Source organism: Dipteris shenzhenensis, chromosome 12 (assembly GCF_047967505.1).
Source record: "Dipteris shenzhenensis isolate YYH24624 ecotype China chromosome 12, Dip_SZ_1.0, whole genome shotgun sequence".
In the NCBI taxonomy this organism is placed as follows: domain Eukaryota; kingdom Viridiplantae; phylum Streptophyta; class Polypodiopsida; order Gleicheniales; family Dipteridaceae; genus Dipteris; species Dipteris shenzhenensis.
Genome location: NC_141607.1, coordinates 8,730,526 through 8,802,614, shown reverse-complemented (window position 1 = coordinate 8,802,614; position 72,089 = coordinate 8,730,526). Strand labels below are relative to the sequence as shown.

General features: G+C 43.4%; 2 protein-coding genes and 1 pseudogene across 2 annotated transcripts; all 3 read left to right on the top strand.

Moving 5' to 3' along the window:
* Window positions 1-22,494: 22,494 nt before the first annotated feature.
* Window positions 22,495-24,724, top strand: LOC147895772 (metacaspase-7-like). Its single transcript, XM_087382991.1, has 2 exons — window positions 22,495-22,689; window positions 24,332-24,724. The coding sequence occupies exons 1-2, from the start codon at window positions 22,614-22,616 to the stop codon at window positions 24,502-24,504; spliced, it is 249 nt and encodes an 82-aa protein (XP_087239117.1). The 5' UTR covers window positions 22,495-22,613; the 3' UTR covers window positions 24,505-24,724.
* On the top strand, window positions 24,515-25,535 carry LOC147895771 (metacaspase-5-like; annotated as a pseudogene).
* A 12,805-nt stretch (window positions 25,536-38,340) lies between these two features.
* LOC147895770 (uncharacterized) lies at window positions 38,341-62,071 on the top strand. Its single transcript, XM_087382837.1, has 4 exons — window positions 38,341-41,150; window positions 60,887-61,184; window positions 61,280-61,415; window positions 61,510-62,071. The coding sequence occupies exon 1, from the start codon at window positions 38,341-38,343 to the stop codon at window positions 40,819-40,821; it is 2,481 nt and encodes an 826-aa protein (XP_087238963.1). The 3' UTR covers window positions 40,822-41,150; window positions 60,887-61,184; window positions 61,280-61,415; window positions 61,510-62,071.
* The last annotated feature ends 10,018 nt before the right edge of the window (window positions 62,072-72,089 follow it).

Genomic DNA, 72,089 nt, shown 5'->3' with positions numbered 1-72,089 from the left:
AGATGTAGATCCCATTGTAGATTCTATTGCTGGTGCTGTGACAATAGATGGAGTAGAGCTACTGGTGGCTGGATTGTCCAATGGTCTAGGTGTAGACCCATCGACATACTCCCATTTATCCTGAAGCACAAGAATGGTCTCTATTCGGTATTTCCATGTACCATAATTGGAGTTGTCTAACTTAGCAGATGCCTCTAGATTGAGATTGCTAGTCGACATGGTGCAAGAAATGTACTCAAAAGGGGCTCAAAAGTGTCATGAAAATCTCTATATGAATCAACTGCAAATACACTGAATATGCCAAGTGAAATCTCTGTACCGTCAGTGAAGATAGAATTGCAGTATATAAAATCTGATCTGTATTACAAGGCTTGTGGCAATGATGCCGAGAATAACCAAGAGGCTTTACAAGGCTGAAATGATGTGCACAATGCCGTGAGATAGCCGAATATGCTTTATAATGGTGGCATGTGTGTGAAATCAAATGCTATCTGCCCACTGAAACAATCTGCAATGCCTCTGAACTCTAAAGTCTACTCACTGAACTGATGAACGTAAGGTTTTAGGTAATGTAATGATGTGAAACCGTATGTGAGCATATGGACTGACTCCAAGTAGGTACTAGTCAAGAATTTTGGGCATGGATTAGATTGGCAACTTGGGAAATTCAAAGCGTCCCCTCTATGGCGATCTAGTCTACTCTGATCTAGATCTAAACCAACTGTCGATCGATGAAAGAACAACAAATAATTCCTTTTCTTTTGTTCTTTTTAAGTGCTAGGTCAGATGCATCAATGTAAAGGCAAATGTGCGAGAAGGAAGTGGTTTTGTCGGCGAGACTCAAATGTGAGTGTAACTTGCACCAAAATGTGCGTGTGATGTGACAAGCGCATAGAGCACAAAAAAATGAGCGACTTTTCTTTTTTGAGCACCCTCAAATTCTTCCTAGATCAAGAGATATGACTTGATCTAGGTGGAGGGGCAAAAGGAGTGCAAATGGTGCTCAATGATGGTGTCATTGTGAGTCACATGCAATGATGATGTGGCACTGTGCCTAGCAAGAGGTGTGCCTATGAAGCCCTGTGCTGAGGTGGCAGGAGTGGTCACATGCAATGACTGTGAAGAGGTAACTGTGTCTGCAAGTATCAGTGCCGACTAGATAGCTGAGGTGGCACTACTGAGGTGGCAGATGATGATGTCAGCAGATGATGTGGTAATGTTGATGTGGTTGTGATGACATGCGTTGATGACATGGCCTGATGATGTGGCAAGATGACGTGTCCTGATGATGTGGCTAGATGATGTGTCACTGATGATGTGGCAAGATGATGTGGCAAATAAGGTTTGCCACATGGCAGACTGTGAACCAAACCTGTGTGTGGTGACATTAAGGGTAGGGTTGGTGATAAGGCCACGTGTTAGAAGGAGGATAAGAGACAAAATCTTGTAGATTCTATTGGAATCTATTGCGATTCCGTTCAAGATGTAGATCAGTCGGCTGTTGTAGCGCTTGACGTTGTTTGTTTCTGATGGCTAAGAGTCATCGTAGTGATGTAGGGAGGTCGTGAAGACGCTTAATGCATGGGCAATCCTGGGCTATTGAGTCATGGGCATTGAAGGAGGCGGTTGCTTGCCGGAGCTCGTGGAGCCAGTAGTCAACTGGCGATGCCCATTAGAGGAGCGTTGGATAGCGTTGCACTTTGCATAGGAGTAGGCACCTCGGTCGCTACATTGCAAGCCTGTGGTTGAAGGCTATGGCACCACAGACAATGGCTAGCTAGGACTCCTTGCACAGGTGAGGCCATTGAGGCTACCCCTCTGTCATGGAGGTTAATGTTGAGGAGCGTTGTGGCAAGGCGTTGGTTGCTTTGGAGCTACAAACCCCTTTAGAGGCAGAGAAATGTGCTGCTAAGGCGGAATAGCAAGTTGATGAGGCAAATTAAAGGCAAAATGCTGCTATACGCTTCCTCGAGGAATTATTGAGGCTTTCTCCAAGCGAAAAAACTAACCCGTGGGTCGACATATGAAGAAGAAACTAGCCGTGCCCTTATCTATGCTTGGATAGTTGCTCATGGCTACATAGGTATAGGAACCCATTATAGAGCACCTGCAAGAGTCGACTACGTAAATCGTGGGCAGGCAAGGTCTCGATGCCTTGCTTTGTAGATGAGGCTTGGTATACCACGGTGAAGCTCGTTGTGGAGAAGGAGCCGATGTTGAAGTCGTTTAGATAGGCTACTGCAACCTTGGTCATTGAGTTGCAGGAGCGCTGCTGCTAGTTGTTGTAGATGGCTGAGTCTCATAGAGCAATGGGCCTTTGCTTGTGATTGACTAGGACATGGCTAAACCTTTCCTCACTTGAACAATGGAGACTCCTCTTTCTCACACGAAAGAAAAGAAAAGAGACCTCTCACTCTCTTCCTATTGTGGATAGAAGGCGAGATCCATGTTATAAATATCTACAAAAATGACATGGAATAGCAGTACATCACAACATACATTTCCAAACTACAACTACAAGAAAAAGTACATCCAAACACATAAACAGAAGAGGACGTGCAAGAGAAGAAACAAGCCAAGTAGATTTGTATTCCACAACCACCAATGCATACAACATGTGTATTAGAACCATTACAAGATAATTCTAGTAGTAGCAAGACACAAAAGGAATGCTACAAACACATCACTGAATCTCTGAATGACCTACAATACAAATGTTGGACTATGACACATTGCTACAACACATACAAATGAGTGAAGATGAATGCATAAAGACATTGCATTCATCCCTATCACAACCACCTTTACTACATTTTCATAAACAATTTCATCCCAATGCTATCTAGCTATGGGGAGCAAACACTGATGTTTAGTTTGTCTTAAAGCCCCATGGGGTAGTAGTATACTGCAGTTCATACATGAGAAGGATAGGCAAAGCCACATCAATGCCAATGTCACTAGCAATGATGCAATGTCTCCAAACAAATGAACCAGCAAGCAAGTGTGTTTGCAAGGTTGGCAATGCCATACACAACAAATAAATGCATAACAAGCTTTGTACTTAGCCTTTTCGAAGCCCCTAACCAACGGTACATGAGAATTTGTTTATGTGAACAAAAACACACCTGAGGAAAGGACAATACTACTAAGCAGATAGAGAGACCTCAAGAAATTAGACCTAAAAAGCAAAGAGATTTTCGTCTCAGATTGTATTGCTAAGTATGCAAGGCGCCATCCCACATTAGCGCTTATATGCCTAGCCTCTTTTGTGTGTGAATACACATGCACAAACATTCAATTCAAGCAATGTAATCACTCAAAAATCATTTGACTTACTTACTACAACAAGGTTAAGGACCCTGAAAATCACTTCTGAGAGCTATGCTTGCTATTTCTACCATTCATTGGAGTGTTGTACACCTTAAATGATGACCAAACAACATGGCATGACTTCTACACAAAGAACAAACAAATCATTGAACACAACAAGGCAAGACACAATAAAATATCAACGACACTTACACCCCAACAAATATCAAATTCTTCAACATGCACTTCAGCAACCAATGATAACCCCACAAATATGAACAATGAATTTGATGATGTGAGAAGCAAAAACAACGAAATCAAAACACTCAATAGGATATCATATGACGCCATGCGAAATGAAGAATACCATGAATGGGTGTGCCACCCAACTAGCAAACAATGTCTCATTGTAGATGACGTGCTACTAAAGAAGAGAATTGCACCAACAAAACAAATATGTCTTTTCCTATCAAGCAATGTAAGAATAGGGAAGACATTTACTCTTTTGCTACTTGTGCAAACATTACTACAATATTACAACCTTCATGAGATTACCGATGTAGAACCTATTGCTCACATACATAGGAAAAGCAACTAACATTGGAGGAAGCATCATTCACTCCAGTTACATTCACCTCTCATGACATGCAACTACAGAGCACTCACAGTAGAAAAACTTCAAGAAATATAATTGATGTACAAAAATGTTGAATTCATTGTGTTTGATGAAGTTTTTGTTATAGGACAAAACACATTTTCTATAGAGCTGACATACACATGCATGAGATAAAGCATAACCATGACGCTCCTTACATACTACTCTGTGGTGGTGATTTGTGCTACGCTAGCCCTATGAAAGACTCCTAGATTTTTTGCACGAAGGCAGCAACATTAGCATTGACAACTTTGATATAAAATGACAATGCCCTGTACTATAAGCTGACACAACCGGTGCACCAACAGAATATGGGATTCCTTCTTGCAAACACCTTTGCATGTCCTTATTGCAAAAGATTGTAGACACAAGACCTACAACAAAACAATAAACATCCCAAGTGATCCCAAAGCAATAGTAGGACTACATCAATACATCAAACTCAAGGTAGGAATGATAATAGAGATTTGTTCCAGCAACCTTGACATTCAAGATGTGCTAGTAAATGGTGCAGATGCAATTTTTAAACAAACACAAACAAGCAAAAAACTGCCAGTCATTTGGATTTTCATAATAGCAACATAGGAAAAAGAGCACGTGCTAACAATGCATACTTATACAATGATGGCAACTTACAGGCATGGATGCTGATTTTACAAATATCAAGGGAGTTTCAAATAGGGAAGAAGAACTTCAATACAATAACAAGAACTTAATTGCCAGTACTATAACAATTCATCGGGCATAAGGTTTAATGATGACCTCCTTAGCTTTTGACCCATCAATATCAAAGCACACGGGCTCGTGCATACAACATTATCTCAAGTCAATGAACCTAATAACTTATTTCTTTCAAACACGCTCTAACAAAAACATATAAAAGTGGACAAAATAGTGATGGAAGAAATTCATCAATTACAAACAAGCAGAGCATGGACAACAGACCAAATCGACTTATCCACACATCACACTAAACACAATACACTACACTAATTGAACACAAGGTCACAAGGTCACTACATTCCCACAGCAAAATTCCTCTCCACCAAAAGCATTCTCACTGTAACAATACTTTGCATACAAAGAAACACTGATGCTTGACTACACTAACATAGCCTTTCCAGGCTTCAAGCACATTCATCACAATGATGGGCAAGGTCTATGTACATATTACAAACACAACCTCCACCTTTAATTCACAAAATGCAAATTCAATGCATGCATGGAGATATTACTTACAATGTTTACAAATAAAAACAATGAGAACCTGGCAGTATTGAATCTATACAAATAACCCAAGAAAAGCACAACAATAGTGATTCAAACAATTCGACAAATGCAAATCAAAACAATCACAAATAATCAAAATTACATTTTTGACGACTTCAACATTGATTTTCATGATCAAGAGAAATGACAAAGCTACAACAATTTATGAACTGAATATAAATGGAACAACTCATTAATATACCAACTATAATGTATGGATCAACTATGGACCACATCAGGACAAACCATATATATGACAAACACATTAGTGGAATAAAATACATTTATTGGTAGTTACATCATTCATTGCTTTACATTGAACTTAACAACATACAATAATTACATATAATCACATTAGTAGGCCTTATGAATTAAATTCATCTTGTTTTTTAAAAGAGAGAAGCCGAATGTATTAGAAGGGTGGTCAATTCTTTCAGAGGTGTGACCCTTGGCTTATGCTGCCAGCAACACATAGTACCCTGCCCTATAGGCAGATTAACTTCCACCATGACTAATGCATGACTCATTATAGGATCCAACTTTTCTAGCCTTTTCAACGTTACAAAGATAAACCTTAACCAAGGCCATGATTGTCGGGACCTTGGCCTCAAGCTGGACCTTGTAACAGGATACATTCCTATTCCTAAGTTCCCAACTACCCAAAATCACCGTGCCTAAGATAGGATCGAGAGTCGTAACCAGCATTGAGGGTAATTTAGCTGTCCCCCCCAAAATGGGAAGTCTCCATTGCATGCCAATTTTAAAGCTAGCCATCAGCCCTGACTACCAAACATCACCCTCAAGCTTCTTCCCAAACCTCCGTGTCACCGGGCATCTCCATAGCAGATGCCTTAGATTTTTGATAGTGCTACCACATTGCTTGTAGCTCAGATTCACTTGCATCCTATTTGCCATTTTGGATTTCACTGGTAACCATTGCTTGATGATTTTCCACAGGATGAACCTTACTTTTTCGATTACGCATCCTTTCCCGATCTCCATTGCATGGCCCTGCCCTTATTGGAGGTGGCACAATTTGAGAGCCAATCCTCTGGGATCCTCTCCAAGACTATCATGAGGAGATCACTTTCCTTGTTGATGAGGGTTTACCGTACCCATAGCTCTTCCATCAAGCATCAATTGCCTTCCTCAGGTTCCATACATCTAGCCATCTCTAGATACCTTTCTTGAAAAGATTTTTGGCTCTAGTGATATCATGCTAGGAAAAAGCTTTGCCCTCCCTAGCTAATGCTTTGCTCTACCAGATTGATTCAAGGAGGCTACCATCGCCTCGAAGACCTTTCCCACCTCTCCACTTTAGGAGATTCACACAATCCTTCCTTGGATACAAGGCTAGTTACAAGGTTTGAGCACTTAAATGTTACCAAAAAATGTAAAGCTAGACTATCGTATTAGCTTAGCTCTTTCCACCATTGCACTCCTTTAATTTTTACATTGACAATGAACTCCTTAGCCACCTTCACCCACAGGGCTTGACCAAACATGTGCACCAACCACTTGCCAAGAAGGGTAGTATTTCTCAATCTAATATCTGGACAATCCCATCCCTCCCTGCATCTTTGATGCTTTTAGAGGTTCCCATGGGATATAGTGAAGCTTCTTTCTCATTGGTTCTCTACCCATAAGAAACCTAGGAACAACACCTCAATTTCTTGCCAATGTGGTTTTTTGAACTGCTAGATCGAAGTTACTTATGTGACTAAAGCTGGAAGAATGTGTTGGAAAACGAGCCATCTAGCATTCCAACCGAGTGTCACCCCATTCCACTATCTTATTTTTTCTTTAAATTTGGCCTTGAACCACTCAAATCTCTGCCAAAGAGTGACCCCCATTCCCAGCAGCACCCTATAATTTCTCTGTGTGGGACAATCACTACCCCCAAGTTAGTCAGCCACTTTGGCGGGGGATCCATACTCAATCTAAGAAGGTCGGTCTTTTTCTAGCTGCATTTCAATCGTGATGCCTTGCAGAAAGTGTCAATTATAGCCAATAGGTTCTAGAACCACATGGTTTCTATCCTCCTAGGGTATCACTACTGTGTCATCCACAAACAGTTGGCTAGTGAAATCTTGGCATAATGGAAGCCACACTCCTTGGATATCCCTAGCAACAACATTCTTGTTGATTGCATGCATAAGCGGGAGTGTGGAAATCATGAAAAGGAGCAAGGGGAGTGGGCATCCTTGCCTCATAGATCTCCTTGGCACAAACTACCCCACTACACTTCCATTAATGCATAGAATAGCCACTGCATTCCCGAACAGAAATTTGACCATTTTAATGAACCTGCCAAAGCCCAACCGCTCAAGAACTAACATGATGAAATCCCAATGAACCCATGTCATAACCCTTATCAAGATGAAACCCAAACATAAGGACCTCATGCATGGATAATCCAACGTAGATGCCACGTTCAAGATATCATCATAAATATCCCTTGACAAAGCCATTCTGCTCAGCATCAACAACTGAGCTACTCATCTCCTTAATTTGAATGGCCAACACTTTTGCTATCACTTTATAGGATCCATGTTCAGCATTGTGATTGGCCTCCACTCCCCCACTTTAATCCTACTTGGTCTTTTTGGATACAACTTTATCAGCCCGGACATCCTCCAACAGGGACCCCTTCTCCACTGTTGCATTCGCAATACCTATCCCCCACTTTAATCCTACTTTGTCTTTTTGGATACAATTTCATCAGCCTAGAGTTGACATCCTCCAATAGGGACCCCTTCTCCACTGGTGTGTTCGCCATGCCTGTGAGATCCTACCCCATTACATTTGAGAACTCCCTAAACAATTCCATATTCCACCCATCCAGATTGGGAGACTTGTACTCGATTTCTCTTAGATACCTATATATAGGGATTCCTCCAAGGGTTTCACAATCTTTGGTGGAGAGTTCAATCTTTTTGACCCATCGCCTTGAGACTTGTGTGGTGGAGCATCAAGGCTAGATCGTCTCTATAAAAAAATCATGTGCAATTGAAAACCAAAATTATTAAAATCATTACTAGATCATTGCCTTCGACAGTGCAAATATATGAATAATAGCTCAATAAACAAAGCCCTTTTCCAACTTCATTGGCAAATGGCTTGAGAAAGAACTATAGACTTTTCTACTTATTGGATGGAAGCTAATGCATTTTTGGGATTGACATTTGCACTCGGATAGTGTTGCTCCTCTAGATCACTATCTCATTTTTATTATAAGTCACCTCTAGCCTGAGAAGCAAGATGATGAGCCACTAGTGATGGACCAATTACCAACAATGTGGGCTAAAATAAGGCTTCAACTTCAAGGGAGAACCATAAAGCTACCAAGCTTGATTGGATTTCCCCAAAGAGAGCTAGTGTTGTAACTTGTGTTGAACGTGTATTGGGAACCAATACTTATACAAACTTTAATCTACCTTTTGTGTAATATATGGCAACCAAGATTCCTATTTAATAGAGATATAATCTAATAAATATAAGGTATGATGGGAATTAGTGCCAATATTCCCAATCTATGCACAACAACCAATTAACCAAGCTAACAATCAATCAAAATGTATTGGGGGGGCAATGAAAACTAGTCACAACCCAGACCTTATGATAAATTATGACAATGATGATTATAAGTGGAGTGAAAGAACATATATTGCATTATATTCCATATAAAATTGGGAGCTGTGTGCCAACAGTTGTGCTGGTGGGACCCTTTTTTAGAGCACTACGTTACATTGTCCTAGTCCATGGACCAAATGGAACAAGGGACCTAACCCTTATCCACTCCTCACACAAATACCTTTTATCCTGATTTTTCATCATTGTGTATAGTTTGTGTAGCTCTCTCTCTCTCTCTCTCTCTCTCTCTCTCTCTCTCTCTCTCTTTCCATAGTTTCACTTACAATGGGGAGCTGGTGGAGATAGTGCAATCCTACACGTACCTAGGGGCAGTATTCACAGGACCAAGCTTCACGATGACCCATGTCGCCAAAGCACGACTCACATGAGGGAAGGGTGCCCTAGCCTAATTAGAGAGAGTGCTTCTAGGCACATTTCCAGGATCCCTTGACGAAGGGCTGTATTTTTGACACTCTCGTGAGACTGATTGCTAGATATGCAACACCTTTTTGGGGGAGTAACCTTTCACTGACTAGAAGGGATTTGAGAGGCTATAGGTGATCATGGGGTCTAGGATGATTCGGAGTAAGCCTTCAGTCCCCCATCAGATCATGCAAGTAGAGTTTGCCATGACACCTCTCCAGATGGACACCCTCTTCCAGACCGTGACATTTCTCCACTGAGTTTGGGCCCTACCTCAATGGAAATTACCGAGACTGGCACTGTTGGAGTCATCTCGACACCTAATGGAGAGAGGCTTTGATACAACATGGTATGAGTGGGTATCCACATGGTTTGATAGAAATGGTATCCAGATGGATAGGATCGCCCCGTTTCAGTATATCATGGATGCACCACTAAAGCTCCTTCCACATGATGAGATTAACCAAATCATACGGTTAGACCTTCTCCAACTTCACACATCTCAGGCTTGGGGGGGATCAAAAGTTCCCCACCAAGACCCAATTCTATCATGATGACCACTTTTTGAGGATATCGGAGCATGATGTTATCACATCAGGCCCCAATACCTTGAGGATAGGAGAGTCTCACATGCCTTGTGGATTGCTATCAGATAGATACGAGTCTCATCCCACCAGCTACAAAGTGAGGCTGGGAGAGCAGCAGGTCTGTAGACTATGCATGATGGGGGAGGTCGAGACAGAGGAGAATTTTCTGTGTTTGAGCTAGCACCGGATGATATCGAGGGGGAGGATCTCGAGGAGATGAGAGCATTATGGATCAATAGCAATAGCCAGTGAGGCCCATCGCCACAATGTGGCTGGATGAGAGACATAGAGACCACACACGACACGTGGGACGACTAGAGCACACACGATTGAGGTTCAACCTATCTCAGCCCTCCTCAGAGGAGACTGCTAGAGATGAGGCATTACTCTCAATGTAGCCCATTGGATATAGAGATCCAAGAGAGCATGCCCCTTGCCACCATAGGAGACATCCCGACACTTGAAAAGATTGACTGTCCATATATCTAGCATTAATAACAAGTTAGGATGTAAAAGAAAAGACACTAGTCTAACTAAGTATTGATGTGAATTATTTACGAGCATACCTGAAGAGATTGACTATCCACATATTTAGCATTAATAGCAAGTTAGCAATTTAACCATCATCTTGATTGAGAAATAGGAATCTAGAAATCTATCCATCTAGTTATCTCATGTTTCAAGCTTCAAGCTTCAAGTTCCAAGTATGAAGTTTTTTAGTGTCAAGTTTATTGTGCTATTTCAAATGAAGGCATATATGATGACATTTTGTAAGCCCTCCTTTGCTTCCCTTGCGATCTGATTACAAGCATAAACCCAATGTTGACCATCAATGGGCTCGTAAGTCAAATCTTATTTGTCGCTCTTGCTCGTGATAGTAAGTCAAATCCTCCTCTCCCCTCTCTCTCCTTTTGCTCAATTCTCTCCTCTCCCTCTCTCTCTCCTCTCTCTCCTTCCGCTCCCCTCCCTCCCTCCCTCCCTCGACCCCCCACCCTCCCCTCCTCCCCTCCCCTTTGATCGCTACGTTATTGGTAGTTGATTTTGATAGCGATGCATTTTGCCCATATGTGATCTAGAACAAATTTGTAATTAGTTGGCACCAGATGATTTGCTGACATTAATGAGTGTAGCATTCTTTGTTCTTTACTTTTTGTGAACAAAAATGTTGAAGTCACCAAGGATGAATGTTGGTAAAGTAATGGGCATTGTTTGCATCTTATGATGCTGAGTACTATTAAGAAATGTTTGGATTACTAGATGTTGCCATGATGTGAAGCAACATGTGTTTGTTAGTCTATGGTGTTGTTTCAATTATGTCATAATTAGTTGTTTGTATGTGTGTTTCTATTTTACTATATTCATTATCATAGAGAAGTGTTGTTACATATTTACTAGGAGCTCTGATGGATTTATATTTGTTGCTAGTGAAGTGTGTTGTTAATTGAGATGTGTTAACTTCTGTCATAAAGTAATGTGCTTTTAAATCATTTGCATGTGCTAATAAAAAACAAGTGTTTAATGCCATTATATTATAATGAGTTGCATATAAATCTTGTATTTATAAGATTGAAAACTGCCATGAGGATACTCTTAATAGTCGTTCAGTTTCTTCTTCGATGCCGTTGTCTACATGGAAGTTTGAAGTTGTTAGCGGTGATAGTAGATATACTTTTTCTTTTGATCGTATATGTGATAGTGTGGTGTATGTTAAGCCATGCTTAGTAACATTTGTTGGGCAAAAAGCTACTTGTTCTAGAGTTAATCCTTGTGAACGATGTATTGTACGAGCTGCAATTCTTTGTATTGGAAATTGTTTTTTGACTACTATATTTGTGTTGTGGTGTCCTATTTGTATTTCTTTTGAGATAGGAAAGATCTTGGGACATGAACTCAATATGTCTTATGTCACTACCCTCCTCCAAGGGTATGGGGGGACAAGGTCCATATATAATATGCATTGATTTCCTACAAAAGTTTTAGATATGCAGGGGAAAATTATGACAATCTCTAGTCCTCCCTACCATTAAGCATAAGGTTTATACTTTAAAAAATATGAAATATTTTAAGATTTGTACATATTCTTCATAATATGAGAGACCGAAGGGGCGGGTCTTTTGGATGAGGGGGATTAAAACAAAAAATACACTAAAATATTAAAACCCAACTCCTTTCAAAATCGTGTAACTTTTTCATGTGTTGCCCAAATTTCAAGGTATAAACACATATTTGAAGCTCTTTTAGTGTAGAACACAATCATGCTAATTTGACTAACTTTTACTCATGGCATATTGTTAAATTCATCTCATACTCAAGATTTTCATAGGTATTCTTACTAAAGAGAGTTGGCACCCCAGGCATGTCCAATTATGTTGTATGCCATTTGTATATAAGTTTGCATATCGAGATCCTGTTTCTTTACCTACACGTAGTTGTATCCAAATAATTGGATTGTTAGTATGTGTTGTTGTCAATGTGCAAAAGTAGTCATGTGGTCCATTAACTAGTCCATCTGTTGTGTTTCTTAATTTCCTGCACATAGTTCTACTAACATTAATGGCTTTAATTCAAGTGTTGTATGTAAACTAGCTATTTTGTTGGGATTGTTTGGTAATGTTATGTTTGTTTTAAAATGGGTGTTATAAAGGTCTTTTTCTTTGAAAATGCGAATTTCACCTTACGTTTTTGGAAAATGACGTTATTGTGTTGACTTGTAGCCTTTTGAGTGTAGAATAAGAATGGTATTGTTAAGCAACTGGGGGTTCGAAAAAAAAATGCTTCATTTATGGTATCAATTTCTTGCTGTGTTTGTTTTTTCAAAATTTGTTTAGAATATTTATGAACTCAATGTCAGTTTACTGCATAACATGTGAGAGTTCATAGTATTTGAAATTTTGTGTCCAAATGTTTGTAGGCAGTGTACCTTGTCATGCAATTATCCATTTATCATGCACAGGGGGGCTCGATATAAATCACTAAAGAAGAAAACATGTAATCCACCAAATGGTAGATGTTGTACATGTTTAATTGTTTGTAAATGCTTGTCTAGTATTGTAAGCATCCATGCTCCTACTAAGGATATTTCATCTACAACTGTTGCTTATAGTTCTGAGTAGACTTTTGTGAGTGCATCTAGTTGAGTGTCCATATTAGATTTCCATAGATTTATAACCTGTGGTGTGAAAGGATTGGTATGTATATTTGCTAGATTACACTTTAAAAACACTCTTGGATATTTTAATGTTGTAGAAATTGATTGTCTATATGTCTCTTCATCTAAGCAAAAAGCAGACAAAATTTCTTTGAATGTTTTAATTTTACTTTCTTTAGTGGATGCTTCTAGGAATTCAAAATATTTCTTTTTCCTTTTCAACAAGTTCTTTATCTACATTTTCATTAGGTACTGGAATCATAGTTTCTTTTGTTGGTGGTTGAGGAAATTTGAATCTACATTTTGTTTTATTTTTTTCCTACATGTATGTGTGGATAGTGGCTTTGTATATTTCATCTTTCTTCATCAATAAGTTCTCTATCACATGAGATGTACATGTCTACAAACTTAATGATTTCATAATTGCTTGATTGGTTGTATGTAGGTGCATTGGTTATCCATAATAAACCATGTTCATGTTTACCTCCACATGTTTGAAATTCTATCACAAAGAAAAAATCTTCAACTTCACCATATATATGTTTTGTGTATTTTAGAAGTTCTCTAAGTGAAGCAATTCTATGTGAGTAATAACGTGCACATATAACAGGGTCTCCTCTAATTAGTTTATGCATGTTATCTTTACTAGTATCTTGGGTATCATTGTCTTTTGCTAGTATTTGTAGAGCTTGTTGCAAAGGTTCCCCATGGCGTTTTCCACTACTAAACGTTATAAAAAAGGTAGGTGGGCTAAGTTGACGTATCATGGCAAAGAAATTACTTTGCATTGTTCAAACTAATATGGTGATGTACACAATCATTGCAGGTCATGATATCCTATGTCTAATTTTAATATTCAACCGAGGTTTGCTTTTGTTTTAAACTTTCGTGCATAAATGATTCTATTTTTTAGTTTTCTTTTTCAAAGTTGGATCCACGATGATGATGCAATTTGTTGGATCATAACTTTGATCACTTTGAAAAATATATTAGTAAATCTGCGTAGCAAATCATCGGTCTTGGTTTGTTAATTCCCATTGTACTATCTTTTGGTAGCTAAGTTTCTCTTTTGTTGTTGTTGCTCTCTCATTTGCCATATAATAATTTTAAAAACTTGAATTCTTCACAATCTTCATCTTTGAAAAATCCAAGTGGATGGTATTCTTGTGAAGGTTCTATTGTTAAAATATTAGATATACTGTCAAAAAAGTCACTCAAGTCTGTAAAACCATGTACAAGCATATCTGTACAAGCATCGGCGGCCTCTTCATTAAAGCTTTCAATATTATCAGCAATGTCTTGTTGGTAGCACTTGTTTTGTTTATTTCATAGTTTAGACAAAATTGTGAGATCTATATATTTCAAATCTCAACTTTGTACTGTTTGTGTAAGAATGTGCAAATATTTCATTACATTATATGGTTGGATGTAACCACTCATATAAATTAATTTGTACTCAATTTTACGCTTTATTGCTATGCCTATTGTCATTGTGTCATCTAATGTCCATGGAAGTACAGTCTGTATGATGTTGGTATTTGTAGGCACATTAATAATACTACCTTTTAGTAAGTATTGCTCGTAGCTCAAAAATTGGTGTATTCTATATGCAAAACTGTGATGAGTTGGTGAAATCAAGGATTGAATTCTACATATAAAATGGTTATGAAGAGTCTATTATTATCTTTATGATATTGAGCCATTGCTTATCTACATACATACAAAGCATTGTTTTGTTGGGTCTATGCATGTATTTAGTTTTCAACTTAGAAGGGGAAACTTTTGTAATAACAAGAAAGGCTAAGACACAAGCTTCACAACCATGCGTATGTGCATGGGGGTGAGATATAAGGGGTGGGCAAGTGACGAGATACTACCATGAAATGACACAAGCAGTCTTTGTGAATTGATCCCACAACCTGCCACCTTCATGCCTCTAGCCTTACTTACACACACACACACACACACACACAAATATACATTTTAAAAAGTATTGTGATGGCCCTAGAAGATAGGCTCAAATGACTCCACATGTAACAAGAGAGGCTAAGACACAAGCTTGATAACCATGTGTGTAGGTGCGGCCACCATGAGATACAAGGGGTGGGCAAGTGACAATGTACTACCATGAAATGGCACATGTGGCCTTTGTGAATTGATCCCATAACATGCCATCTTCAAGTCTCTAGCCTTGCTTGGCCGTGCATGGACACACACACACACACACACTTTTTTTAATAGTGAAAACCACACACACACGTGCGTGCGCACGCATGCACACACACACACACACATACATTGACATATATATATATATACACACACACACATGCATATAGGCATTTAAAGATATGCATTTTACAATGTACATACTACACACACACATACATGCATACATACATATATATAGAAACAAACATATATACTACATACATATATACATACATAGATGTATATAGACATACATACACACATATATTATGTGCGTAAAGACTAAAGGTGAGGATTAAAGGGCATGCATTGGTAGAGGATATGCATGCACTTTGATGTTGATTGAGTGTATATAATGTTGAAGATCCATTTTGATAACAATTGGTTGCTCTTAGCGTGCTTATTTGTGACAACCAAAGTGGTTACAAAAAGTTATCGACTACCCTATCCATTACGTAGTCCATCTTCAATAGTTGTAATCAATTTAGTTTACCACAATTGATAGTTTTGGTTGCATACTCTATCTGCTAGAATTAGTGGTGGCTATCTCACTTCTTCTTTGGCTTATGACCTTGAGCTATGTTCCTAACTAGTGTATTCTACTTTCATGTCTCTTGGTAACCATTTGTAGCACCTTTGACTTTGAGAGTGGTAGTACCACTCACACATTGATGTTATTGTTTTTTCTACACTAAAAGATCCTATTTCGTTAGTAATTTAATTTCTCAAAACTTTTAGATCTATAAATAAAACCTTAAATTTTATTCCTTGAAAAATGAAAGGCAAACTATGATTCTAACTTTGAGACCCAGTGAAGTGGGTCTCTACCCATCGTAGACGGGTCATGCTACTCGTTTGTTCAAAGGATGTCTAACACACTGGCCATCTCTTATTTACGTCTATGATGATGCAGGATTAAAAGAAGCTCAAAGGATGGTAAAAATGAAGAGCTTTGCCAAACTGTCCCCTGTCGTCATTCTGTTGATGGCAATAACCACGACATGCCAATTCCCAATCGCAAGTCTAGTGCAGGGGCAAAATTGGGTCCGTTGAGGCTGACCATCAGACGAACTAAGGCTAACCATTAGGGATCTGGGATGATGAGACGAGTGAATGACTAAGTGACAACAAATAAAAGAAAGGATAGATCCTCATGGAAAGCACTCAGGTCCTCGGATGCTACTCGGACAAAAATAAAATAGAAATCACTTGACAAACGAGACCAACTCAGCCTTTCTTTACTTAGACAATTCCTCCTTTGTGAACTCTTTCTTCTCCTTGAAATCCACAACACTTCTGACTCGATAACAACAAGATGAATGTCATTCATATGGCCTGCAAAGAGGGGTTGAAGGAAGGTGGTTTCGACATAGAAGATCATGAATGGGCGTTCTACTTGTGGCCAGTAAATCAATAGGTTCATGTGTACGGGATGGTGGTGTATACTAAGGAGTGATCAGACCAATAATCGTAGTTTGTGCCTTGCATACGGTGATTGCTGAGGTTGTCGCCCATCCATATGTGGTCTAACATAGAACCATAAATTGTTGTGGGATGAATAATTAATTGGTGCATGTTTTGGTATTTCATGAAGTCTGCTAGTGTGCAGAGGTTTTGGCTGGGCTTGTTAAAGCAAATGTTGAAGTCACCAACAACATAAACAATTTCTTGCGGATGCATGTGTTGCAGATGCTGGCCCATAGCGTCCACGAGTTTGAGTGTGCTCGCTTTTGGTGATTTGTACACGTTGATGATGGTGACATTGCTGGTTTTCATGTTCTTGAAAGTGGTTAGCAAACACTCGATGCCTTCATCGTGGATAAACTTCTTTGCCACAAGGGCGATGTCATTTCTATAGAATGTGGCTACGCCAATCTCTTCCCCCACCAATGACGCAAGCATGCATTAGCGATGAGCATGTGATAGTTTGGTTTAACCGCATCTCTTGCAAACATAGAATGGAGGTTGCAAGCATGCTGGGCAATGCGATTATTTTGTTGTGGTAGGCTATGAAGGATCTTGTGTTCAGTAATTGCACTGATAGGATACCAGGCATCAATGTGCTGAAATCAAGTTGTTGGGTTTGCCTTGCACATGTTTCACGCAAGTGCATGAGCTCTTCCATGACTTTCTTATCTACTTTGATATGCGAGTGCTACAACGGTTGCAAGATGTACAAATTTGCTGGGTCATGGACATGAGAGACCGCTGCATACACAAGCCCATGGGTCTTTATTCCAGAAGGATCAAATGCAAGGGAGTCCATAGATAGCCCTTGTGCACGGTGAATTGTTCTTGTAGCAACAATAGGTTGAATAGGGAATTGGTATCTACACACAGTGTTGAGTTGATTCGTGCCGATTTAAAATTCGCACGATATTTGGAAGATCGGTGTCCATGTTTTTGAAATTTCTTCTTTGTATAGGTGGGAATAAGATGCCCTTGTTTGCATGCCTGCTTGTGGTTTTTGAATTCAATCCATACAATTGGAGGTGTCCTATTCATGGTCGCACCCTTGAACATGGTGTCAGTGCCATTCACTAGTCCATCAAGGTTGCCACCGCATAGCTCGATTATCATGTCAAGTTTCAAGAGTAGCTCTTTGTGGAGAGGCCTCCAGTTGATTTAGCATCTAGCGGTAGCTTTATTATTTTGTTGCATGTTTTATGCCTGACGTCTTTTGCTTTAATGCAAAAAGGAGTTGTTGCTAGCTGTGTAAAGATGTCAAGGTTGTGCATGTCTTTGGCAGCATTAGTGTAGAATAGGTGGGGCACTTTTGTAGCATCAACTAGTGTTCAACAATATAGAGAGTTGAGATCGTTAATGTCATCCAAGCTGTGTGATGCAGTTCTTAACTGATTCAGTTGTCCAAGAAATTGGTTATTGTTTTGTCGCATGGGCATGTCGAGCTCGTAGTATAGTACATTGTCTCTCCAAACAGATGGTGACATTGCTAGTGTTAATGGTTTGCATGAGAATATCCAATTGTCCTTTGTAGGGCTTGCTTGGCACAAGTCTCTACACAGTAGCACAACGACTCCTCCAAAAGGTTGAAAGTGGTTGTGCTTAATTTCTCACATATGCATGTCTGTTGCTGCTGTAATGAAAGTGCTTTACCCAACTAATGAAATCTCATCTGCACGCCCTTGTACATCTGAGATAGTGTTTCTAGCTTTTCAGTAGCCATGCTTTTATACGTGGATGCAAGCAGTGGCAGGTGTAGCACAGAGTGAATGGTAGTTCCCCTATGTTGTATGCAGCTTTTTCGATGTATGCCAAGAGAAAAAATCTTGGCAATTCAACATCAGTTACTTGTTCACACGAGTAATGGCAAACCCTATGAGTAACAGTGTGAACGTTTGGCCCATGCCGACATCACCGGAGAGGAAAAGGTGAATAGGTATTGTTTTTTTGCAACCATTTTTCAAGCAATATGTCTTCGAGAAGCAAACATTGTATGGTGTTTAGTTTTCCTAAGTCGTTGTAGTATTGAGCGTTGGGCATGTAGACAAACGTGAAGTCTCTTGCCTTGTTGTGCCCATCAAGTTCAACGTGTAGGTCAAAATCATTGGCAAGAGTTTTGTGGGTCTTTGAAGAGCTTGACGATGTAGCTAATAATGTTGTCTAGTTGTTGAGCCAGTTATGCAACATGGTGTCTTGGTTAAACTTGTTTTTGTTAGTGTTTATTGTTTGCTGCTGCTGCATGTATAAATCATGCCATGTGGGTGTTGCATTATCAAGGTGAGGCTCTTTATTAATGAATGGCAAATACAATAAGCACAATTCTTTGTAGTGATTCTCTGGGTCTTTGGTGTTGCTATAATTGTTGAAGCGAATGATCTTCATATGTTTTCTTTTCTTGAGTGATGAGTGGTCTATTGTTGTGTATGAGCTTGCAAATTTTACGAGGCGTAGGTGGCTTAGTTGGGACGAATTGACCATGTACTTGGTGATTATGTCTGGCATTTCATTTTAGCTTATGCTTGTAGTCAGCAGAAGTTCGAAGACAAGCAAAGTCATGGAATCCAATGTTGGACTGCAAGAGCTGCTAGATGTTTGTGTTTTGTGTAGCATCTTTTGCTTGTATTCTTTGGCCATGCATTTGGCCTTTGTGCATTCGTACCCAAGAAGAGGAGAGAACTTGTGCAACAAGCACCTTCATTGTTTTAAAAAATAAATTTATTGCAATCAGTAAAATCAGCGCACAACCAAGTTGCATATGTGGCTTTTTTGTCTTTGTAGGTTCCATACTTAACAATAACCTTTCCCTCAAAAGCAAACCTATGGGTGATAGCGTCAATGATTTCGCTAATATGAAGCAATGGCAAACTATTCCCCCTCGTACAAATTTCCATGGAGCTAGTGCTAGAGCTTTGTGTTGGATGTGCATATCATGGTCACCGCTTGAATTTGCTTCGTTTGGATCCAAAGGTTGTTGGAGATCTTTGCTTCCGATTTTCTTTAGGAAAGATGCCTTACTTGCTGCATGATTAATTGGTGACACACTATGTCAAAACTACATCCTGAACTAAATTCATGTAGATCACAATAAAGGTTCTTTTCTTTTACTTGTTTTTGCACAAGAGTGCTGCTATGAAAAGACTTTGCAATTTATTTGTCACGTGCTTCTTGTTACGTTGTTTACAACACTTTTAAAAAAAGAAAATCATGCTTTATGCAAAGACTTTGCAATTTGTTTATCATGTGCTTCTTGTTACATTGTTTACAACATTAAAAAAAAAAGAAAACCATGCTTCATCACACGCAACCATACAAACTGCTTAAAATATAAAAGATGGGTGGCATAAAGAAAACCACATATTATTGTACATTGTTGGACATACATGCAAACCAAAAGTAGCACAACAAAAAGAAAACTATTACATACAATGCATACTATAACTGAATGAAATCTCCTATCCAAAGTTCACTTATTAACCATTCACGCGTTTATTCAATGCAATATTGAACTGAATGAAATCTGCTATCCAAAGTTCACTTATCCAAACCACTCATGCATTTCTTCCACGCAATATTGAAACTAAAAAACCCAAAAACTTAACAAAACGAAACCAATGCCACTGAATTATCAACAATAATGATAGAAAACAATTAGGAAAGTTGTTCTTCTTCCAAAGTAAAGACACAGAACGATCAATCGATTAACAAACGGCTACCATGCAAAGCGTGTAACAGTTTGTAAAATTGTATGAAATCATTCTTCCCCATAGCACAACCAACCTACCAACAAACAACTGTCATGCAGACTATGATATGAAACTTGTAATGTATCCACCAAACGATCAACAAACCGTCACCCATCATCCATGAAAGATGTATAGTACTTAACGAAAACTACATAGAAGTTGTAATAAATCATACTTCTAAGCAGATCGATCCACCAACAGCGCAAACCGGAACTCCAGACGAATCCACAAAAGATTCATCCACAAACAGCAAACGACAACTCTAGAAGAATTCACGAAGGAATAACACAAGATTTCAACAGTTGCTTTAACTGCAACTGCAACAAGGTACCCTACTATTCTGGCACAATATTTCTGCAAACGTTTCGAAAGCAGAGGTGAGAGAAAAATGTCAGCAAATCACGAACGAAAACATAAGAAACAATTTGCATACCTTCAGCGTAAGCCCCGCGAGCCACAGCCTCAAACGCCTGATGAAGAGAATGCTTGCTTTCTTTTTTAACGGGAGAATTCTTCAACAACTCTGACTGCTTGGGAGGTTTGCTTCCATAAGAAACCACAACAGGAGAACTGACAAATGAGGGTGACCGTGCCGAATTAGATTTATTGTTTTCCTCTGCCTCTGTACATGCATAAGTGCTTGTCAACAAAACGTTTTCACAAGAGTAACCTTTCATCACTGACAACGCGTCGTCATCTTCCATCGGCATTTTTCCAGTAACACGTTTTGCCATCTCTGCATACCAAGTCAAATTCATCACTAGCTGTCGTGAGACCAGACATCGAAATATACTCATTGAAAATGAAACAACCGGTTGAACTCATGCACAGCCATCGCAAGAAATATAAATAACGAACACTGTATTTGGGGAACTCCAATCCCGATATGCTCGCCTGCAAACGAAAGAAGACATGAAGGGGAACTCCAATCTTGATATGCTCGCTTGCAAATGAAAGAAGACATGAACACTGGATTTGCAGAACTCTCGCCTGCAAACGGAAGGAGAGACCTCGCACCCATGCACAATGAATGGAGAATAGGACCGAATTTGGCGAACTCCACCAATCAGGCATAACCACGTGGCGTAAGGTCCGCATGGCATCAACTCAAGTCACGTGGACCAATGAACGATTTGTCGCCAAACAAAAAAAGAAAAATAGGTATTTTTGCCCGGGTGTTGTGAAGCATTTTGCCTGTGTGGTAGTTCACACTACCTGGTGGGCAAACCTTAAACAAAGTAAGAGGCAACTATGGCCTGCAAATTGATTGGCTTGATGGGAAGGCAGTCAATATATGGGTTCATCTGACTTTCTTGTGGCCTTTTTCTTCCGCCGGCCATCTTTTACCGACAAATATTTTTGGCTGCCATGTCCGGCCCCGTATGCTATTGGTCCAACGGTGCTTGCGCCCCTTCACATTGCATTTTGGAACATCGCCGCCGGCCTAGTCTGAACCCTGCCTAGGGCCTACCCATAACAGGTAGGCCAAAAAGAAATAGAGCGTGTCTAAATATAGCAATGGAGAAAGACTTCAAAAACGAAGACAAAATACATGCACTTTTTGGCTTGCCGCCGATGAGTAGGCCTTAGAGGGCGGCGTGCAGAAGGAAGTACAGCAAGAAATTGCGGCATAGAGAATAAGGGGAAGAGCGAGAGAACACTTCAAAACTCTGAGTCTGAGATAAAGTTCCGATAAAGTTGCTGCTGCAGTATTGGGAGGTGCCTCGGCGATTGGCAGAAGAAGTCCGCATCAAGCGGAACTCCTAATTTTCAGCTTAACTTCGGGGAAATCCCCGATGTTAATGGATGCATTCCTACAGCCGAGGAGCAAGGATGATTTCCAGGACATTCGCTATTCTTCGCCTCTGCGTAAAATAGGACGTAGCAAACCTATACGTGGGAATGCTCTCTTAGTGGACGAGCTGAAAGAGAAAAATGGTGAGTTTTGGTGAGTTTTGTTATTTATTTAAGTGTTATTTTTGCAATTGGTTGCTCTCATACTACATGGTGGGTATTGGTCTGTGGCTCATTCCGAAATGCATGACGCTCACAGTCTTGGCGGCCTGTGGCTGATTCGTCTTTGCTGTCTCGTTTTGATGCTGTGGCGGTGTTGGAGACCTTGGTGATGGGTGTTCTTTGGCGGCCTCTGAGTCTTCAGCTATGGCTAAGCTATGGTTGTGTTTGAAGCATGGAGCCTTCAGCGTTCAGCGGCTTGTGTGGATGCTGAGAGAACTCTGGGCTTTAGGGGTAGTGCAGCCTCTACCTAAACGATAGTATTCGTCCAGTTCGATTGCGTTGTGTCTTTGTTCGTTCTTAGCGCGTGTGTTGTGTGTTCCGCTTCATATTCTCAATGGGCAGGGGCCCAAACGAAGATGTGGCATATCTTGCAAGTGCGTAGAATTTGCACATTCGCAGCGGCATCTAGAGTGGGGCTATGTTGGAGCGGTGGGATGTGAATGTGATGCTGCAAAATTGGGAAATTGTTGCGCAGGGATGGATGTTACTGAGGAAAATGCCTTCGATGCAGCTCGAGTTCGTCAGGTTAGGTGGAGCAGGACACAAAAAGGCGTCGTATGAGGGTGGTAGACTTGGTGAGGGTGGAATATCGGGATATGGTAGATTCGATGAGAAGAAACGAGAGAGATCTGCACAGTCCGGATCAAAGAGCAGGGAGAATTGGAGCAATTAGCCAATTTGGTGAGAAGAAGAGAGAGAGATCTGGATTCTTGGATCAAGAGCAAGGAGAAGTGGAGCGATTAGCAGAGGAGAGGCCTAACGAAAGTGATATCTGCTCAGACAGAACCATGCAGCGCATGAGTTACTAGGAGGAGAGCTGACCTGGAGAGCAGTTAGGGACCCCAGATTGAATTTGAGATTAGCAGAGATCTCTGCTCAGAGATTGAATTTGAGTGATTAGCAGAGATCTCTGCTCAGACCAAGAACAAAACAGTGCATGAATTCCCAGAAGGGAGAGCAGAGCATGAATTACGAGGAGGAAGAGCTAGAACAGACGGGAGAACCCAACTTGAAGAGAGCTCGCTCCAGAGGCTGTGCTTGTCGGCTGTAGCTACCCTAATATTTAGATTGAGCTCCATGGCTGCATCAATGATGTGTGGAGATTGCATCGACTCCTCGTGCAGCGATTTGGATTCCCAGAGCGGAACATCACCGTGCTGATATATACAGATGATCGCCTCCAGAAGCCCACGGGCGCCAACATCAATCACGCTTGTCTTGGCGATGTCCTCGTCTTCCACTTCAATGGCCATGGAACTCGCCTCCCCCGCGAGACCAAGCACCCAATGATACTAGCTACGATGAATGCATAGTCCCTTGCGATTTGAATCTCATCAATGGTTTGATTTTCTGTCACACTTGCTTCTGTGTTGCTTGATCCTTTGCATCTGATCGATGCCTCAAGCTGATGAACTCTTCCCACTCTGAGAGATCGCACTCAATTGACCGTCGTTGCCTGTGGCATCGCGCATGTGAGCGTTTTACTGCCTTTGATATAGAATCGTCAGATTGTCCAGCTCCATATTTACATCTTGCTATAGCCCCTGATTAGGCAGATGAGGCTTTTCCTGCCTCTTTTTATTATGCGTAAGGTGGGGAACCAAATCGATGTTTGCATTCAGCCAGTATTTGTGATTGCAGCATCATGCTAATGATGATTTCCTGCTTCTAATTATTGCTCGCAAGAAAGAAAACTCTCCTAAATTATGTTTTGCATTCAACCTCTGCCTTGATTGCGGATGATGATTTGTTGATTGTTGCATAAAAGAAAAAAATCTCTTTCTGAAATTTTTTGATCTGTGCTTGCCTTCTTATACTTCTAATTGTGGCATCATGCACATGTTTATTTGTTGCTTCTCCTTGTTGCAAGCAGATGACGACTTTCGAGAGATGGTGGAGCTTATCCTTGAGGGTGCAATCCTAACCCTCGTCTCTGATTCCTGTCATAGTGGCGGCATGATAAAGTATGAAAAAGAGATCGGAGGTCACCCATCATGGAAAGATTGCCAAGAAGACCGATTCAAGCCTGATGGGCCTTCTTTCTGATTGCATTCATGTCGCTTTGGATTCTTTCTGATTGCATTCATGTCGCTTTGGAAGACCATGGCATACACCTCCCCTCTTCTGTTCATGGTTCACACCATTCATGCCATCACCTTACTCAACAACATCGCATTCTAAGCCAGCATGGCCACTGCCGCCGCACATGCAAGAAGATGCAATGTACCGGCACGTGACATATCGGGACTGGGGCATGTCAAAAGAAGAGCCTTGCCCCTTTCTGTGCTCCTAGAGTTGCTAAGGCTGAAGTCAGGCAAGGCTCAAGCAATGGATGTGGGAACCATCAGGGCAACTCTTTTTTACATTTTTGGGCAAGAAGCAAGCTCCAAAGTGAAGAAGTTTGTCAAGATGCTGGTGCAGGGTAGGCAGAATGGGGGAGGAGGGTCTGCTATTGTTGTATTTGCACAACATTTCCTGCAGCAGAATTGAATTCGCTAGGCAACCCCATCCCGGCGTACCTGAAACCTGCTCTGTATATGCACCTTGCAGGGGGCCATCATCAACAGAGCTCTCAGGAAGTCTATGCAGGAAGCAAAATTGTTAGCCAAGATCAGGAAAGAGGCATTCTTATCAGTGGGCTGCCAATCGTTTGAGACGTCAGCTGATGCCAACCCATCTAGCAATCCCCTCCAGGTTTATGGTGCCATGAGCATTGCAGTTCAAACCATCCTCGCTCAGCACCCCAAGCCCTTGTCCAACCATGAGCTTGTCTCCCAGGCCAGACAGCTCTTCAAGAGCCAAGGCTTGTCCCAACACCCTGGCCTCTACTGCAGTGATGCCTATTCCAATTCTGTCATCTTCTTGCCGATAATGATGATATACAGGTAGAGGCTTTTTGCAGAGTGACTCGGGAAGTTTAGATGCTTAGCAATCACTGCTGCCTCCTTCAATTTACTGAACACTTCCTCCTTGAGCAACATTACCTGTTGCTTTCTCATAGCATCATGTCCTGGGGTGGTGATTTTTGTGTGTGTCATATGTTGTATAAGAGATTCCCATCATCCGAATGGAGAAGATAGTAGCACATTACATTCTTTGCATATGTGATCATGTTTTCTAGCAGAAGCCTTGCATTACAAGATGAATATATAGCCTTGCATTACAAGATGAATATACAGCCACACTTTCTATCCTAAGAGGCACCATCTTCTTGAAAACCAATACTCTATGTGAGTAAGGGTGGACTACACAAGGTGGTCTAATGAATGTGGTGAAACTCATTGCATTCGTCAACCGTGCATGTTTGTTGTTCAACTATAAGATACTTCAAAATGTTGGTTTTGCTCTTCAACAATAGTTCAAAAACCAGAGATTCTAGAATCTTTCAAACCCAGTTTGCAGCTTATCTTTTGATGCTCATGAGAACATAAGCGTAGTTTTATTTACTCAGTTAATTTTTTTAAAATCTCTCTCTTTTTGGCTGGTCCCAAAGGGGGTAGGGCATAGTGACCGGTTTGCCTTGAGAAAGCTACAAATTGATTTATTTATTTTTGTGTTGAGGATTTTTGTGATTGGTTGTGGGCATGTGATCTCCACCTTTTCCTCCTTTTTTTTTGCCTCTATTTCAAGTCAAGCCACTTGAACATCGTTTGTGATCTCCACCTTTTCCTCCTTTTTTCTGCTTTGTATTTCAAGGCAGGTCACTTGAACATCGTTCAACTTGTTTTCTTTTTGGGATAAACATGCCGGCTTTTATTACGAAAAGACAGAGGGGGGAAAGTCCCCGACAAAATTTGGCCTACAGAGGGGCATAATCCTAGGCCTACACTCCAAGAGCACTTCTAAACCTCCACCAAAAAGCCAACATAACCACCAGCTCATAAGGCTGCCCTAACGTTTGTTAAACAAAGACGAACTGCACTACCAAGGCAGTTTCTAGACAAGGAGAGATCGTTGAGAAATGCCTTGACTAAAGCCAACATTAAAGAGTCTCTGTAATCCAAGTTGGGTTTACCTCCAAAGGCAATATGGTTGAGAACCATCCAAATCGTATAGCATGCAGCTCCACTTATAAGAGGTAAGGCCGCAACCACTATGGAAGAGCACTGAGGAGTGTCCCCCAAAAGAACAAACTTCCAATTCGACCCAATATTGGACCTAGACATAGCTCTCGAAGCATGAACAACCTTCTCAATACAAAGCCATACACGTTTAGCAAGTGGGCATCTCCACAAAGAATGTTAGACGAGTTCCAAAGTGACTGTACATAGTGGACACCGCAACTCTTTTTGCCAACTTGGCTCTCACTGGGAGCCATAGATGCAGCACTTTCCACAAGATAAAAGAGAATTTCCCAATATAGCACCCCTTCCATAGATCAATCAATCATTTCTCCCACCAAGAGCACGATTGGCGAAGACTCCATTTCTTATTGAAGTCCACTGGCACATTGAGCTCTTCCAAGAGGTATTTGTAAATCACACTTGCAGAGACTTTCCTCAGCTGCACCTTCCCCAAATGCCAGTGCAGTAGCTTTCTCTCTTCAACAAGGATACAATTAGGGGCCCAAAAATCTGAACACATACCAAGAATTCTATGCAGGAGTGCAGCCTCTCTCACTGTCAACAAAAAATAGCAGCTTATATCACCCAGATGTAACCAGGACCCCCGATGCAGATCCTAGATTTGCTTCCAATGTTGGAGACCCTTCCTAAACATACTTCAGGCGCAAGGCAAGTCAATCCACACCAAGGATTTCCCATTAAATCCAAAGGCGTTACTCCACCAAAGGCTCTCAGCTAATCCTACATCTCCCCTCTGTAAGAAATCCTAGATTTACTATATTTAGAACTGTGCTAAGGAACAGAAAAGAGACTGAGATAGCAGAGAGTAAGGAATAATTGTATTGCTTGAATGTCTGTAGGGTGGATGTGATTTTCATCCATACAATTTGGCCTCTCTTATATAGAGAGTGAAGAGTCACACATGAAAAGGTGTGTACTCCAAAGGGTATGTGCATGAAGAGGTGTGTACCCCTTGTGAAGGGTGTGACCCTTGATGAGAGGGTACATTACAATAGGAATGTCTCTTGTGAAGGGTTGTGCCTCATTAGGAAGTGTCCCGTCGAAAGGTTATACCCTTCCACACGTGTCCATTCATTAAACCATCCATAAGTCTGGAAAGAGAAAGGAATACGTCACAGATCGTGACATCCCCTCCCACTCAAAAGAAGACCCTGGTGGAGATACTGAACCGATGTAGAAAATATCATGGTAGATGCTGAAAATACTGCTGTAATAGATCAGGGTACTGCTGTAAGTCTTCATCGGACTGCCAAGTAGCGTCGGAGTCGTCCAGATCTCGCCAAAGAACAAGGAATTCCGTGATAAGTCGATGTCGAGTCGCTCGCTGTCGATGGTCCAGAATACGCTCAGGAATAAGGAGAACATAATCGTCTTCGATTTCTGGGACATAATCACCTGCAGGAGGAATTGCTTCATCGCCTGGAATGTATGTCTTTAGCCAAGAAATATGAAATGTTGGATGGATTTTACCCCATGATGGTGGTAATTCCAATTTATAACTTAAAGGTGAATTTTTCTTGACGATCCGGAAAGGTCCATAGTATCTTGGTCGCAACTTAGGAAACACAGACTTAACCATCTTATAGCGATGTGGGGCTACAAATAATAGCACCATGTCACCAGTATTAAATTCCAAGTGACGTCGATGTTTGTTGGCAGACCGTTGATACCGCTCTTGCGCTTTTCGCATATGATCCCTGACTTGTAGTAGAATGTCTTCCATTTCTTGAACCAGTTGATCAACTAGGGCCACTCGATGTTGAAGTACAAAATTTGTTGGTACAATCGGAGTGTGTCCATAAGCTGCTTGGAATGGAGTCATGCTGATGGCACTATGGAAAGAGTTATTATAAGCAAACTCGAGGAGTGGTAGATACTCTTCCCAGGCTGCGAGGCGTGACTGAACATAATGTCGAAGCATTTCTTCCAGAACTTGGTTGACTCTTTCAGTCTGTCCATCTGATTCTAGGTGGTAGGCTGAACTGAACAGTAGAGTTGTACCCAAAGATTCGAACAGTGAAATCCAGAAGTGACTGGTAAACTTAGGATCTCTGTCGGATATGATATTCTTGGGTAATCCATGGTGTCAGAAGATGTGTTGTATAAAGAGTTTGGCTATGTCCGGGGCCTGTGCACTGCGTTTGCAAGCAACAAAGTGTGCCAATTTGGACAAGCGATCAACAATTACCATAATCTAAGTATTACCTCTGGAGGATCGTGGTAGTGTTGTAATGAAATCCATGGAAATACTTTCCCACCTTTCAGTTGGAACTGGAAGAGGCTAAAGAAGTCCTGTTGGAAGTCGTCGACTTGCTTTCATCTGTTGACATGATAAGCAAGATGTAACCATGTTGATGACATCTCTTTTCATTTGAGGCCAGTAGTATGTTGCACCGAGTAACCGATAAGTCTTATTGATGCCTGGATGGGCAGCATAAGGAACTACATGATGCTCTTTTAACAAAAGACATCGAACATCCTTGTCATGTGGTACACAGACGCGATCTTGATAATACAGAAGGTCGTCCGTATAAGAATAGGATGAGAAAATCTTCTGTTCGGAAGTCGAAGGTTGATCTTTGGAAAGAACCTGTACTGCTGTGCCGAAGTCTTTATCATTGAAATACTTTCCTTTGAATGAATTCGGAACATCCACAGATAATGTAGAGATTACCATAGCTGATGCTAGAGGTAACCTGCGGAGAGCATCTGCAACTACATTGCGTAGTCCTGGTATGTACTCAATGGTCATGTGAAAGTTGGCCAGAAACTCAACCCAGCATGCTTGTCGAGCATTCATGACTGGCTGAGTAAAGATGTACTTGAGAGAGTGATGGTCTGTCTTGACCACAGAGTCGGCACCCATGAGATAATGTTTCCAAGAGCGATAAGCATGTACAACAGCAAGAAACTCCTTATCATAAACCGGATATCGGGTTTGGATATCAGAATGTTTATGGCTGTCAAAAGCAATAACTCTGCCTTCTTGCATCAAGACTGCTCCAGTAGCGATGTCGGAAGCGTCGGTCATGACCTCAAATGGAAGATTTGGGTCAGCAATAGCCATAACTGGTGTGGTAGTGAGTGCTTGCTTGAGTTGTTGGAAACTACACTCTGTTTCGGGAAGCCACTGAAAAATTGCTGTGCTTTTCAATAATTCGGACATAGGAGCTGCGATTGCGGAAAACTGATAGACCTTTGTATGGTAAAAGTTTGCCAATCCGAGAAAAGAGCGGACATCATGAACATTTTTAGGAGTGGGCCAGTTTCGGATTACCTCGACCTTCTTGGGATCCACAGAGATACCTTGAGCTGAAATAACATGTCCCAAATATTCAAGTTGGATCTTGAAGAACTCACTCTTCTCAATGTTGATGTAGAGAGAATTTACGTGGAGAACTTCAAAAACTTGGTGAAGATGTTGTTTGTGCTCATGTAGGGATCTGCTGAAAACGAGGATGTCATCGAGGTAAACGATGACGAACTTATCGAGGAAAGGCCTGAAGATGTCGTTCATTAATGTCATGAATGTGGCCGGGGCATTGTTTAACCCAAAAGGCATGACCAAACATTCATAGTGTCCATACTTTGTTCGAAAAACTGTCTTGTACTCATCGCCTTCTCGTATACGAATTTGATGATAACCTGAACGAAGATCAATCTTGGAGAAGTGTGTTGCATGTGGAAGTTGATCGAAAAGGTCATCAATGCGAGGCAATGGATACTTGTTTTTGATAGTGAGCTTGTTGAGGGCTCGGTAGTCGATGCAGAGGCGCATAGACTTGTTCTTTTTTTCCACAAGTAGTACAGGAGATCCGAAAGGGCTGCGACTGGGCCGAATGTGACCTTTGTCGAGTAGTTCGGTGACCTGTCTTTGGATTTCTTCATTTTGAGTGTGTGAAACCCGATAAGGAGGTTTCGACGGTGGATTACTGCCGGGAATAAGTTCGATTGGGTGATCCACTGGTAGTCGAGGTGGTAACTGCTTTGGCAATTCCTGTGGAAAAAGATCCAGGTAGGGCTGGAAAAAAGGTTGGTTGAGGTATTCAGGAGGATCCTTAGCTGGTGTCTCCTCTACTGCCGTAACCAACAGAAGTGAAGTCTTTGCTTGGCGTTTACGAACCCACTTCTTTACTTGTAGGGCAGAGGCAACTGGGGTTGAAGGAGAATCCCTGGAACCAGTTAGCTCAATAAGTTTTCCCTGGTGGACAAACTAGATAGTATGGCTGCGAAAACTGATTGATGGATCATAGTCGTAGAGCCATTGTTGTCCAAGTATGACATCGTACCGAGAAAGAGGCATAATGTCGAAGTTCAACTTGTCCGTATAATGTTGGATGCGAAAAGACAAGTTTTTGATCCTGGTGTTGCACAAGAAAGTTGTTCCATTTGCGAGTTCAATCTGGTAGTCCATGAGGCTAGGACTAGTGGTCAACCGAAGTTTATCGACCACAGAACTGGCTAGGAAATTATGAGAACAGCCACTGTCGATGAGGATGGTGACCGTTGTTCCACGAATCGATCCTTGAACACAAAGTACTTGAGTGGCCAGGGAAGGTTCGGGGTTGCTGGCAAGGCTCAGGTGGATAGTATTCGCCATTCGAACAGCTTTGCCTTTCTTGTCTTGTGCTGAGGTAGCATCTTCTTTTGGGGAAGTGCTAGGTTCCATATTAGAATTTTGCTTTGGTCGCTTGGGACAATCGAACCATCTATGGTCGCCTGTACAGATGGTACAAAGTCCTTTTGTGCTGGAGTTGTTCTTCTTGTTAGTGGCCGCACCTTTATGTTGGGGCTGTCGGTAATGACTTTGTGAAGAAGAAGAAACACGATCCTTGGGGGAGTGCTTCTGTTGGAATCCAGCAAATGATTTCTGAGGCTACTGGGGATCTTGAGACTGTCGCTGACCTTGATTACCGAAGTTTTTGCGAAACCTGGTGTTATCTTGAGGGCGAGCACCTTTGGCCATAGGAGAGTTCTGTGTGCGATTAGCACTTTGCTTCCCTGTGTTTAGGAAATCTGTAATGCGCTCTGCGTAAGCAATAGCGCCATCTGTGGTGGTGATATTGGCTTTAAGAACATCAATGCGTAACGAGGGTTGTAGGCCTGAGATGAAAGCATGAAGGCGATCATCCTCAGTTAAACCATCAATCTCTAGCACCAATGTGGTGAACTGAAAGATATAAGAAGATAGGGAACCCGTTTGCTCCAACTGTCGAAGTTTTGATCGTGCTTGGAAGTCCGCATTGGCAGGTACAAACTGCTTACGGAGCACGTGTTCAAAACATTCCCAAGTTAACACACTTTTTCCGTCCTTTAAGCATCTTTGCCACCATAGAAATGCTGTATCCTTCAGGAGGGAGGCTGCCAAGGCAATCTTTTTGCCTTCCGTGAGGTCAACAGTGTCAAAATACATGCGCATTTTAGCGAGCCATTGGTCAACAGTTCGGCGATTACGTTGACCAGTGTAGGCTTCCGGAAGTTTGACGTCAAGTCGTTTTGTTTTGGAAGCTTGAAGTAATCGGTAGAGAGTACGCAGTTCAGTGTTTTCTACCTCTGGTGGGAAGGAGTCCGCATCGTCGTCGGGTTGCGTCACGTCGTCCTCTGTATGTGCTGGACTTCGAGAATCTTGGAGTTGTTGAACTTTTTGAACCAGGTCGGAGATGCTGTCCTGAAGCTGCCAAGGCAATCTTTTTGCCTTCCGTGAGGTCAACAGTGTCAAAATACATGCGCATTTTAGCGAGCCATTGGTCAACAATTCGGCGATTACGTTGACCAGTGTAGGCTTCCGGAAGTTTGACGTCAAGTCGTTTTGTTTTGGAAGCTTGAAGTAATCGGTAGAGAGTACGCAGTTCAGTGTTTTCTACCTCTGGTGGGAAGGAGTCCGCATCGTCGTCGGGTTGCGTCACGTCGTCCTCTGTATGTGCTGGACTTCGAGAATCTTGGAGTTGTTGAACTTTTTGAACCAGGTCGGAGATGCTGTCCTGAAGCTGAGATATTTGAAGTTGCAATAGAGATTCACTTTGGACATTGCCTTCAGGGGTCTTTTTGGGACTTGATTCTTTAATCTCTGGAGAGGCTTCACGCGAGCAGTGCGACATGTCGGAAATCCCTGTGAGAAAAACGCGAACTTGCGCTCTAGTTTGGACCATTCCTGGAAGAGGATTCGGGCTGCTCCCTGAGGTTGCTCATATTGGAGGGGGCAGGCGAGGCAGGATGGAACCACCCATGGAAATCTGGTAAGGGAGGTCCTGTCGGAGGTAACACTAGAGATTCGGAAAAAGGTGTTACTGCTCGTGATAAGACAGGGGTAGGTAGCAGAGTCCACGAATCTGAAAAAGGGTAAGGAGTTGCTGTTGGAAGAGGAGGATATCCGGGGGAGGGAGTGCCTTCAGGATGTAAATACTGACTTGGAGAAAGTAGACCCTGTAGAGGAGGATATCGGGGAGCTGAAGGAGGTGGAGAGTACCCTGGGGATGCCGAAGGTGAAGGGTAAAACTCTCTCCAAAAATGAACAGCAAACTCCTGAGGAATATCGTGTTCCGGATATCTTCGTGTCTCGTGGAACACAACCTGTACTGTGCTGAGGAAATAATGTAACTGAGGTGCCTCGCGCAGAAGGTAGAGGATGTGATCCAAGTCACTCGGAGGGCACGTGACACAGAAGACCCAAGATGCAAAGGCTCCAAAATGGGCTGGCTGTGCAATTTGAACACGATATTGTGTAGTAGCAGGTGCCTGAGGTGTCCTTGAATGGCCGGGTGAATTACCAGGGGTTTCCATGCTTTAATGTGGATTCTTTCATTTGCTGTAATTTGTTAAAGAGAATCCGTAAAAAGCAGATTGGAAAGACTCCACCTGGCAATACTTTAATCTGCCAAGTGATTGCGTAGAAGAAGGGTGCAAATCGTTGTCCGGAGGTCCATGTTGCAGTGTTTTGCGAGGAGTGCTCGAGGCTTGTCTGGTCTGGGCTGTCAACGGGCTGTCTTCATTGCGAGAAATGTGGCAACTGGTGCTGAATTAGCAGGGTGAAAATGGCGAAACAAGGAGAGGGCAGCAGACTGTCAGGAAAGGTGGTATCCAGGGCTGCAAATAAGGAGTGGACTGTCTGCGAAAATGGCGAGGCAAGGGCTGGCTGGCAGCACAAATGACGAAACAGGGCCGGGCAGCGTAGGCTGAAGGATCTGTGCTATCCGTACGGCGTGTACGGGATAGGCTGTATGGCCTGTACGGCCTGTACGGCAGGCTGTACGGCAGGCAGCGAAGAGCGGCCTGTACGGCAGGCTGTACGGCCTGTACGGCAGGCAGCGAAGAGCGGCTTGTACGGCAGGCTGTACGGCCTGTACGGTAGGCAGCGAAGAGCGAGGAAGAGCGAGGATGGCGCAGGCTGTGGCTGTCCGTACGGCTGACGTAGGCTGGTACGGAAAATCCGTACGGCTGACGCAGGTGTTGCGTAGGCTGGCTGACCAAAAATTCGTACGTTGCAGTTTTGTGGGGAAAAGGCTACGACGATTCGTTGGGTTGCCTAATGGGTTAGTTGCCCCAAATTAATTTGGGGGTTTAGTTAACCCTAGGGTAGTTAGGGTAAACCTAGGGGTAGGGGATGGGTTTAATTTTTGTCCCTTTTTTACCCCTCTAGGTACCCTTTTGTAGGTACTTGGGGCCTAAAAGGTGTGCCTATTCGAAGGGGTGTGACCCTTGGAATAGGTGCACCTGTTCATGAGGGGATATGTCCCTATTGTTAAAAGGGGTGCGACCCTGCATGAATAGGTATGTGCCTTTGCCCACGATGGGGTATGTCCCATGAGTGAGGAGTCAAGACTCGTCACCAAAGGGTGTGTCCCATGGTGGAAAAGGCGCGTCCCTTGGTTTTGGGACAGCCCAAGCACCTTAAAGGACACGATTTTGGTCGTGTCCATTCACATCAACTTGTGATGTGAGGGAGATGGAGAGGCCAGGATGACTTTAGGCGTTTAAAAATTTTACGCTCATCCTCTCCATCTCTTCCATGCACAATGTGCACGGATGTCCTTCTAGCGGCAAAAATGTATCAGATCAGCGCTAGAAGGTGGGGGGCATTTCCTACAGGCAGGAGCGAATTTTGCTCTGATACCACTGTAAGAAATCCTAGATTTACTATATTTAGAACTGTGCTAAGGAACAGAAAAGAGACTGAGATAGCAGAGAGCAAGGAATAATTGTATTGCTTGAATGTCTGTAGGGTGGATGTGATTTTCATCCATACAATTTGGCCTCTCTTATATAGAGAGTGAAGAGTCACACATGAAAAGGTGTGTACTCCAAAGGGTATGTGCATGAAGAGGTGTGTACCCCTTGTGAAGGGTGTGACCCTTGATGAGAGGGTACATTACAATAGGAATGTCTCTTCATTAGAATGTCTCTTGTGAAGGGTTGTGCCTCATTAGGAAGTGTCCCGTCGAAAGGGCAAGTGTCCCGTCGAAAGGTTATACCCTTCCACACGTGTCCATTCATTAAACCATCCATAAGTCTGGAAAGAGAAAGGAATACGTCACAGATCGTGACACCCTCAGTCCACCTTGGGGCTTCCAGGAACATTTGGCAATAACCACCTTCCAGGTAGTCACAAGGTTATGAATCAGCTTTGATCCACGAATAGACACCAGGAAATCTGAGAACAGTCTCTCATACCAAGGTAATCCCCTCCAAGCACCCACTTTGTAGCTGGATCCGTTCTCTACCAACCAATGAGGATGCCCATTTCACGAGCAATTGAGAACGAGCCAAAGTCTAGACCGAGAAATTGGGAAGTAAAAATTTGTTTCATGATTATCAATAAAAGGAAAAAAATACACCCATGCATTGCTATGGTGCACGTGCAATGAAAAATGTTTTCACCCATATTGGATCCCATTCATCCATGATTAAGTTAGCTCTTCGACATAAGTCTACTATGCATATATTATGAATTCACCTAATGCTATGCCACAATTGATCATAAGTGTTGCTCCCATTTGTATATCATCTCTTCACGATGAATCTCTTCTGACTTGGCAACATCAATATTTAGGTGGATTATTTAGGGTTTCAAACTGCAATAAGTCTAGGTAGATTAAGTTTCCAAGATTTTCTAGAGTAGTTTTCTAGAGCAGGCCTCATGAAGACTAATCGCATTTTGTAGTCTAATGGTAGCAACCAACACAAAACTCAGTCGAGATTACAAGTCAAGCATTGGAGGAAGGAGAGCCATTGGATTCTACTAATGTGCATCCTTAGAGAGCAAACTAGGGCCCTAATAGGACCGTAACTATAATCTTCAACCTCAATCTAGCAAGGTGTGATTTTTTGGTGAGGCTTTTGTTGCAAGATTGTCAAAGACGGCAATAAAATTTGTGAGCTTTTCTATACCCCCCTCCCACACATACAAATCCTAGAGATACTTTATCGTTATGTTTAAAGAAAATTTGACAATGTTGACGTGTTTTTGTTGTACATAAGTCTCAATGCACCATGACCATTACTATCACTCCTACTATAATGGTTTTACAATCAGGAATCAAGGTATAAATTAGCAACAAAATTCTTAATCTAGTATTTGGCATGATCAAGGATTTGACACACCCTTATTCCAGCATGAGCATGATCACATCATCATCAACATATACGATAATGAAGGCCATGGATGAGCTCTCTTCATGAAATGATGTCTTTAGTGACCTTGATGCCTCTAATGAACCCATCAATGTTTTAATTAAAAATTATTACAAAAATGAATAAATATCTAGTAATCATCACATAAAACCATTGGAAGCTCTAATTTCTTTGGAAAAAATTCAAAACTTTTGATACATATATAATTTGTACTTTTTGACACTGGAAATGAGCTCAGAAGGCACCAAAACCCTAGAAATGACTGTAAACATGGGCACCTTTTGATGCATTCTTAATGCATCAAAAGGTGCCCATGTTTACAGTCATTTCTAGGGTTTTGGTGCCTTCTGAGCTCATTTCCAGTGTCAAAAAGTACAAATTATGTATGTATAAAAAATTTGGTTTTAGTTGAAAGGGATTGAAACATCTTAAACATGGTATATGGAGAAAACCGATATATGCACATAAAGCTATCTAGAATTTATGTAGATAAATTTAATGTCTTCACGTAATCCATAGATATGGCTAAGACCTAAGTATAAGTGTGCATGAAAAATGTTTTCACACTTTTCAGGATGCCAAAAAGTTCATGAAAACTTTTCCTTCATTTAATGTAGGATTCTTGGTCTCTTTAGAGTTGAGAGATTTTTTTCCACGCCTAAAAAGAGTCATTGTGTGAGTGTGTGTGTGTGTGTGTGTGTTGGGGGGTGGATTAAAGATTGTGTGAGGGGGGCTCTAAAAAAAGCTCATAGAATTTGTTTAGCTCTCAAGCAAAAAGATTTCCCCCGATCCAGCAAGACCAAAGTGCTACCTCAACCTACTACATTTTCCAGGGATATGTGGTGCCAAATGCAAAACAAGGCCACCACAATTACAGTTTGAAAATGTAAATAATGCATTTGTGGTGGCCTTGTTTTGCATTTGAGAGGTTACAATGTGTGAGGTCAATTATGTTTCCCCTTGCTCATTCTTAGTGTGGCTCGTTCCCGCTTGCTCGGTGTTTGGGATACCTCCAACCAATGAACTACCTCCACCCAGGGCATGTCTTTACTAAAGAGCTGGTGAAGCCATTTGCTCACTAGGGAGATGTTCTTGAATGAGGAATCAGGAATGCCCAACCTCCCTTTTCTCTTAGAGAGCTTAAGAGTCTCCCAAGGAATATAGTGCATCCGTTTACTCCCACCATCCTCAACCCATAGAAACGCCCAGAGAAATCTGTCGATTTGGAGCCATTAAGATCGATGTAAAAAACTCAGCTTCTAAAAAATTCCCAAGCCCAAGGGGCCCCCCAACTTCCAAGTATCTGATCACTTCACCCTGGCCGATCCAATTCACAAACGTAGGGACAATCCCATCCAGCATCACATCTAGCAGACGACTTATGCCAACTATAGGAGGATCCTGACGCTTTACATAAACAAGACAAGATCTCTTTTAGGGCATTAACACACTCTATTCTCCTTACAAAACGCCATAAGGTCATCATCAAACATCTACTTAGACAACCACTCGCGGGGAGCCGCATTCCTCCTAGCCGTCTAAAAAGGACAACTTGCTTTAGCCTATGGATCAGGGGGACCGATGATACGGGGAGCGATTGGGCAACTTTGACAAATAGAACACTTTAGAGAAAAACAACAAACAATGCCCCCATTGAGACAAAGTGCAGCTGCTGCGTTCCCAAATAAGGTCAATATTTTCCTGACAAAGGCATATCCAAATCCCAACTTAAGTAGAACCTCCTCAATAAAATCCCAGTGTATTCTATCATACGCCTTATCAAGGTCAATTCTAAACACAATGCATCTCACGATTGGTAGTATATGCATAATCCTCACAAATCCAGCTTGCTCTCTGTCCACCAAGTGCCAAGGCCTTTGCCACAATTTTGTAGGAGGTATGAAGCATAGTGATGGGCCGCCAGGGAAAAGTTTCACAAGGCCCTCGGGCGAGAAGCCACAGGAGCATTTGCCATGTCTGATAAAGTAATGGAGAACAATTCTGACTCGATAACAAAAAGAAATAGAGCTGTCTAAATACAGCAATGGAGAAAGACTTCAGCGCGATGCTACAGGCTGCCCCGCTAGCTAAGCGGCGCAGTGCTAACAAACAGGTGGGCATAAAAATATCGATGGAAGAGTAAGGCCTTAAACCCAAAACCCTGCGGACGATGCTGCATGCCCGCCCTCTGCTCAAACGTCTGCGCATCGCCGTTGCCTCTTCACCATCGCCACCCCTTCCCCTTCCTCTTCCTCCCCTTCCATGTTGCTACCGCCACTGCTGCAGCACAAGCAAAGCCAAGCTTTCCAAATGCCCGCCTGGTCGGAAGAATCGCCCACGCCCCCGGGGTGGGTTCACAGAATCTCTCCTTCGTATCTTTGCTTCCACCTCTCATATCACCAACAGCGATCGGAGATCCAGCTCAAATCGTGCTGCAGAAGCTCGAGACTCTGAGGTGGAAAAACTCTGCGATGTTTTGAAGCAGAAGCATGAGAAAGTCCAGCTACAATCATGCTTAGACGGTGTCGCAATCACGTTGACGCCTGCTATCGTGATAAAAGTGCTGGTACGACAGGAAGATGCACTAGTGGCTTGGAGCTTTTTTGAATGGTGCCGTACAAAATGCAGCATAAAACACCATCCTGCAGTCCACAAGAGAATTATCAGCATTTTGGGCAGCTCTTTGCATTTTAACCTAGTATGGCAATTACTTGAAGATCTTCGCACGGCTGGTTTCAGGCTTATGGCACCTTTATTCAGCATTTTGATCGATAGCTACGCAAAGGCCGGTATGGCGGAACAAGCTGTGCATACACTCCAACTAATGGGATTCTTTGGGTGTCCCCCGACAGTTCACTCGTACAATGCAGTGATAATTTGTTTGGACAGGTCGGGCTGCTTCGATGCTGTCACGTCTATGTTTGAGGAAATGATGCTTGCAGGCTGCTCACCCGACGGGACGACTTTCAATATCCTCATCGTTAGTAATTGCAAAGAAGGCAAACTTGTAGACGCGGGCATTTTTGTGGATAGAATGCTTAGCGAGGGGCATAAGCCTGACCCAATCACCTGCATTACTCTTTTCTACAGTCTGTGCGGTAGAGGCGAAGTGGGCAAGGCTGAAAAGCTTTGGATTAGGTTGATTGGGGACGATGTTGCTCTAGATAGTATATTTTTCGGTACACTGATTAGCAGACTTTGTAGGACAGGTAAACAAGTCGAGGCTTACGTTTTATTTCGTCACTTGATGGAACGAAAATTCACTTTGAATAGTGTGATGTACAATTCGATGATAGATGGCCTTTGTAAGGCAGGTATGGTGGATCAAGCGTACAAGTTATGGGATGAGCTGAAAACTCAAGGTCTCACAGGTGATGTAGTAACGTACAGCTCATTGATCTCTGGCTTTTGTAGGCTGGGCAGGGTCAATGACGCATATGTAATGCTCGCCAAAATGTCAGAGTGCGGCTGTGCACCAAACGTCATAACCTTCAATTCCTTGCTTCAAGGCTTGTGCATTGTAGGCAGACTGAACGAAGCATACCTCCTCACAAGTCAGATGGCTAGGAAGGAGTGTAGTCCAGACGTAGTGACATACACCACTCTGATGAGTGGTTTCTGCAGGGCAGGCAATTTTGACAAGGCTTCCCGTATGTTGAGTGAGATGGTTAAAAAAGGTTGCAAGCCTAATGTGGTCACCTTTAATGTCTTACTTGATTCTCTTAACAAAGCAGGAAAGCTGGAACAGTCGCACAAGCTCTTTGGCGAAATGGTGAAGAAAGGATATGTTCCTAATGAGGTGACTTATAATGTGCTTATCCAGGGCTATGGTGAAATGGGAAAGCCCACGGAGGCGTGTGACTTGTTTTCAAAAATGGAAGGGGCAGGCCATTTTCCTAATGCATTAACGTACAGGGCTTTAGTACGGAGTTTCTGTAAAGTTAAAGAGTTTGAAATAGCATTGGAAGTTTTTGATGTGATGTTATCAATTGATATTGATGTAGGAGTCAGCGATTACAATGCCTTGATAAGTGGGCTGTGCAAGGCCAATAAAATGGTGGGCGCTTCTTGTGTCGTAGAGTTCATGAAGAAGAAAGGCTGTGGTCCTGATGTTGCCACTTACAGTATACTCATTGATGGCTTTTGTAAGGCAGGTAGAGTGGATGAAGCACGGAAGTGGGCGCATGAAATGAAAAAAGAGGGCTGCCCTCCTAACGTGTGCACGTACAATTCTTTGATTTGTGGGCTTTTTAAGTCGGAACAAATTGATGACGCCTGGAAGGTTTTTGATGCCATGGTATATCAAGGATGTATTCCTGACATCTATACTTACAACATCATGATATCATACTTTATGAAGGCAGAAATGTTGTGGAAGGCTAGCCAGGTTTTTGTGAAGTGCCTGCAAATGGGATGCATACCTGACAAAGTAATGTACCGAACCTTTGTTGCCGGTGTACTAAAAGCAGATAGAAAATTCAAGTATTCACGCTCTGCAAACAATGGAGGGCAAAAAAGAGATGGTCCAAGCTCGGCAGTGCTGAAATCACTTATGGCAAAGCTCTGTGACTTAGGAAAAGCAGATGAAGCACAGAAGCTGCTTAGTTACCTCAGCGATGCTGGTGTTCCTCTTAGGTGGTGTTCCCCTTAGGTGGGCAAGTAAGGAAAAAAACCAAGCCACATCATGTTGATGATTGTTGCATGGATACCACCAAAGAACCCATGAACAAGGAATTCATCTGCTTCATTAAAACTTCTCAAAACTCTGAATGTCTCTTGTATTCTTGTCTATTGGTTTCTTTGTACTTCTGGTGACTCTTCATATAGAAGAACCAATAGACAAGAATATAATAGACATTCAGACGTAAATTCCTTGTTCATGGGACATCCATGGAGCAATCATCAATATGATGTGGCTTGTTTTTCCAAATTTAAAAAGTGGAACAAGCTGTGCAACTTGTTTTCATATGGAAGTCGGAGGTAGGATTGAATGAATGAATGCAATTATATGTTTATCTTATTGTGAATTGAGGTGAACAGACATTGTTGTGTGGTGCTCCTTTTAAAAGTTAACTAGTTAGGATATCTACGCTTTGTGTTGTTCGTGCTTGTCTGTCGAGGATTAAGACATATGATGCTTGTAGTTTACTTTCTGAGTTAGCCGCTTTCTTCTGGAAGCAGCTATGTCCTCAGATACTATGACTTTGTGCTTATTGAGGCTCTCTTGCTGGTTTTGACTTGGGAGTACACTGGTTTTGTTCTGGGAGTATCTTCAGGTAAAAATGATGTGAAAAGTTTACAGTTGCCATTTCTTCTCCTGCTTTGCAGTGTGTGTGCTTCATTACAAAGTTCGAGTGTCCTTGTATGCATAGGTAAGGTAAGGTCATGTTCCTATGTAGAGAAGGTTTCCTCAAAACATCCAATAGAAAGAGTAACACGATATGCCAAGGCATACTGCTTCCTAAACCTTAGAATTGTAGACCTTGACGTGGTATCTTCTGCCTGAGTATCAAAATGCTTATAATCCCCTCTATCAGGTCGGTTGGTTGGAGGGGCTTCCAGCCCTATAAAAGAGAGGCCCTTGGGCCTCATTTCATATCCATCAGAACAGCACTTCAGGGAGCAGAAAGAGCTTCACGAGCATGCAATCTGTCATTGAGGAGACATCCAGATGGGTGGATGTGGCCAAACGGGATCGTGTGTAAGCAACCGTTTTGGCCACTCTCATGGAGCAGCAGCAAAGAGCCAATAAGGCTCTCAACATCAGAGTCTGTGGCATCCCACGCACTGAGACCACACCGATAGCGATGCGACTGCATTTATGGCCACTACCCTAGGGGTAGCAGATCACGGGATCGAGAGGGCTTGGCGAGTGGGGAGGGACCCCAACCGAGAGCAGCCCCTCATCATACGATTCCACGATGCTCAGACACGACATACAGCTTTACGATATTATGCTACCAGACATCGATCTCGAGGACGCAAGCATGTTGCGAGTCTCAGCTAATAGATGGGCCTCGGTCACATCTTATGGGCAGACACCATAGATCTAGGGAGGATGCATGATCTCATTATTTATAATGGTCTTGACAGATGGCCTTCCTCAGGTGGCTTTACTTGCTTCCCACATGGAGGAGGCTCTGGCATCGTCGATTACATCATGCCACATATTGCCTTTGCCTCCTCTCTTATCACTGACTTTATTGTCGCACCACCACCTCCTTGGGTCGACCACACATACCTCTTTTTTCGTATCTCCACACCCCCCCTTGCATTATCTTTGACTCCACACAGATCACTCACAGCACTCATCATGACATGCACTTTGATTGTAGTCTCTCGCCTAGGTACTCAGCACGCCTTTATACACTTCTCACATATATTGACTTCATATACTTACTAGAGGATCGTGTGGCTTTGATCACCCGCTCCCTTCACGAGGCTGTCCTTCACACCTTCCCTCACCCTACTCGCTCCACTCGCCCATCGCCACTTGGGACCGTCCACTATAACAGTTGGTATGATGATGAGTGTAAGGCTCTACACCATCAGCTTAGATTCGAAACCAAACACAACCTTCCGAATGAACCTGAAATGATACGCGAGTATCGTCGATTGGTACCTAGGAAGAAACGGATTTTATCCGTTGAAATGAGGAGGAGATATTGAACATCTTGTTCAGTAACAACTCCAAGGACTTTTGACGGAAAGTTCTAGAGCTGTGGTCCTCTTCACCCCTCACCGCGACACTAAGGTCTGGTATGATTATGCACGCACACTATACGACATCTTGAATCAGCCAGCTCCTAATCTCTCACATACATCCCGCCCCATTTCTTGCATACTCTTCACTAAGGGGGGTGTTAAGGATGTTGTGGTGAAGCTTCATAATGGCCGAGCGAAAGATCATGAGGTTCTATGCACTGAATTCATTGCATATGGAATTAATATCCTAGCCCCGATCGTAGCAAAGTTCTTTAATGAAGCTGTTTGCCTTGGCTTCCCACGCACCTGGACTGGTAATACTATCTTAATAATCCACAAGGAAGGGGATCCCATGGGCCCAGGGAACTACATGACAATTTATTGGGCATGTCATGTCCAAGATTTATGCATCGATGCTTCATTCTGAGAGTAGCCAATTCACAGAGATGCAAGGGCTTAAAGCAGATAGGCAGGCCGGATTCCCACACGATCATGGGACCATCGATCACATTCTCACACTTAGATTCTCCTCATCAGATGTTTGTAGGATTTGGGTTATGATTAGGAGATCATTTGGAATGTCATGACACTTTACGAGAGTCTCAGGCAGAGTTTGGACAGGGTCTAGATGGACAGAAGAGATTTTGAGTACTATTGGGGTTAAACAAGGGTGTCCTTTATCACCAACCCAATAGTACATCAATGAGCTTTAGACAGCTATGCAGACATTGGGGGGGCTGGTTGCTCTCTTGTTGGCACTTTGATTGAGATCTTGTTGCATGCAGATGACGTGGTGCTCCTATCTTCCTCGGCAGAGGGTCTCCAGAGGCACTTAGGCACTTAGATGCACTACAGTCTTTCTGTAGGCTGCATGATTTGAAGGTCAACCTTGGTAAAACCAAGGTTATGATCTTCAATCTCTTTGCATAGCTCCGTATTGAGAGTGGCCGAGAGAGGGTCTACCTTGGGAGAGACGCATATGCACCTTGTGTGACCTATAGGAGATTGACTCTGAGGAGCATTTCATTTTCAGATGCCTATTGTACTATGAGGTTCGGGGGCGCTTCTATTGTCTATTCAGAGATAGCTCGGGGTTGTTATCCTGCTTCCTCTCTTTTTCAGATCAGAGATGCTTGCCTGCCTTCATCCACAAGGCAGTCAGACACCGTGAGCACCTACTTCGATCACATAGACAGGAGCAAGGTACCCTGGTAGACTTTTCTTAGAGCATGATCATTGAGTTTTTCTAGTTAGATCGCACAGGCTCCCACCTTCTAGGTCTTCGACATGATTGTGACCCAGAGCCAGCGACATGACGGCTTAGGCAGAGGGTTGACACACATATTACACTTGGGGACATTCCCTCCTTGTTCAGAGTTGGAGCATGACCGAAAGGGGTCAGTGTTGTCCTTGTTAGACACATAGCCTTGACGAGGAGACAACATAGGCCTGCGTCCATAGGCTGCCGGCAGTATTCTATCTCTAATTTCATGCTCCCGCGCCCTCACCCTTGATGAGGGACCTCTGTCATGACACTGGATCATATTTTACTTTGTATTCTGATTATAGATGATTTGTTGATGATGATGATAGTGATGATGTAGAGGACTACTATGGTATGACTATGTAGCATTTAGCTTTTTGCTTTTCGCATGGGTGTTGATGCTCGATTATCGCTCCACCCTTACAGCTTGCTTGTACCAGGTTTCACAGTCTCATAGACCCATCGGTCTTCCGAAGACTTTAATAAACTTTCTTTCTTTCTTTCTTCCACTGCGGGATACCCTATGCATAGGTTCATTTCTAACACCCTCTTGGTCTTTTTTTTCTCATAGTTTATTTATTAATGCTTTAAAAGCACCTTACAACTTCTAAAAGGAGTACGGTAGGTACAAAGAAAAAACTTGCTGTCATGAAGAAACCAACATATGTGTGAGAGCATATTTTTATAATATGGTCTACACCCGTTGTTGGGTGCTAATGACGTCAGGGGGGATGTCATAGTAGCTAGTCCCTGCTATGCATGATAGAGTTTATGGTTTTCAACCTTATGAGTGACTGTCATGGGATTGAACCTGCACTATGTTGTGTTTGTAGAGGATGAGTTTGGGAATGTTCTTGGATTCATCTAGGTATATGTTTTTAGAGAACCTAGCTCAGTTAGGGAATCTCAAGAATAGGGGCTAGCAACCGGGATGGGGTTCTATACATCGAGTAAGTGTCTCGCTCGATAAAAGTGTTTAAAAATGCGTACAGGCCAAGCCTTGTCGAGATGCTTCGGCGTTTCGGCCGTCACCCTTGATACTAGAGTCCATGCTCCCAAATGGTAGATAGTGTCCTTCTAAATGGTGACGAGAGTTGTTGGAGAGACCCGCTGGCCTCCCATCACCAAGCTGCAACGAGCCACCCAAAGTTTCCAGGCGATTGGTTATGTTGGCTATTGTCCCCCAAACAGTGTCCTCTGGTGACTGCAGATGGCCCTACCGAGAGGGGGGAACCGTGTCATATGCCTCTATCTTGGGAACCTACTGTCCATGAATCTTGTAATCTGGGGAAAAAATAGAGAAGGCATGGCCCCCCTCCATCAGCCACACAACCATCCCCCATGTGAAATCCCTCTGCATCCTTTGAGTGTTGGCAACGGCAGCCCTTAGAGACATTGCGGGATCGTCTCTAAATCTCTGTTTGCATAGCAATGGCATGTGTCGTCCACCCGCATCTGCTCCAGCAAAGGCCCAACGGGTAAGCCTCTATGCGCTATCCATAAAAAATAAGATATCGTTCGTGGCTTGAGGTGGGACTACAAACGAGTCAAAAAACATGAGATGACCTCATGGGGAGCCCTTTGCTCTAACCCAGTGTCGCTCTCGTGAAGGGGCTCAGGTAGCTGCCTCCAACTGAAGACATCGGCTAATACAAATGGTGTGGGAAAAGAATGGCAGCTCCTCTATCCTATCCGAATGCCCTACTTCGGATGGCCAAAGAACCACTCCCTTGGATCCCACTGGACTTCCCTAAGACCACAACCACAGGCACCATCTTGCCTTGCTTGCTTGTGGGACAAATATGCTTGGATCTATCCAGCCTTGCCCGATCCTTTGCCACTCGAACACCTCCATAGCATTGTCCACCTCTAGGTCCTCTGCTATCTCTGGGTAAAGAAGATATGCCGTCTTGACGCTATAGCATCTGTGGTGGAAAAGCCAAGGGGCTGCTGCAAAAACTGAATCCTGAGGGGTACTCTAGTCCTGGAGAATTGACCATAATAGTGGGGCGAGTATGCTGCCCTATGCAAGCCCTCCCACCAAGACTCTAGGATCACCTCCTCAATCTCCACCATTGTAATGCATGCTCTCTTCAAATGCGAAAGTGCCTGCACACGTGCCTCTATCTTTGCGGGAGGGCGGCGCTAAGCTCAGAAGGACCTAGCTGCTCCGCTATTTCACTGAGCCCATCCTATATGTGTACTCTACTCGAACATCAACCCCTTGATCTCTAGGTGCTAGATAAGAGGCTATCACTCAAACTCCTTGGGGCAGGAAGGGCAGGCCTGAATGAAGCCTCTAGATAAGTGCTTCCAAACCCTGACAAGGCTTTGCATCAAGGGGGAGCCTTCCTTGTGAGGGGGGGTGTCTGAGATAATCCACGTGTGGGACAACTGCCATTGACCTCTTGTACGGGGATATTCTTGTTGCAGCAAGAGCTTCCAAGGCTTGGAACAAGGAGTGAGGTCTTGTACCATCAACTTGCCCAAGAGGGCTTTGCTCTGCATGTCGGGGTCAATGATGCAAAGTCCTTCTTGAACCTGCGGTAGAATCATCGTCTACCAAGCCACCCTGGCTCTAGTATTCCACACATCATCCAATTCTGCTTATAAGAAATTGCGCACTAGCCACCTAAGCTCCCTTGTGAAAACACTTGCAAGAGCCAATATACCAAGCCGTAATTAAAAGAACGTGGTTCACTACAAGGGCCTTGCTTGCTAGAGAGAGTTTGCTGAGCTCTTGTATAGAAGCTTGCTTCGAACGCTCTCTAAGATGGGGGCTATCTGTTGCTCCGCTGAAATATCAATGCCCAACCTGGCAACCAAGGTATCTCACTGTGTGCATGTTGAATCGACATGAAGTCTCGTGTGACCCGCCAATTTCGAATCTCCCGAACCTAGTCCAACTGATCTTGGCCCTTGAAAGTTGAGGCCTCACAAGAAATCTCTAGTGCACTCTTGACACTTCCAACTCTCTGCGGATCCCTCCACAAAGAGTGTTGTGTCATTTGCAAACTCGGAGTCAAGAAGCTCATCCTCTATTCATGTGAGACCTACTGCTTGAAATCTCAAGAAATAGCCTAGAGCCACGAATAGAAACAGGAAGGGAGCTAAAGGGAAGCCTTGGTAGACTGAACATGACAAAGTGAAGGGCTCCTCTGTGTGACGGAGCCCTGTGTGACCACCAATGAGCATCCGACTGGTGCTCCTTGCATACAGGGCCACGACCCCTTGAGTCCATCGTGCTAAGAAGCCTAATCTTTGCATGGTTCCCTCTTCAAAATCCAAGGGAAGGATTGCAAGAGGCTGTCGCTCTTCTTGGCCCAATCAGTTGCCTCCCAGAAGGCAAAGATGTTGTCCAGGATGCTACGCTCTTGAACAAAACGTGTCTAAGTATCATGGATGATGTCTATGAGGTAAGGTCTCAACTACAGGCTCAAGACCATGGTTAAGATCTTGTAGGCGGTATCCAGTAACGTGATTGGTGTCCACTGGCAGGAATTTTGCATCTATCTCCCCTCCTCGAGATCAAACAAATTCACCCTCGACTCATGGATTGAGGAAGAGACCGTGAGTCGAAAATCTTTTGAAAAGCCAACCGAGGTTGTTATGAATGAGCTCCTAAAACTACGAAAGAGGTTAGGTGAGTCCATCCTTTCTGGACACTCTTGGGGCGAGAGGGTCTTGAGGGCCTCTAAGAGCTCCCAAGTTTGTGAAATGCTCTTCTACCTGCATGGGAGACTACTGGAGGTATATTGGCCCAAGCAGCCTCCCGAGCAGGGGAGACCTCTGGAAACTCCTCCTTAGCCTAAAATAAACATTGGTAGAAGCCCGTGGTCACCTCAAGGATCTCCTGCGGGTCTGAGTGAATCTGCCTATCTCTCAGCTGCTGAAGCTAGGTGCCTGTTGACCCAAGACATGTGGTTTAAAAGAACTGTTGGGTAACCTTGTCTCTGTGCTGTACCCATCATGCTCTGGAGGAATGATATGAGAACTTTGCCCTCGGAACCTCCGTGGCCTAGATATCAAGCCACACACACTCATAACAGCTTGCAAGCCACTGTGAAGCTGAATCTTGCTCCATAAGTCGCTCTATTGAAGCCAAATCTTGCTTCAGTGCCCTCTCTCGCACTTGTAGTGTCTGTTGTTGCGTAAGAGCTTGGGCCTGAAGCTCCTCGTTGCTCTTGAATGACATTAGCTACCCAAGCTGCCCACCCTTTGTCGAGATGTTCGTCCGGTGGCTGCCGGCAATGCTGATTCTTGAGCAGCCTCGTCATGGACACAAAAGGGGGTCCGCATCCCTAACTCCCTTTTATAGGAGGAGGAGATGTAGCAAGCCGTAATAGAGATCTGGTGAGTGATCCAACATCGCCGTGCCTGCGAGGATGCTCGTGGATCCCCCTTTATGCAGTCTCCCATATAGAACTTGTCAAGGTGGTCTAGCAAATTGTTGTGCCCCTTGTGCCTAAAGGAAAAGCGTAAGCTATCGTTAAGCCTAGAGAACTCTGGCTCGTGCCACGAGTCCCTGTCATTGATGGTGAAGAAAAATTGCTCCCAGCACTGCAGGCATGGGCATACACATGCAGGATGCTTATCCTAGAATCCCCTATCCGGACCCATCCATACGATTCTCATGGTTATGAGCTTGCCTTGGTCGTATACGTCCGGGGTGACCGCTTGTTGTTGGAGCATCAAAAGGCGGGGCTTGCGGACTGTGTCAGCAGCCCATGTGATATGCCTTTTCTTTTGCTGCGTGGGTTCCAGCCAGGTAGGTGCTCCGCCCTTGTAGCGAAAGTTTTCTTCTTGTTGTTTGCTTAGTCTAGTGTTTGTGAAGAAAAGGAACTCTTTGAAGGATTTTCTACATGTAGATGGTCGGCTCTGAGTAAACCACTTGCTCATCTTGTACAAATTGAAACGCAAAGTTGACGGTAGTGTTGACCGTTGCCTTGTTGCAAAAGGCTATGCCTAGCAACATGGCATTGACTTTGAGGAGACAGTCGCCCCCACTTCCCATATTACGACCATTCGGTGTGTCATTACTCTTGCATCCCAAAAGCATTGGGAGGTACACCAGTTGGACATTAAGACCGCTTTCCTTCATGGCGATTTACTAGAAGATGTCTATGTCACCCAACCTCCGGATTTGAGGTTCGATGGTTCTGAAAATCAAGTATCCCAGCTGAAAAAGGCCCTCTATGGTTTTGAAGCAAGCACCACGTGCATGGTATGCCAAGGTACATTCTTGCTTGCTATGCCTTGGATTTCAAAACAGCAAACATAGAGAAAATAGCAGATTTCAAGGCGAATTTGGTCAACTTTGTGTTTCAATTTGGACAAGATGAGCAGGTGGTTTACTCAGAGCCGACCATCTACGTGTAGAAAATCCTTCAAAGAGTTCCTTTTCTTCACAAACACTAGACTAAGCAAACAACAAGAAGAAAACTTTCGCTGACATACACCCACACCACTCCAACCAAATAACAAGGACAAAAACAAAAACCTTGAGAATCCTACCTTGCTTGGATGTGAGCAATTCAACATGGTAATTTGTATTTGAGATCTAGCACAAATGAAGGATCTAAGAACACATGAAGGACAAGATCAGTGTGGAGCAACATGACGTTGTGCAGCACCTGTTGCAGTTGGCGCATCAAAGGAGGGAGTTTTCCCTTGGCGATGACAAAGCTCCGAGGAACTTTCTCCGGCTCACACTCAGAATGCAAAGGTTGTGCTTCATCTGCAATAACAAAAAGAGTCAAGCAAAAAGTAAAACCGGTAAGGAAAACCCCAACAGCCTGATTGTGGAGGTTGAAGCTTACACTTCTAGTGAAACCCATGGCTGGAAAGGGCTACATTTCTCGACTCAGCCTTAAGCACTTCACAACGACATTGAGGACAAATGCTCAGATACATTAGAGGTCTATACCAGCTATGATAACTCCCTAAGGGTCCTAGCACACTAGACATCCATACTCTTTCATGTGACAAAAGTTTGCTCTTAGTGAGAAAGTGTCGCTCTCTTTCATGTGCCAAAGGCCTCATGCTTTGAAGCATGCTCAAAGGCTTGAGGTAATGTTTTTGTTTTCCTTACTATTTCCCAATCCTTAAAAGAGGACAAACAATGGCTCCTTATTTTGCAAGAAAGGGTGGCTTGAATTACACTTTAGGAGGTTGCTTAGCAAATAGTATGTGGGAGGAGCCAATTGTGAGGGTGTGTATGATCTTACAAAGCACACTTCAGCCAAATATGACTTTTAAAATGTTGACAACCAAGCATGAAACCAGACTAACCAATTGTCAAAATATATTTCAACTAAGATGATTTTAAAGATGTTGACATAATCAGGGCTGAAACTATTGTAGCTGATACCAATGTAAATTACTCGGTGCTTTCTATCAATTCAGACAACGGATTTTGCAGAGGCGTTTGAATGAAATGATTGCGAGTTGCCAAACACATATACTTGAACTTAAGAGTTTGCAACTAAGTTGTGTTTAAGCTGTATAAGTCTTAATTCCAGTGTAATTGCAAACTCTTAAGTTCAAGTATATGTGTTTGGCAACTCGCAATCATTTAATTCAAACGCCTCTGCAAAATCCGTTGTCTGAATTGATAGAAAGCACCGAGTAGTTTACAGTAGCCAAGGCCTTCAACAACGTTATTGTGAATAGTGCCAAATTGTGATTTATAAGGTGTCTTTAACTATGAAAATGTGCCAACGCTTCACAAACCATGCCTCCTCTCACTCAAATGGCATGAGACGTGAGACCCGGCCCACAACCAATTGAGAGAATTAGCTGCCTCAATCGCAAACCCCTTGGATCGTTGCTTCAAAGAGGGTTTGAATTAGAGTGGATGGCAAGAAAGTCGGCAAGCACGCAGCAAAGAACCAAATGAGACAAGCCCACAAGTAACAACGGGCGAGGATAGGACCTCAGTTAGAGGCCTCTTCGTAGAGATGGCAATCGGATGTGTCTCATCCGGAGGCGATTGGTTTCTCTAGAGAGGGAGTTCTCTGATCTTCCACCATAGGTAGTGGAAGATTGGACTTCTCAAATCTTCCACCAGAGGTGGTGCCTTAGGACACAGAGCAGGTTCTACTTGTACAGCTTCAGGCAGTTTCAAGGCCAATGCCAAAGATCCCTCCTTCCTTTGTCCTACCTTCCAGTCACCACCCTTGCCATTGCCCCCCCACCTACTGAGCCCACGCCGCACGCTCAGTTACAAAGCGAGATTGGTGGTGAAAGGCTATGCACAATCAGAAGGACTTGACTTCGACGAGACCTTCGCCTCCATAGCTAGGATGGTGACCATTCGGATACTCATTGCCTTGGCTACTCATCATAGGTGACCCTGGTGGTAGTGAACCTCGATGTGCTTCGTCCGTGCGTGAAACACGGGGTTGTTGGCAATTGCTATGCAAATCTGGTTGTCGCACATAACCACAGTCGCATCTTCTTGGGCCACATTCATGTCCTCCAAGATCCACCTGAGCCACAATGCTTGGCATGGCGCTGTACAAGCAGCCCTCTACTCCGCCGTCTCTGTAGATGAAAGGGCGACAGTAGGTTGTTTCTTACTTAGCCATGACACAGCTCCTGATGAGAGTAAGAAACAATATCTAGAGGTCGATCTGCGGGTATCAATATCACTTGCCCAATCACTATCGCAGAAACCTCCCAACTCAATGCCTCTCATATAGGGCTGAAACAGCCCCCAGAGCTTGGTACCAATGGATAGATGTTTTCTTTCAAAAGATTGGGCTTCAACGGAGTCCATCAGAGGCAAATCTTTATCTCGACACAGAGGGGGATTTGCGCCTAGTATTGATTCTATATGTGGATGACCTCATCCACATACGACGAAGAGGTCATCCACATACGACGAAGACTCCTTAGATCAAGAGACTTCTCATGGAGGAGTTCAAGATGACTGACTTGGGCATACTTCACTACTTTCTTGGGATTGAGGTGAAGCAGGGAAAGAGCTGTATCTTTATTTCACAGGAGAAATATATCAGGGAATTGCTCGAACGCTTTCAGATGGAAAATTGCAAAGCAGCAGTGACTCCCATGAAAACTGGTCTAAGCTGAGTGTGTGTGATCCATCCAGCCGGTTGATTCATCACTGTATAGACGCATGGTGGGGAGTTTGCTTTACCTCACTAGTACCCGACTGGATATTTCCTACGTAGTTGAATTGCTCTGCCAGTTCTCCGCCACACCTGAGACGCATGTATGAGGGTGCCAAGCTACTTGAAGGGTACCTACACCTACGGCATCACTAGCCTTCTTCAGTTTGCAGACTTTTGATGGGGATCCTGGAATCTGAAATCCTGGTGGCTGTGCCACTTATACCTCCTCCTCCAGGGGTTCCATTAAAAAACGCAGACTTGACGTCCATCTGAAAAATAGGCCAACTATGATGAGCAGCCAAGGCAATGACTGTCCGAATGGTCACCATCCTAGCTGTGGAGGCGAAGGTCTCGTCGAAGTCAAGTCCTTTTGATTGTGCATAGCCTTTCACCACCAATCTCGCTTTGTAACCGAGCGTGCAGCGTGGGCTCAGTAGGTGGGGGGGGGCGGTGGCATCCTAGCTGTGGGGGCAAAGGTCTCGTCGAAGTCAAGTCCTTTTGATTGTGCATAGCCTTTCACCACCGGACAAAGGAAGGAGGGATCTTTGGCATTGGCCTTGAAACTGCCTGAAGCTGTACAGGTAGAACCTGCTCTGTGTCCTAAGGCACCACCACTAGTGGAAGATTTGAGAAATCCAATCTTCCACTACCTATGGTGGAAGATCAGAGAACTCCCTCTCTAGAGAAACCAATCGCCTCCAGATGAGACACATCCGGTTGCCATCTCTACGAAGAGGCCTCTAGTTGAGGTCCCATCCTCGCCCGTGTTACTTGCGGGCTTGTCTCATTTGGTTCTTTGCTGCGCGCTTGCCGACTTTCTTGCCATCCACTCTAATTCAAACCCTCTTTGAGCATGAGGCCTTTGGCACATGAAAGAGAGCGACACTTTCTCACCAAGAGCAAACTTTTGTCACATGAAAGAGTATGGATGCCTAGTGTGCTAGGACCCTTAGGGAGTTAATGTATCTGAGCATTTATCCTCAATGTCGTTGTGAAGTGCTGAAGGCTGAGTTGAGAAATGTAGCCCTTTCCAGCCATGGGTTGCACTAGAAGTGTAAGCTTCAACCTCCACAATGAGGCTGTTGGGGTTTTCCTTACCGGTTTTACTTTTTGCTTGACTCCAACTTTTGCATTCTGAGTGTGAGTCGGAGAAAGTTCCTCGGAGCTTTGTCATCGCCAAGGGAAAACTCCCTCCTTTGATGCGCCAACTGCAACAGGTGCTGCACAACGTCATGTTGCTCCACACCGATCTTGTCCTTCATGTGTGCTTAGATCCTTCATTTGTGCTTAGATCTCAAATACAAATTACCTTTTCAAATGTTGAATTGCTGACATCCAAGCAAGGTAGTATTCTCAAGGTTTTTGCTATTGTCCTTGTTATTTGGTTGGAGTGGTGTGGGTGTATGTCAGCGAAAGTTTTCTTCTCATTGTTTGCTTGGTCTAGTGTTTGTGAAGAAAAGGAACTCTTTGAAGGATTTTCTGCACGTAGATGGTCGGCTCTGAGTAAACCACCTGCTCATCTTGTCCAACACAGAAAAATTAGCCTACCCGAGCGTGGTTCGATGTCCTCGTGGACCCATCGTAACATTTGGAATTCAGTCTTATTCACTAGTAGCTGACACAGCCTGGACTCAACAGCGCCCATGAGCTCCTGCTGGAATTTTTAAGTGTTTTTACCAATGACCTGAAGTGTTCTGATTACATGAAAGTTAATCCAGTTGATAATCTAAATTGATTTCCTTCAGATTGTTCTTGCTGGCTTTTGCTAAGTGACTGCCACTATGTTTCAAAACATATTTCCTGCCATAAACGTGAAGACAGTATGCGTAATTAAGTTTGGCTTTGTTGTAGTTAAATTCACCGATTTAGTATGTCCAGTTTGTCCCTGAAATTTTGTGTTGTCACCTTTTGGATAGGTGAAAAGGGTGGTACTGCTGAGCTACAACAAGGAAACTAGGCTTATCAAATTTGCCATTTCTAATAACAAATCTGAATATCAAGATTCAATAGAACCCTGGTTCTTGAAAGTAGAGGTAAGAGGGCCCATGGGAACATAGTACATAATAGAGCCTAGGCTTTTAGTAACCAAACCAAAAACTAAATAGTAAAGAGTCAAGACATAATAAAATTAAATAAAAGTTAAAGTTCATGTAATGATCTTTTAAATAGGAATACATGCATTAATCATGATGCTCTTCGCTACTATGTAGTAGCTAGCTGCTAGTCAGTGCTCATGATTCATAATTAGAGAGTGGATCCTCAATGTCCTCCTCCTCCTCCTCATCACCATCATGTGAAGAGTGACTATCGGACAATGAAGCAGACCGAAAGTCTCCGTCACCGTTTGTGTTGCCCTCATCGTCATAGTTGTGGGCTCTTGCCACATCTTCAAGAGCCTCCAATGCCTCCACCTCTGAATACTCCTAAGGCACTGGAGCAGCAAGGAGATCAAAGAGATGATCACGGCCATGTCGAGGCCCACATCCTCGTCTGCCTCACGAACTGAAACATTGATGTGTGCTATACAAGAATGAGTAGTAGTCACACACCTATCCACTCTCTCCAACTCCCTGTGAAGATGGGCATACATTTCCCTCTACTCCGCATCAAGTTGAGTTAACATCATTTGGGGGGGTGAGCTTAACATGATTTGAATTCACTTGCATTTTTCAAGTTACAAGCTAGCATTGGCCATACCTTATTTTAAAATAAGTTTCTAATTAGGCTTTAGCATTGGTCATACAGCATTAGTCCATCTAATGACCTCAGCTTTTGTACAAGCCTAAGGTTTGCCTGGTAGCACACCAATCTTTGTAATTGATGTGTGCTCAATTGAGTTTAGCTCTTTGTATGTACGAGTGGGTAAGCACTCTATTTCCTCTCACAAGCTCTTGCAGAGCAATTGTGTTGTGCAAAAATTGACCAAATATTCACTATTTTCTCAATGAATCAAGGAGCAAGCCTCTAAGGCTCAGCTTTGCTATCAAGCACATGTGACATGGTAATGTCACATGTGCTTGATAACAAAGTTGCAAATGACAAATGTGTAGGGAAAGGATGCGGATTGTAATGTCCCGCAAGTATGGAGTGCCATGGCTGTTGGGTGTGGGAAGCAATGGAATGCAAGGGAACAAACAACAAGCTGAAGGAGCTAAGCGTACTTGCAAATGGATCATGAAGAAAGCACGAAAGTGGCCAATATAGGCCCCCAAAAGTCAACTAATCGACTAAGTATTACAAGGTCCTAAGTGAAGTAGATGTACTAGGACTAGATGTCCTAACTAGCCTACAAGGCCATACCAAGGCTGAATGCTAGCAACCCCCCCTTCATGGTATGGCTGAAGTGTCCTAGACACATCTCAGGTATACTTGGAAACTATATCATGGTTACGCATCTTTTCCCAAGATGGATACAGCAGCCTATTATAGTACAGGGAGATTAACATCACATAATAGTTGGTACCAAGTGTAAAGCATACTAAAAAGCCTTAAACTTGGGTCATGGTAGAGCCTTTGTGAAGAGATTGCTAGGTTATCCTCTGTGGGAACATATGGACAACTATATATCTCCAGTTGACAGTCGCTCTCGAACATAATGATAGTGTACCTCAATGTGCTTCATACACTCATGAAACACTAGATTACGTGCAATGGCCAAAGCACTTTGCCTGTCAGTGTAGATGATTGTGATCTGAAAGTAACTTGCATAGCTAAACACACTCTACGGTAGCTGTGAAGGCTGGCTGTACCGAATTGGAAATAGCAACTTTAGGCTGCTTCCTTCTTGCTGGACCAAGAGATGCACGAAGAGCCAAGCATGAAACAGCTGCCACTGTGCGAGACATGGGTGTCATAGCAACCTGCCCAATCACTATTTGTGAATGCATGCAAAACCAGTAAAGACTGATCATGACAGAACATTCCAAATGTTGTGTGGCCTTCAAGTGGCAGCAAATTGGGCACTCCCATCCTCGGAGGAGAAACGGAAGCTAGGCGCCAATGGTGTAGAAATTGGCTTGTAATCCTCCAATTGGAAGCAGTGTAAGAGCTGCCCAATGTATTTATACCCCCCCCTAGGCCTCAACACAAGCAAACTAGATGCCCAAATAGTAGTGCAACCTGCCCATATCTGACATTGCAAATGATTTCTGCAAATTCGCGTTGAAATCTGCTATTTTCGTGTGTTTGCTGTTTTGAAATCCAAGGCATAGCAAGCAAGAATGTACCTTGGCATACCATGCCCGTGGTGCTTGCTTCAAAACCATAGAGGGCCTTTTTCAGCTGGGATACTTGATTTTCAGAACCGTCAAACCTCAAATCCGGAGGTTGGGTGACAGACATCTTCTAGTAAATTGCCATGAAGGAAAGCGGTCTTAATGTCCAGCTGGTGTACCTCCCAATGCTTTTGGGATGCAAGAGTAACGACACACCGAATGGTCGTAATATGGGAAGTGGGGGCGATTGTCTCCTCAAAGTCAATGCCATGTTGCTGGGCATAGCCTTTTGCAACAAGGCAATGGTCAACACTACCGTCAACTTTGCGTTTCAATTTGTACACCCACTTAATGCCTATGGCACACTTGCCGGTAGGTAAGTCGTGCCAATTCCAAGTGCCATTAACATGAATGGAACCAAGTTCAGCTCTCATGGCCTGCATCCATTCCTTGCTTGCAAATGCATCTTCGTGACTAGAGGTTCCTCATTACAGGCAGTGGCAATCAAGGCAACGTCAAGCGAATTGCCGTGCATTTGTCTTTATCACCTCTAGTGCAGGCAGCCAAGGGCTCAGCTTCCTTGCTGTCCGGTAAAGTATCCAAGAGCCACCTTGGAGGTCTTTTATGCTGTCTAATGACAGCCCTCTCTTGATCAATTGCACATCATGTGGCTGCAAATAAGGCTAAGCATGTGGAACCTGAGGAGGTTGAGAGCTGCTAGAGGCATGTGGAGTTCGACCCTACAAAAGCTGATCTGAATCTGCAATAGACTGAAAGAGGGGGAGCAAGGTATCGAACACCTACGAGGCATCCACATTAGGCTGTCTTTTGCAGTCCGGCTGGAAATTGCAGCAAAAATTACATCCCTGCTGACAATAGCCTTCCCCTCTACTGGGCTGAAACAACCTGTACCTTTGCTTTGTGAGCTGTAGCTTATGTAGATGCATTTGACAGCCTTATCCTGCAGTTTATGCCTTAGGTGAGAGGGAATATGAGAAAATGCCAAAGATCCAAACACCCTCATGTGAGAAAGCACTGGCTCACGACCTTTCCATGCCTCATAAGATTGCTCTCACTGCCCGAGTAGGTGCCCGATTCAGCACATAGTTAGGGCACCTACCCAAATTTTACCAGGCAAGGATTTGCCCTTAAGCACATACCTAGCCATTTCCATTAAGGATCGGTTCTTCCGCTCTGCAACACCATTTTGTTGCAGGGCATAAGGAGGAGTGCATTAATAAATGATACCCCAGGCTTCCAAAAATCAGCGTACTCTCGAGACACATACTCACCCCCCCTACTGTATGGAGGGTCAAGAGTTTCAAGAGGATGCAGCTAACGGATGCCATAGCTAGAATTCAAGTCTTGGAAGGACCTGGTAAGAAGGAAGTCATTGACGAGGTTATAAAGTCATGCAATGCTCCCCCCCCCACCCCCCAACTAGTCTCTGCAGTCAAGAATCTAGTTCATACTGAAATGCAGACAGCCAAGCAAGAAGTGACTGTGGAGTTTGATGCAAAAGTCAACAAGGCTGATATTCAGGAAGAGATTAAAGAACATACAGCTAGAAAGGGTAATGCTTTGAAAATCAGAATTGGGAGGCTTCCAGATGGATGGTATAAAGAAGATGAATCTTTTAGTGATACCTTAGCACATGTCCAAACAGCCATGCCTACTGTTGACTGGACAGCAGATGCCGATGACAATCCTGACAACCCAGATGATGACGGTGAAGCTCGAGTAGTTCATATCGGTCAACGTAATGGCCATGCTATCATTACATTCAACTCACGAGACATACATATAAAAGTTCTGCGACAATCTCACAAGCTGAAAGGGACGAAGATATGGATAGCCAAGGAACTCACCAAGGCTCAACTGAAGGATAAGGCAAAGGAATTAGTAAAGGTTCGGGCTACCAGGAAGGATGGTAAATGGGCAGTCTACCGGGACGGGATAGCACTCATTAGAGAGTTTAAATCAAAACCAAAAGACTCTCAGTCTTAAACTGATGTAAGGCCAACTATATATTTGTGCGTATGTTTTATCTAGGCTACAATATAGGTACTCTCTAAATAAATGGAGCGGCTTTTGCACTCCTTGGAAGCTGCCTTGCGCCCTCCCTAAGCTGATGTACTAGATGGCTTTCATGTTGTCCCATAGACCTCTTGGTCTCCCGTGGACGTTAATAGACTTTCTTTCTTTCTTTCTTTCTTTCTCATATTCAGACATTTCTAAAAATTTCTTGAAGCACGCAAAAACCTCAGACATGGCCTTGAGAGATGTGTCTGCTGTAGTCATCAACAAAAGGGACAAAATAATAGACACCCCCAAGAGAAGCTGTCTGTATCGGACCGTAGACATCGCTGTACATTTCCTGGATGCACCAAGGGTTCCATCTTTTGGGAATAAGAACTGATGCATTTTACCCAACAAGCAGCCCTCACAAATGTGCTATTTAAGTGCATGCATCTTTGGAAGATCCAAAACCATGTCCAATGAACACATTTTGACCAGACTATTTCAATTGAGGTGCCCCTATCTTCAGGTCATTAAGTGTGTGTTTGAAGTTACACATTCAGTAGCATAGGCAAGTGCATTAGCCTCTATAGCTCGCTGTTTCATATGTATCTAGATGATACAGCCCTCTAGAAAGTGTCCTAGTAAGTACAATGCAGTTATCATGCCGATTGTCATATACGGCCAACCATAACCATCAAAGACAACCCTGAAGCCATTGGTAGAAATGGCTGAAAGGGAAATCAGATTTTTTTCGATGCTTGGAACAAACAACACCTTAGAAGAGTGACTGTATCCCCTGACACAGAAGTAACCTCAACGTGTCCAATCCCTTTGACAGGATAAGAGGCATTGTTTGCACAAGTGACAATGCCCTCCTTGTGAGCATCACTTAATGTCTGAAATAAATTTCTGCAGGATGTAATGTGCTTTGAAGCATCACTATCGAAATACTAGTTAGAGTCAGAATTTGAAAGTGATAAGGCAGAAACGTCCTATGAGGATTATAATGGCATGTCACAACAAATGCCCACTCATCATGAGCAAAATGTGCTGCCTCATTGCTATGCTTATGGGAAATTGGTGCATTTGTGATTGCAAGTCCCTGCTGTTGCTTCTTCTCCTCGGATGCAATGCGCTTTTGGCACTCAGATATGTCATGGCCTCGTTTCCTGAGGAAGGTTTGGCTTGCTGTAAATTTCCTCCCCTGTGCCTTTGCCCTTGTGATCTATGGCAAAGGCTTGGTCTGCATTAATAGAGCCCGGTTTCAACAACTCTGCTCCTCTTGTAGGAGTAGGGAGACAAGCTAATCGAAGGAGTAGTGGTTGGGGTTACCCATGGCCACTAACCTCAATGTTGTAGCAAATCCTTGATTTGAGTCAGGGAGCCCATTAAGTGTCGTGGAATGACCTGTGCATCTGGTATAATCTCACCCACATTAATAAGCTGCTCACAAAGTCCTTGACTTTGGCGAGATAGGCATCTATGCTGTCCCCTTCTTGTATGTGCTACACTATCAGGTGTTTCTCAAAAAGGCAACTCTGGCCTCATTACGAACCTGATACAAAGGGACCAAAATGTCCCATGCATCCTTGGCTGTCATGAAAGATTTGATGTCAGGGATAATGAATCTCTTGCAAATGCAATCATGGCATGTGCCTGGGCATCCCTTTGATAGTGGGTTTGGTACGGTGTAGGAGGATTTGGTGCATGAACGGGTAGTAGAGCTAGAAGTGGTAGTAGTAGTAGCACCACCTATAGTGGATACAGTGACAACAGGTGCATGTATAGGTCTAGTCTCTATTCAGATACGATTCCCCAGAAACTCTTGGATACCAAGAAGCGGTACACCAAGTACAACCCAGATGGGATAGGTGGTACCATCAAGCTTGTCTTCAGCAGAAGTCACTCCAAGCAAGTCAAGTTTGGTCATCGGAAAAATTCCCTGAAAAGAATGTGCCCTGCAAATTTGAAGCCTCAAGACTATCACTGCAATGAGCAAGGTGCTCAAAGGCTAACACAAAATCTGCAAATGTCAATCAGAAATTACAGCAAATATCTGCAAATGTGAATGCCCAATGAAGTGCTCAAACACTGAGCAAAATGCACTTTTCTCAATCCTTTGGGTTTGAGTTCCACTTCCAAGGGTTTAGAAATCATGGATGAAGATTGAAAGTCTGCCATCTTCTCTTCTTTCTGTTTTGGCTCTTTTGAGGTTTCTCTTGTTTTTTTGTGCTTGTACTACTTCTTGTGTTGCCTTTTTTTTTTTCTTGCATTGCACTTTTAAGAGGAAATGCCTAAAACATATTTTAAGTTTGTCTTGTTTTTGTGCTTGTACACTTCTTGTGTATACCTACTTTTTTGTCTTGCATCATGCAGGAGTGGGATTCTTATCGATACATTGTTTGGAAATGAATATAGCAGTTCATGCTTTTTTGTGAGCATTGGACTTAAGAGGAAATGCAGAGTGCCTAAAAATTAAGATAGCGATTTGGTCTCGTCCTTGAAAGCTTATTAGATCCCACTTTCTATCAGTTAGGAAGACACCTGTAGAAATTGCTGCACTATAAGACTCATGAGGGAAAAGATTAGACTGCGGATGCCGTGCGCAAGCAGCGAAGAGAACAGCAACAAGAAAAGTTTGCAGAAAAGAGTAATACATTTCATTGTTCATTGTGTAAGTGTTTTGTTTCACTGAGATCTTCTTGTTTTGGTCTACAGTTGCAATGTGCTAATGCTTTCGAAATTGGATTTGTACATTTCTGGGAACAGCCTTCTAAAGAAGTCCCAAAGGCTTCAATCTGGTGGGGCTAAATACCATGAAGACGATGATGTGGAAGTTAAACCAGGGGAGGATGTAGATGATGCTGTGTGGTCTGGACAAGAACCGAACGAGAGCCATATGAAGGTTTATCAGATTTAGCATATGAAACGTTTGTTGATTTAGCATTCCATCTCAGCACTGTTGATGGAACCTTTTACTCTTCTCTGCTCTGCTGCAGAATTTTTGAGTGGCACCCGTAGGAGGAACTTGGAAGCACAGTTCGAAAGAGATGGTAGTGATTCATTTACATCAGAAGTCATGGGGAGAGGTTTTGGGCTAATGAAGCTGAATCAGGAAGTTGAGGGAAATAATTCAATTAAGAAGAAAAAGGTGCAGGGAAAAAGTGTTTTCAAAAGATAAAGTTTGGGTTAATTGCTGTGAAGGTTCTTTCCCAGAGAAAGAGCATTGAGAAGAATGCTAGTTTCGCACATCAAAGAAAGAAGAGGAGGACAAATTGAGGAAGGGCGCTTAAAAATGTCAAGCGGCAATGCAAAATGGCTATAGGGATTGTTTGTAGAAGTTTCAAGGCTTACTAAATAAGTGGCTGAATATTTGGAATGATGTCTGTTGAGACTTCTTTTGCAGCTTTTGTTGGAAGCATGAAGAAGACGACTTATCTTGTGTAGAGAAACAGAAGCATATTAGCAGCAACAGAAATATTGAGTAGTTGCTATGGTCTGGAAATAAAAACATGATAGGAAGTGTTCATCAGCCTCATGTAGGGTAAAAGAGAAGTGTACCAGCGCCAACTGAGTAGGTAAACATGTGGTATTTAAAATATAAAATCTTTTTTTCACGTTTATTGGGGAGGTGGGAGAATTTTTCAATGCCAGCCATTTCGTCTGAATCTACCCCGTGTGACCTAAGGCTTTGCAGGAGGCTGGTTTTTGTGCAAACAAAGCAAGTCCACTCTCTTCTTTTATTTATAAATGAGAGCCTTTGAGCTAGCAATGTCCTCGTAAACTTTGACTTCCCACAAGGCAAGTAAAGTAAGAGAAAGTAGCTTGCCTCTAAGCCTACTAGAGAGTTCCATGCCTCTAGATGGATCTATGAGTCCACACAAGGAAAGATATGGAATAACTTACATTCTTTTTTTTCCTTAGAGCTAAACTTATCTCTTTTATTTTGTGTCATGGATTGTGTCAAAGTTGTGCTTACGCGAAAGCACATTTTCAATCGAATAACGTAATAAACTTAGAATTTTAGAATTTCCACAACTTTCAAATAAAAATGATGTTCATACACATACCCATATATTTCATATGACAAAGAGAAAAATAGAAAATAAAGAACAGACACCAACACCTGATTTGATGTGAATAAGGTTCATGCCCCAATTGGCCAAGCCTAGTTGTATTTTCTTTTCATGATTTTTAGTCCAATCAAAATATGTTACAGATCTTTGGACAAAACCTTGAGGACTCTTGACCTTTAGTCATAGAGAAATATAGTGATTTTTTCAAGAGATTAGACTAATATACAATATAGTCGATCGTTCAATGGGAACCTTAACATAAAGGTGCCCCTTTCTCATTGCAAGGCAATCAAGAGGACATCGATTCTTGCTTATAACTTTGAATTCTCTAAGAAAGAAACCACTGGCAGTCCCTAGTTGAATCTAGGTGAAGTCACAGTGGTGACTCCAGTCTTTCTCTTGAACCTTGAAACAGAGATACAACAAAGTTTTCACTTGTTAGGATTAGTATAAACACGTGAAAACCCTAAAGATAGTGCTCAATCATTTATAAATAAAACCTTGGCTATCTAAGGATCAAAGGAGAGAGCTTAGGATTTAAATTTGAAATCTTTCTAAGGTACCTAAAAAACAAAATGAAATATGAAGAAAGTAGAAGCAATTTGATGAGAAAAGCTTACCCTCTATGGTCGAGATTAGGTGCAATAAAGAAGGCAGCTAGCAAGGCCAAGAAAGTGATCAATTAGTGGCGATTAGATTTGCAGTAGCATGGTGACTAGTAGGTAGTTATTATGGACTAGTGTAGAGATTGATTCATTGGATTACGGAGCAGGAACAAAAGTGTAGCGGGTAGGCGACCTTCTGTGGGCAAATTCGTGATTGAAGAGTGTGACAAGATGGAGCAGGGTAGACAATAGGAAGGCTGATTTGCTGATTCACTGGGATGCAGGTCGACCCCTACTTTATAGAAGAGCTAGGAAAAAAGCTAGGGCTAGAAATAGAAGACTTTTCTAAAAATAGGAAAGCTTGAGAGAGAAGCTTAAAGTAGAAAAGCTAGGCATCCTTTTTGGAAAAAGTAGATAAAAGTAACTTTTAATTATTTAATAATTTAGCTTTATTTTAAACCACTCTACCTATATATGACATTAACTTATCTAAGGCCTAGGACCCTAGCTAATCCCAAAACTTAATTTGCTCATAATTAGCCATAGACAACTCCAAATTTCCTCAAACTGAAAGCACTCTTTAGATCTCAAAGAGCTCTATGATGTAGCACTCAAGACTTTGGTTTTGAAAATCAGTTCTGCCTTACAAAGCTATGTGATCTTGATCTATGTTATAAAACTAAGCATCACAACCTAACACACATAGGATTCACTTAGATGGAACTCTCTCGGAATAAGGCACACGGATTCTTTTGGTACTGCAAACTTGGATTTAATAAGAGGAGTAGATTTGGGTGGCACCATGGGCGCTCCCCTAAGTAAGGTGACTTCTGACGGCATGCGCACGGGGCTGGAGGAAGGTTCTTGTGTAACTACCTTGCTTTTAGGGGTCGGTTCTTGTGTTGCTTCCTCAATGACCTTGGTGGCTTTCTCATTGGGTTGCACTATACATGGAATCATGACATTACTTGGGCTCGTAGAATTATTCATCGTGCTAGGCTCAAGGGTAGGTTCTTGTGGGACTGCATCAGGAGTTGACATAGGTTCTTGTGTTACTACCTAGCGAGGTGAGGCTGTGTATTCGGTGTCGTTGGAAGCTTTGGAACCCAAACGTATCGCTCGCCTTGATAGTAGCCCTAGGCTTCCAACAGCCTTATTGCAACCCAACGCTTGTGAAACTTTTGCCCATGGAGTCTTGGAATTTGTCCTTGTTGTAGGCGAGGCAATTGGAGACATCGAGCCCTGCTCCTTGATGGGATTGCCCATGTTGGAACGGGACAAGAAGGGGTCGAAAACCCTTCCATAGCTTTGGTCTTCCAGGGCTGTTGTCCTCGTTTGAAATGGCATTGTGCACAAAGGACAGCTTCGTGCACCTGTTGTTCACAAAATTTCCAGGTAAGGCCCCTGGCATTGGGCATGGAAAATAGAGGTGGTAGTTGATCACCATGCATGCTATCTTCAGTATAGCTCATGTCACCTTTAGTGTGACTAGTCATCTTCAATGTGACTCTATCACTCTTGTCACCTTCAATGTGACCAGTCATCTTCAGCGTGTTCCATGCCGTCTTCAATACAGTACTGTGCACCATCTTTAGTATGGTGATGGATCTCCAATATCCATGATAGTCACATCTAGTGATAGGACGTTAGAAGCACCCCCAAGGCTATTGAAGGTGTTAGGAAAAGAACTACCGGGTATGGAAAACCCTTGTGGATGGTGCGAAGTGTCATCAATCTTGTATAGCATGTTGATAAATTAATATTAGGTGGAGGCCAGATCCGATAGGATAGTCATTTGACTCGTAACTTCACGTAGGTGAAGTCCACTTTTAGCATTCAACTCCATTACATTCCACATAATTGACCCCCCCTCCCAAGGTGTGCAATCATCAAGTTCAAGTCTAGGTGAGTCTGTACAATAGGCATATCAACCACATGCATCAGCAGCACACAAGTCTTGGGTTTTCACAATGCACTCACCTCATCCCGGTCAGCATTAGGTGAATACAGCTAGTACATTTTTTGCCTTTTTTGCTTTTTCATATTTTGCATCCTTGCACGCTGCACTCATGAGTCTATGCATCACTGAGTCCGTCCACCCCATTTCCCCTCCTAGCAACACCCTCAGCATCAGCATCCCCTCTTCCCCCTCTCTACGATTCTGACAACTGTCAACCTTACGACTCGTAGCCTTACAACCATCTCTTCGGATCATCCCCGCTAGCCACCCTTTAGATGTCCTCAGCCTCATCCTCCTCCACCGACTCATTCATCACCCACTTGCCTTCTTTCTTCCCCATGGATCCCGACAATGAGCTTTTCAAATTTGAAAGGGACCTCGGCCTCCACCCAAAAATCTTGGCAACACCCTCAGCATCAACATCCCCTCTTCCCCCTCTACAATTCTGACAACTGTCAACCTAACCACCTGTAGCCTTACAGCCATCTTGCTGGATCATCGTAGTATAGCCATCCCACTGGATCGTTGCCTTACATCCATCCCACCATATCATCGCCTTACAACCATCCTTTTGGATCGTTGCCTTACAAACATCTCGCTAGATTGTTGCCTTACAGCCATCTCGTCAGATTGTCACCTTACAACTATCCCGTCGGATCTTTGCCTTGCTCCTACGCCATCGACCCATAGCCTTAATGCCACCCCCCCCGTCGTTTGGATACTAAAAACCTACTATCCCGTCGGATCTTTGCCTTGCTCCTACGCCATCAACCCATAGCCTTAATGCCACCCCCCTCGCCGTTTGGATACTAAAAACCTACAAAAAGGCACCTTATCCCCCCGGATCGTCACCTTAGTTAAAACATTCATGCTCTACCAAATTTCTACCAGAATTTCCATAGGCCCCTGCCTCTTTCCATACTGCCTTCCAGCTACCCTTTGGATGTCCATAACCTCGTCCTCCTCCACCAACTCATTCATCACCCACTTGCCTTCTTTCTTCCCCATGGATCCCGACAGTGAGTTTTTCAAATTTGAAAGGCATCTTGGCCTCCACCCCCTAAATCCATTGCCCACTGGCCCTTCGGAATCCCAAAGCACGCCCTCATAGACAATCAAAATGCCATGGACATCCCGATAGTGGAACTACAAACATAAGAGGAAATCTTGACCAAATAGATCTCCCAAGCACAAGGAGCAACAGTTGCAACCCCTCGCCCCAAATCTTTTAGAAAGTGCATGCCAGCTCCAACACAGGGTGAGTATAAGGTCGTGAGGTCAGTAACACACTCACCAGTCAGGGAAGCATGCCTCCAACAACTTAATGGCTATGTGATCCACTCGACGTACATGTATGAGGGAAATGATTATACTCTCTACTACCACAACACGGCCGCATACCAAGCTCTCAAGGAGCCATAAGTACAAGCATCCCTAGCAATGACAGGTCTTAAGCCCGTTGTGGACCATTTGCCATGTCACCTCAACATGAAGCTGCTCAAGGAGTTCACCAGCGCCTACAACTCAAACTCTAACGGCAACATTCTCTGCAATGCAGTAGGGACCCCCCACTTCCACCACCTCCGATGTGGACGTGGGGCACTCTGCCTTCTGCCTCCCCGTCATTGTGGACAAGTGCTCACACAAGAAATATCTGCACGAGCCCCTCGGCAAGATCTGCAAATACAAGAAGAAGAAAAGGAAGGGTTGAAACCACTTCTTTGTGCTGACAATGATCGTGCTAGATAAATCGGCAAGAGTGCCCCAGTGGTTGACCCAAGTAAACACACGAACCACCATCAGTCGATAGTGCCGAACATCCTCGCGAGGTTGGTAGAGCCACAGGTCACCAATTGGGTAGATTTATTTTGCACGCAGATAAGGGAAGACCTAAAGACACATGGTAATGTCCTAGGTAACCCGATGTTGTACATGCCCATGCTTTACCATATGTTGGGGCATATCGGATATGGGCTGGCCGATAAAGAAGCCACAGGACCTGTTACAACAAATGAAGAGATGCCGGTGGCTGACCACAAACGATTGAGAAGTGATCCAAGCACCACCCCCTCAAGTTCCGCTCAACAACCACTTGATAGTCAACTGCGTCAAGTGCAGGAATTCCTAAGGAGACAACAACACCTCCAGGCCTCCACCCAACACCCTAAAGGCAAGACAACCATTCAGGACCCCATTGATGTGGAAGGGTTTCATGGTGACGATAGTGTAAATATTGGTCTCCACCCCATAGCAACAAGCATTCCCCCCACCCCCTTTGCTCCCCAGACTGCAACCAATACTCCAATACAATGCCAAGATCCCGCTTCATTTATCATAGGCTCTTCCTCTTCTCCATGGCCCGAGCTCATAGAAGCCCTAGAATTTTGTAGTGCACCTCAGTACCAAACACTTGGAGGCTACAGTGACATGTCGCTATCATAGGCGGACCACATCGAGCTCTAACTAGTTAATGCAATGGCCCAGCTCCCTCAAGTAGCATGCACAATTTTGTAGCAGAGGCAAGAGCACGCCTCCCAACTGTCCTCCTCTCTCCTACAAGCACAACTTAGCACATGCAATAGCCACACCCTCATGGTTGCCACGTAAGCTATCGAGCAAATTGCCCTCAACAGAGCAAAGGAGTATAGAGCAAAGGTCGAACGGCAAAGGATGAGCTCGCTGCCAATGAATCCTTGGTTCAAACCATGATGGACCAGGTGGACAAGGCAGAATCCAACCTCCATCCCGCAGAAGAATGAAGGGCACAGATGAGAACAAGTATGCTAGGCTCAAGGAGGGATCCCACCGACAAATCCAAACCCTTTAGGATCTCCTCGCATAGGAGCGAGCCCTCACTGTTGCCATGCAAGCTAACAATGAGCGCCTTCGCACCTCTAGCCACCCAGAGGAATCCATGTTGGAGGATAGAGAGTAGCAAGAGTTCACGATGTACAGGGAGGTCCCCACACAACTCGTCACCTACACCCTAGCCCCACGCACCATCCCCCAAACACTTCAAATGCACTTCCATGCACTCCACACTCAAAACCCCATCTTCCACATCGATCTCACTGCCCCTCTCTTGCCCAACACACTCTAGACCATCCTCCGCCACAATCCCAACACTGTCGCCCCGTCCTCGCCATGTCCTACTTCTCCCTAGACCTTCAGCTTGCCAATCTATCCCTCCATTGTCCTCTGATCTTCAAACCTTACCACCCACCCCATCCTCCTAAACTTCCACGCATGGTGTCAAGTAATCATCGAATCCACAAATTATCCAAAACGATGACGTGATGCAGCTAGCCAAGCTTGATGAATGGGTCTATACTCCGGATAGCCTACAAGCCGACATCGACAGGATGCAGTCCTATGGCCGGGCTTTTGTAGCTCAAACACAAGGACATTTAGTTGCATATTGCTCCACGGCCTACCATCCCCTCAGCATCATCATCTTGTACAATCGGGTGCTACAAACTCTCCAGGACTCACTCGAGTCCTTGGTCAACAATTTTGAAACAATTCATGTAGCATACCCCGAAGATGTCATCGAGGGGGAGGATCAAGATGCCATCTTCATCTTTAACTCTACTGCCCCCCCCGCAAAAATTTCGTAGCCACCCCCTACAGATCTCGCCAACCCCATCAACAACTTGCCAATCCCATCCCACCTTCCCTTCCCTGCACAAACCTACCTGAATACTCCCCTAACGTCTCCAACACTAGCACTAGACCTCCCAATCCATCTCCTCCAATGCTCTTGTCAACCTTCTTGACGAGGCTCTTAATACACTACTGCGATCAACAAATTTTGTCCATACGCCCATCGACCCTTCGCACGTAGGGAATGCAGAGGAGGACCCTATGCCCAATGTCGACGATGATGTCCCTCTAGCACCCCCTCCTCACCGCCACCCGAAGATATCCAATGGTGGCCTGACATTAAATCCTTCCAAGACTTACTTGACAATGCCCTCATGCATCACTAGAAGGCCTAACTCGAAGAGCCTTCATCTATATGAGATCATGGAATTTCGCCCACTCACTCGGCGGTTTATCACCAAGTCCTTCAATGATCGAAGGTGAACCCACTCGAAGCGCACACGTGGCAGTTACGATTTAGCCCCAGATGCACCCATTCCCCTCATCGACTCAAAGGTCGACCTTCAACCCCGTTGGTGCATCCCCTTTTTGAAACAGGAGCAATTTTGGCACTACTATTGTAGCGCACACCTTGAGCGGTGGATGCATCTCCTTTACATGCCCATGGAAAGATGATGGACCCCGAGAGCTCCAACAAAAGGAACCCAATATTGTATAGAACTTCTTGAAGAAGTACTTCTCCAAAGTACAATTTCCCCAAGCAAATGACTCATGAAGGATTTTGTTTTCGCCTCTAGTCATTTAATGATACCTACGGCTCAATTCCCGACCCTGTGGTGGTTGTAGTGGTACACTTCAATCACCTTATCCTTTTACTGCTCCGCGATCTTCTCGCCCATAGAGCGGCCCATTGATGACAAACTACATAACCTCAACAACCAGATTGTCTTCAACCTCGACACTGGTCCCTTCCAATTCTAGGACTTACGCCTATACCTTTGGGTCCGCAACCTCCACGGCCATCACATTCAAACATTTAAGGACATGCATGCCACCCACTTCTGGAAGTACCTAGCTTATTTCACACAGATTACCCCCTGACAATTGGACCGCTACGCAGTCCTCCAAACCGTCCTTTCCACTCACTTAATCCAATGCGGCTGATTCGAGGGCGGTCAACAATAGGAAGGGGGCAAGTCTGGAATACAAGCTCCCTCTTCTCTTCCAAGAGTGTTTTTGGGTATTCTGTTGTTTCCTTTGTAGTGCCTTTGTGTTTGCCACTCCATCCCCATTTTTTCTTCTCTTCTCCTCCCCTTCTCCCTCTCTTCTCCCATCTCCCCTTTTCCTCTTTCTCTCATGGAAACACATTGCAACAATCCGGGAGCCGCTTGTGAGTGACACTTGTGGACGGCTCGTGCTTTGCATTGCTCTCACAAGGAGTAGCTTGGAGTGGAGGCTAGATAGGCATTCCTTCAAGATCCCCACGACACGTGAGTCACCGTTGAGACCACACAACGGAGTACATTGATAGTCCTTGTGTGTGATGTATTGTTCTTGCTACCACAGGGTGTATTGGGAATTGGTATCGACATATCGTGTTCAAGTGGTTTTTCCCTATTTAAAATTCACATGCAATTTATAAGATAGGAGTCCAAGACAATGGAATGATGTTTGTGCAAAGGTATGCATGCTCTAGGAATGTTTGCCTCCCTATTTTGGTGTTGGTGAATTCTACCCACATGATTGGAGGCTTCTTGCCCATGTCTGCATCCCTGAAGATGTTCACGAGACCGTCAACAATATCTAGGTTTTCGAAATAGATCTCAACAATGCTACCTTCTTTTAATCTAAACTCATTGTCCAAGCCTCCCATAGAATTTGGATCAGATTGTATTTTTATTGTCTTGCTATATGTTCAATACCTATTCCTTTGATTTCAAATAATGTGCCTTAGTATTGAGGTTTTCAAAGACTTCTTGGTTATGTTTGTCCTTGGACACATCAGTATAGAAGAGATGTGGCACAGATCCTTTGTGGACTAGCAGTTGACAATTTGTGCGATTGAGATGCTCAATGTCTTGCAAAGTGTGGTTGCCAATGCGTATGTCTTCAGTTGGGCCAAGAACACATTGTCCTATTGACGCAAGCTCATAGTACATGCTGTTCTCTATCCAGACCGAAGGAGCTTTGCCAATGTCGTGGGCCTAGAGGAAAAAATCCAATTGTCCTTCATGGGGCTTGCCTGGCACAAGTTCCCACAAAAGAGCACATTGAGGTTGCCAAATGGCTATTGATGGTTGTGCTTGATTTTGGGCATTCGCATGTCAAATGCAAGTAAGGTGTTTTGCCCAACTAGGGATATTTTGTGAAAGACAATTATTTTGAGGTCTTTGTACATGAGTGAAAGCGTTTGGAGCTTGTCTCCTGAAAGACTCTAGTTGTTATTTACGAAAGGAAAATGAAGAGCATAATGTATGGTTGTGCCACCTATATTGTAAGATGCCTTGCCAATGTATGCGAGGAGTAATGCTTTGGGAAACTCCACATTCGAGGCTTGTTTGTGTGAATAGTTCTGTAGAAGGGCCTGCACGAGAAGTAACAACGTGAATGTTTTTCATGAACCCACATTTCTCAACAAGAACAAGCACAATGGTGAACTCTCACCCAAACGTTCCCTTAGCAACACATCTTTAAGTAGCATACATTGTTTTGTGTTTAGTTTGTGTAGAGCATGATGGTACTCGGTGTTCAGCACTAGCCCGTACGTGAAATGGTCTGCTCATGGAACTAAGGCACCTTATTTGCCTGGTCAAGCTCTATTTGAAGGTCGAACCCATTGATGGGCTCATATATGCTTGCTTTGAGTGACGTCGACAAGGCAGTTTGACTATGGAGGCATGTGCTAGGTAGTATCTTTGTTAAAATTTGCCCTGTTGCTTTCAATTAGCCCATTATTGTTGTTGTACATGTCATGCCTGAAAGAAAGTGCTCATGGCCAATGAAAGGCAAGTAGGGTAAGCAAATTTCTCGGTAATATTTCTTTTGCTTTGCTATAATTATTGAAACGAAATACTTTGTCCCGTTTTTGTTTTTTGGTAGTTTCCCCACGTGTTATGTGCTTGCAAATTTAGCTAAACAAATGCATAGTAGTAACGGGCTCCTCTTAGTATATTTGGCAACAATTACAAGGAAAAAGAGATCAGTGCTTAGTGGGTCCATCTTTTCAAGCTATGCATGTCGTTTGAGCAACATGGTTCGATCTTCCATCATGCTTGTGTTGATGTAGCAAAATTCTCTTATGCTGCTTGTCAAAGGAAATGAAAGTGCTAAGTAGA

What these genes read in the sequence shown, in the direction of transcription:
- LOC147895772 (XM_087382991.1), top strand. Translation starts at nt 22,614, where the DNA reads ATGGTTGTGTTTGAAGCATGGAGCCTTCAGCGTTCAGCGGCTTGTGTG. An exon ending in GAGAACTCTGGGCTTTAGGG is followed by an intron (nt 22,690 to 24,331) that starts GTAGTGCAGCCT and finishes TGTTGCAAGCAG; the next exon opens with ATGACGACTTTCGAGAGATG.
- LOC147895770 (XM_087382837.1), top strand. Translation starts at nt 38,341, where the DNA reads ATGCTGCATGCCCGCCCTCTGCTCAAACGTCTGCGCATCGCCGTTGCC.